The sequence below is a fragment of the Lepisma saccharinum genome, chromosome 6 (assembly GCF_977018435.1).
Source record: "Lepisma saccharinum chromosome 6, izLepSacc3.1, whole genome shotgun sequence".
In the NCBI taxonomy this organism is placed as follows: Eukaryota; Metazoa; Arthropoda; class Insecta; order Zygentoma; family Lepismatidae; genus Lepisma; species Lepisma saccharinum.
This window is the reverse complement of record NC_139234.1, coordinates 47,107,926-47,180,014: the sequence shown is the minus strand read 5'-3', so window position 1 is coordinate 47,180,014 and position 72,089 is coordinate 47,107,926. Positions and strand designations below refer to the sequence as shown.

Genomic DNA, 72,089 nt, shown 5'->3' with positions numbered 1-72,089 from the left:
AACAAAGTGGCACTTGATCCCCACGACACCAAATTGAGGCTACTGGACTGCAACATCCACACCCGAGAATGGGGATACCATGACGAGGAAGAAACCTGCTCGCACCATTAGACTTCTGCATCAAAAAAGTACGTATTATTTCTTGCACCACTTTTTTTTTTTTTTAAAAAAAAACAATCATTCACACTAATTTTTGCATTCACATTTTTTTAAATATTTTTCTATCATTTTTTTTAAAAAAAAACAATCATTCACACTAATTTTGCATTCACACTTTTTTTATATATTTTTTCTATCATATTATGTACACTATTTTGAGGATTTTTTTTTTCTTTCAGATGCTGCACCCTACGGAAACTTTTTTAGTTCTTACACTTTCCATTCTTAACCAAAATTTTTTCTTCTCTTCAATCATAAAACACACACACACACACATTGTAGAAGATCACACATGAGAGTTTTTACAAACAAAAAAAACATCGAGGCAGATTACGCTGAGAGCACAAGGTCGTGGTAGATTACACTGAGGGAGCTTACAGTAAGAGGAGACAGCCGCCTTATAGGAAAATATCGTAAGTTATTTCAAAAGTAGGTCAAAAAACGAGTTAGCATAAGAGCAAGATTTGCAGGAGGTAAAAAATAGCTTAAAAAGTAATGCCAGAGCTTTTTCTGTTCATTTTTCTCTCATTGTAGGTTAGTTTAGTGCGTAAAACATCGTAAAATAAAAAGTAGGTCAAAGAATAAGTTAGCATAAGAGCAACATTTGAAATAGGATAAAAAAATAGCTTAAAAAGTAATGCCAGAGCTTTTTCTGTTCATTTTTCTCTCATTGTAGGTTAGTTTAGTGCGTAAAACGTCGTAAAATAAAAAGTAGGTCAAAGGATGAGTTAGCATAAGAGCAACATTTTGAAATGGGGTAAAAAATAGCTTAAAAAGTGATGCCAGAGCTTTTTCTGTCCATTTTTCTCTCATTGTAGGTTAGTTTAGTGCGTAAAACGTCGTAAAATAAAAAGTAGGTCAAAGGACCCTTCCAGAATCGCCCATTTCACCTACTTTTAAGCTATTTTTTCTTTTTTTCATTCTTTTATTTTTATGCCATCTATTGTTGTGGTAATCGCCAACAATTACACATCTGCTAAAATTCTTTGAGCTGTTCTCTCAACTGGTATACATTTCGTAATATACATAATTAAAATTTTGTGGTCTTTTATAATCACGGAATGTGTTTGGGTGCACGCTGTATTATCAGAAGTTTTTTCACACACAAGATAAAGGACATGAATGATGTGAAAGAGACTGCTTCTATTCTTGTGATACAACCGAGTTCATTGACTTCCAGTTATTCTTATGTGTGAACGGCTTGTTTCATGTACAGTGACCGGCAATAAAATGGGACAACTATATCCTGAAATACTGTCTTCCCTGCAAGGCGTTATGCGTGTTGCCCAATTCTAAGGCGACCAACCTACTTCGATAGCAACTTTTCAATTTATTCTATCGCCATAGTGATTGACATCACACACACACACACACACCTTACTGTTCCTCTCACAGTAGCAAAAGCAGAGAGATGGTTTTACTTTCAACTGAAAATGACAGAGCCAAAAAGAATCAAGTTTAACAAAGTAATCGATGCTTTTGCGTAAGTGTTAATAAATTAATCTATAATGTAAGCAGTGTAATTTATCATTAATCTTAAATTGTTAGTGAGTAAAGTGCTTACACCCCCCGTATGCTAAAATTACGCATTTTTGTATTCTTAGATCCACTGTAATAGCAGTAACTGCGTCCCCATTAGAGTAGTCTGCTCTGGGGCCCCATGAGTCTCGTTACGTCCCTGTGTGAAGTGCAAAAGTATTGCAACGCAAATTACACTAGGGTACAGCCATTTTGTTAGTGGATGTGTGTTCTTAACTAATTTCGGCATGCTGATTCCGGATTTGCCTCTCATTTTTCTCCACGTCACCATTTTCGAGGTACGCGTTACGTCATATTTGGTATATGGGTAATGTACGCACCGCTGAATTCCGCTTTTCTTTTAATCTGGCAACACTGCAAACTATTTACGTGCTAAATCATCATGTATACCTTCAGTCATGTCTTGTGTGTTGGTATGTGAGGTTTATTGTAATCCTGTTTGCTACAATAAAATATATTACTATATATCGATAACCATGCAGTTTACAGAGTTTGGTTTGTGCAATGATACAGTGGACTGTCCTGTGATTACCTATGTCAAGTGAAATAACCCCTTAGCTGTGTATATCACCCAAACACATTCTGTTACATTTCTGATCAATGCCAGGGACGTAGCTAGGTTGATCAGTTTGGGGGGGCCCAAAAGTAAGATTTTTTCTATGAAACTATTATAAATTAACTATTTATACACCATATACACCTATGCTGTATACATACATTATATATGTATGTATGTATATATATGTATGTATGTATGTATGTGTATATATATATATATATATATATATATATATATATATATATATATATATATATATATATATATATATATATATATATAGTCTTGGAAAGAAAAGGATCAAGGCCTCCTCGGTGGCGCATGGTAGCATCGTCGCCTTGTAATCAAGGTGTTCCGGGTTCGATACCCGGTGGATGCTCATAGTGGTTCGAATCCCACTTTACACTGTAGAACCAGTCCCGACCAAGAACAATGTTATTAGTCTTTAGATTTGTAAATTTGCTGGAAAACATTGAGAAGTAGATAAAACCCTTTTCCGTGGTTTTAGACATAAAGTGCTGGAACCAGGTTTACAAATATTGGCAACAGTGCAAATATGAAATGTGTGCGTAATGAGTTCAAGATAGGCATCTCATGCATACAGTTCATACCGGAATCGAATCCGGTATCTCTTAGTTCAAGGGCCAAGTTCAAGTCGTCTATGGCATCTGATTGTTCACTTGGGAAATGATGACGATAAGAAATTATATGCACAAGTCTAATTTCTTAAAATTAATCTTATTTGTGTCTGGAAAACTGAATATATGATGGCACTGGATAAAACAAAGTTCCCACACGCTCAAATGATTACGCTCTCGTCTTTGGTTCGGCATTTTCAACAACCTGCCCGGGTTTGATTCCCGATGGAGGCACAGTTGTTCGGATCTCACTTTAAACTGTAGGTCCAGTCCCTTACTGTGCATAAAGTGGACTTAAAACACCAGTTCAATTAATCAATCAATCGAAAGGTTCAAGGTTCGATCCCTGGTGGTCAGGCAGGTAGCCAGAATTTGATTTCGGAAGGGGCTTATCCCTTATCGGCAGCCGCCATCTGAAGACGAAATGGTTGGGGGGAGGAGTAAATGCGCTGAAGATGAATTTCTTGGTATATTGTAAGTTACCATATACAAGATGTTTAATCCTGTTAATGAAGTAAATTTAATTACTACTACACATTATTAAAATCAGATATTTGTAGGATTTCAGGAAAGGACTGCAGCACCCGAGCCCCTTCCCTGGGAATGTGCCTGCTTGTATTAGTTCCAAAATTTCTGTGCTGTTCCAACATCGTGAGGACAATTTGGGAAGTACATGGAAGCAAATTCTGCTCTCGAAAGTATGCGACTCGATGTGATGACCACGCGCAACCGAATGAAAGAACTCTTCGCAGGCCTTGTCCCTCAATATTAATTTTACTGACTAATTGTAAGTTTTTCTCGGCCTCCTCGATGACGCAGTGGTAGCGTCGCCGCCTTGCAATCAAGGGGTCCCGAGTTCGATACCCGGTGGAGGCACATAGTGGTTCGTATCCCCGATTAGCCTTACTGTGCATACAGTGGACTTAAAACACGAACTCTATAATTGGAAGGTTTTTAGAAGAACTAAACATGGCTTTTATGCATCGTACAACTTTGCTTCTTTTCACCCTACTTTTACAGGTTTTCTTCCTAAGAATTCCACTGAGTATAACACGCTACGAAACCAGAGGTCCAAGTTTCGGACTTTGACAGGTATGGTTGTATCATGTCTGTCCCATCGCCATTCCTTCGGCTCATCATTCATCCTCATCGTCGCATTTAACCCAACAGGTAGAAAAGCGACGAAATATAGAAATACGTATATAAATGATTGATTTGGTTTATTTTACTTCGATTTTCTGACACTTTTTGGATAATCGTGAAGATGAAGATAACTTGAGTGATGTAAAATTGATGAGAGGACCATCATAAAGAACACACGCGCGCAGTTCGGGATTCGAACCCAGGACACGTGGCATCGTAGTACACCTTGTTAACCACTGCATAACATCTAGAAACAGAAAATGCTTGATAAGTTATTTGCTTCTCCATAACTCATGATTATATTATAAGTATTATTCGCTGTTTGACTAGGATTTAATTATATTTGTATGTCTAGCCAACCTTGCCACCTAAGCAGCAGAAGCTTCCGCATTTGCAGGTAGAGGCTAAATGAAGAAAAATTACAGAAAGTCAGAAATATATATACAAATTTTGTAACATAATACTTATAGAGCATGCAGAGGGCTGTAAAAACAATTGATACATACCTAGTTTCCTTCCTTAATTGAAACGTGGTTTATTCTTCATTATACATGAGATCAACCACCCTGGGAGTCGAACCCAGGATCTTGTGTGGTAGTCAGAATCTCTTTTAGAATGCCAATATGTTGGATATTTGGTCGATCAGTCGATCCTGATCCATTGTTTCCAGAGGAAGACAATCTGGCAGCTTCTCATTCGACATTTTACTCGCGATGTAGGAAAACGAGATCACAAATACTTCATGATGATATCTTCTCGAGTTTATAGAAGTTTACCACCGCTCGGACAACAAATCCTACTTCAAACTCTCTGACAGATATCAACTGTACACCAAATAAACAGATGAACCGACCGCTTCGATGTTTCTCCGAATTTTCAGAAAGTGGCCTTTCCCTCCTTTGCAGGGCAGGTCATTAGCAGGAGGGTTGAGTGCATGTGAGAAGAACCGCTATGTCATTCATTCCCGCGTCAAAAAAGGGACAAGCAATAAAATTCTGTTCTTGGAATTTGAAACGCATGGGGATATCTTTTCTGAACCATAAAATAATTAGCGCAGAAAGTTCTAGCCACCCGTAGCTAAATCTTCCTGTTTGTGTCGTCCTTTCGGCGCACATGGAGCCAGTGCAGGACCAGATGAAGATTAAGTGCGGGTTTTGGGGGGATCCTGGATCTGGTGTGCAGCAGGGAGGAAAAGTGCATTTTCAACAGGTCTCAGACTTCCCTGACCGGGGCGGACCACAAAACCATTAACTGCATCCCCTCTCAATAATCTGCTCGTGTTCAAGAAGCAAGAAATAGGGAAATAAGAAAGAAATGCCTTGCTTTGGTTCGTGCTACTGAAAATTGAAGAAGTGTTTCAAACTGCAAGCAAAATTTACTGAAGAATTATTTTGCAATATTTGTCATCAAAGTAAAATTTCCAGCAAATACAGAACAATTTCCCGGGGCCACGTAGACGTTTGCCGGGGCCAGTGCCCCCGCGTGCCCCCCTCTAACGACGTCTCTGATAAATGCACTCCAAAATTGCAATGTAAAAACATTACAGATTGTGTAAAGATAGTGTACCGTCTGTACTTTGGTTGTCACTGGGAGATCAAGACCGCCCTTGTGCCTCACATGGTACATGTCATAGTTGTGCTGTAACACTAAGAGAATGGTTGAATGGTATTCATTCAATGCCTTTTGAGAGGATTCCCAATTCCTAAATCACTATCCACCACAGCGGAATTGAACATTTCACGTGACCAGGAAGGTTATTTCAAATATAAAAGATAGTGTTAGTTAGAAAAAGACAGGTAGGTTACTTCTTTGCACGATAAATTTCAAATCTTTTATTTCACCTGGAAATTAATTGAATAACATCGATCGATGTCTGACCAATATTGCCAGTACACTTTGTATTTTTTTAAAAAAAGACATATATTTTTATGAATATGTCATAATTAACACCATAAATCGTCTGCAACGCACAGAATTACTCTCCCACATCCTCTAATATGCCTTCATTGCACGGTACTACATGCACGGGTAACTTTATTATTATTTTTTACTTTCTATGCATAGAATGCATAAAAATGTATCATTTTTTTTCAGTTCGATAAATACCCATTGAGACCATCGACACACATCAAAAATTATTGAAAGCGACTCCATATCTCTCGTTTATTCATGTTTTTCTTTCCTTAGTACATTTTTCCTTTTTACACCTTACAAGCTTTTATTTCATACTGAACGTTTATGCAGATAATTATTTTCGCGTATAATGTTTATAGAATATTAATATAGATAGTGTTAATAACTAATACAAGGTTCATGTCTCTATCGTTTTTTGTACCGTAACTTTTGGGACACCCTGTATATCTCGGAAATGTGACGTGATGCACAAATTTTGAGACTTTCCCTGAATTCCTCGCACAGAAATGAGTCAAGAACACGTTATTTCATCCAGGATACAGAAAAAAGTTGATAATGAGAGTTTCAAGAAGCCCCGAAATAGCTCAAATCTATTACTTAAAAACTCGAAAGATGCAAGAGAAAAGTTCATGTAAATAATCATGGGCAATTTGCCGGGTGCATCCGACTGCAGTATGAGTGTTACAACTGAGCCTGTCCCTTTGAGCGAGGAATTTTTCCCAAATTAATAAGGAACTGTTCGTGATGGCCAATGGCGGCTCTTGCAAAATTACTTTCAATTTATGAGTCATGATGCTGTACTCGAATCTGTTTGCATGCGTCATAGTTTGTGAATAAGTGTACAAATTGCAATGAGTCAGAAAATGTACGACTGGCGAAAGGGGTGTTTGTCATCAACAAACAAATTTCGCCATTTAGTGAACGACAATTACATTAAAGGTATACGGGTACGAGCGGCTACTGACAGCTACAGAAACTTCGGAGATTTTGTGGTGTGTTTGGAAAGAATGAAAAACGAGAAAGTGCAAGCGTCAGCACGAGCTAGAATGAGGAATGGTGGAAGTGCAAGATGTGGTAAGGGTGTTGACGTAGAGAGGTGAATGATCGTAGTTTTGGTGGAAAAGGAAGAAATAGGTGGTAAGGGTGTTGATGTAGAGAGGTGAATGATCGTAGTTTTGGTGAAAACGGAAGAACGAGGTGGTAAGGGTGTTGACGTAGAGAGGTGAATGATCGTAGTTTTGGTGGAAAAGGAAGAACGAGGTGGTAAGGTTGTTGACGTAGAGAGGTGAATGATCGTAGTTTTGATGGAAAAGGAAGAACGAGGTGGTAAGGGTGTTGACGTAGAGAGGTGAATGATCGTAGTTTTGGTGGAAAAGGAAGAACGAGGTGGTAAGGGTGTTGACGTAGAGAGGTGAATGATCGTAGTTTTGGTGGAAAAGGAAGAACGAGGTGGTGAGGGTGTTGACGTAGAGAGGTGAATGATCGTAGTTTTGGTGGAAAAGGAAGAACGAGGTGGTAAGGTTGTTGACGTAGAGAGGTGAATGATCGTAGTTTTGGTGGAAAAGGAAGAACGAGGTGGTAAGGGTGTTGACGTAGAGAGGTGAATGATCGTAGTTTTGGTGGAAAAGGAAGAACGAGGGTACAGGAGTTGGATTAAGGTCGGCAACGAAATAGCATCCATTTCAGGAGAAGGTCCTCACACATCCCAGCTAAATCATACCAACCTAGCACCTATATGTGAATCTGTCTGTCGTGGTACAAGTTATTGGAAATATGGGAATAAATGGGTATTTATGGATTCGACTACGTACATTCGTAGGCGTTTGTTCGTTCCTTTTGCCAAGGATGAGCATCCGCCTATTTCATCCCCAATGAATCGATATAATTACCTCTCGCAGCCCTTTCTTATTTCTAGAAGGCTACGATTTATGCTAACAGCACAAAGCCTGACTGCCTACTCACGTATGCATCTAACACCAGTAATAAACAAAACCTAACATAACCTATTTACATGTCTATTTCTGCTATTAGATGCACACGTGAGTACGTTATGCAGGTCAAGTTTGGTGCTATTAGCATATACGTATATCTCCAAGTTACTACAAATGTTGCTAGCCGCTCGTATGCTGGATTCCATTGAAAATTTGTTGTAGAAAGTGTTCTCATGCTGATGAGATTCGATTAGTTTTCAGTCCAACTGTATATCTCTATTACTCCCTCTGTCCCATAATTATTGTCCGGTACACCTTTGTTGTTTGTCTCATAATATTTGCCCGATATTCAAACTGTGACATTGATGTATACAGAAGAAGAACATGAAACAAGGGAATGAGTCATACAACTTTATTACTCAAGGATCAGTACAAATTGTGCTTTCCATCTGCCTCTTCGTCTGTCATTCCTGTACTACCATTTTGGCATAGCGGACTATAATTATGGGACAGAGGGAGTACATCATTACAGTACTTGCAAAACGTGGTATTTTTTAAAAAAACAACAACGAAAAAAACACTATACATGCCAAGGCAGTTTATACTTCAGTAAAAAAAAAACACTCAACGTGACGTTTCAACCCTCTATCGGGTCTTGTGCAGACTTCAAGCCAAACTAATAACAAAAATATTTTTAGTTTGATTTCAAGTCTGAGGAAGACCCTGATTGAGGGTTAAGTGCTTTTTCTTACTGAAATATAGATTTCCTTGGTCAGCATGTGGTGTGCTTATTCTCTCATGGAAACAAGGCTTACTCGTGCTACTAGTGATCCTTTTGTTTTTGTAGATGACCCTTCCGTGATACACATTCCTTGATGTTTGCCGATTCCAGCTCATTAGAATCCCACATGCGATTCAGTGCGAGCAAGCATTATACCGTGAAATGGTAGCTTACGGTGATGTTATCCCCGGCGGAACTCAGCTCTTAGGGTAAGGAAAGCATCTCCTCCGTCCTTTCACCCCTTCTAAGGTTGATGAATCATTGATGAATCCACAGACTTCATCGCTAACTTTGATGGAGAAGTTAGTTGGCTGCTTCGCTACTTGGGCCCTGCGCTGGTACGCAACCGGAGGGTAGTGTGCGTGATGCTGGTTGCCGAACTGCCAAGGATACACGACCTCCTCCCGCTCTTGAAACAACGGGATTCAATTTGTAACTCACTCTCGGACAACTTGGGAAGTTGGTTCTCTTCTTCTTCTTCTCCCTCTCCCGACCACACCTTTTGTTTCAGCGGAAAGTCTTTTTTTTCCCCCTCCTTTTTAGATCAGAGACATCTGCCGGAACAATTACGTGTATCGCGTCGCAATTTCCTTTTTGGTGGGAAAACGGGAGAGTCTCTCTGCTTCCTTCCCTCGTCCTAATTTGCGGAATGCTCTTTTTTTCTGTTTCTCGTTACGCAATTGATCAGACGTCGTGGAATTGAATTAAGGTGATTTAAAGCAATAAGGTAGTAGTTTTGGGAGAACTGGATTTACTTTCCAATTTCTCTGAAACTTGGTTGACTTTTGTGGCCACAATTCTGCCTACAAGAAAAAAAAAAACTTCCCACATTCAGGGAGATGGGTCTCTCATAACTTTTGTCCTGCGCATCATACACGCACCCCCCCCCCCCCCCCAACACACACGCGCGCGCGTCATTAGGACACATCGCGAAAACTAATCTTCCTCCAGCCATATAATATACACACGCATTTTCGTCCTGCTCTTCAACCATTTAGTGAGCAGACTCCATTCAATTCTCTTACTCTAGACCCAAATTTCTCTATCTGGCACAACATCCCTTGGTGGGTCTTCATTTCCTCCATAAGCAGCTTTTAATTCTCATTATTTTGCTGTTTCTAATCCCTCTAGCATTACAATTCATCGTGATCCTTGGTGTCCTTCACAAGCAACCTCTAATCTTCTTTCTCTCTCTCTCTCTCTCTCTCTCTCTCTCTCTCTCTCTCTCTCTCTCTCTCTCTCTCTCTCTCACACACACACACACACACACTACAGCCCTTGGCGTGACTTGGCCTTGTGTACAGTCACTCTAAACCTTCCCATTTCCAGCCTCTAATCTTTTTCTAGCACTACAGCTCTTGGCTTGCCTTGGCCTTGTCCACAATCACTCTAAACCTTCCCATTTACAGCCTCTAATCTTTTTCTAGCACTACAGCTCTTGGCGTGCCTTGGCCTCGTCTACAATCACTCTAAACCTTCCCATTTACAGCCTCTAATCTTTCTCTAGCACTATAGCCCTTTGGGTGCCTTAGCGTTGTCTACAGTCACTCTAAACCTTCCTATTTACAGCCTCTAATCTCTCTCTAGCACTACAGCTCTTGGCGTGCCTTGACCTTGTCCACAGTCACTCTAAACCTTCCCCATTTACAGCCTCTAATCTTTTTCTAGCATTACAGCTCTTGGCGTGCCTTGACCTTGTCCACAGTCACTCTAAACCTTCCCCATTTACAGCCTCTAATCTTTCTCTAGCATTACAGCTCTTGGCGTGCCTTGGCCTTGTCTACAATCACTCTAAACCTTCCCATTTACAGCCTCTAATCTTTCTCTAGCACTATAGCCCTTTGGGTGCCTTAGCGTTGTCTACAGTCACTCTAAACCTTCCTATTTACAGCCTCTAATCTCTCTCTAGCACTACAGCTCTTGGCGTGCCTTGACCTTGTCCACAGTCACTCTAAACCTTCCCCATTTACAGCCTCTAATCTTTTTCTAGCATTACAGCTCTTGGCGTGCCTTGGCCTTGTCTACAATCACTCTAAATCTTCCCATTTACAGCCTCTAATCTTTCTCTAGCACTACAGCTCTTGGCGTGCCTTGACCTTGTCCACAGTCACTCTAAACCTTCCCATTTACAGCCTCTAATCTTTCTCTAGCACTACAGCTCTTGGCGTGCCTTGGCCTTGTCTACAATCACTCTAAACCTTCCCATTTACAGCCTCTAATCTTTCTCTAGCACTATAGCCCTTTGGGTGCCTTAGCGTTGTCTACAGTCACTGTAAACCTTCCCATTTACAGCCTCTAATCTTTTTCTAGCACTACAGCCCTTGGCGTGCCTTGGCCTTGTCTACAGTCACTCTAAACCTTCCTATTTACAGCCTCTAATCTCTCTCTAGCACTACAGCCCTTCATGAGCCTTGACTCTCTAGGCAATCAACCTCTAATTTTCTCTATTTACAGGCTCTTCCCCTCGTTATAGCTCTTGGTGTGGCTTGACCTCCTACACAATGACTCTAATCCTCCCTGTTTTCAATTCTCCTTCCCCATCCTGCAATAGCCTTTAGTCAAGCAGATGTTTTCTCGGTTAAAGATCAGATGTTTTCTTCAGAAGATTTCCAGTCTTTTAGAGATTCCACTTTCCGCTTCAAGGACTGATGTGAAGTAGTTTTTTCCGATAAAATATAAACATGTCCTGTGGAAAGTAACAATAAAATACTGCTTTTGGACCATGTGTGTGATAAAAATTTGGAAAAATCTATGTAGGGGAACGCCTTGAAAATTCTAGGGTGTTCCAGAAAAGGCACAAACTGCGATTTCCTGTTGCTTTTATTTAAATCACACAAAATCAATTTAAGTTCATATTATAAACATAATTTTGTATTTGGCCAGAACAGCCTAGAATTGGCAAATTTAATGTGGCGTCTGCTAATAATTCAGCAGATCAAAGATCAAACGCACTTTAGATTTTTGGAACTATTGGAGAATGCTTTCAGGTTTATAGCCTATTTTAAGAACAGGAAAATGAATCAGAACACTTCGCCAATAATCAGAAAGGAAATTTGGAAACAGGACATCAAGAGACAAGATAGCAGAGAAGGTGATCAAAGGAGGTAAAGATTTGGGACAGAAATAGCTGAAAATAGCAACCTACATCTCCTTCGCACCAAGACCTGAAAACCAGAAGTGAATTTAAGCCACGAGGGAAGAAAGGCGTCTCCGAATGTGACATGTGGCGGACACAGGGCGCTGACAACTGGACTCTCAGGGCAAAAATCTGCCATTTTAAGAAAAGAGGGGAGGACGGCGGAGAAAAAAGGGCATCTTCTGCTTGGAAGAGTCCGAAGACGTAGTAAAAGGAGAGGGGGTGGGAGCCAAGGGAAAGCGGAAGGAAGATTACATCCATGAAACTTGGCCAACATCAAGGGGAAGAATCCTTCGACAAATCTCATCCTTTGAATGCTTTCCGCCTGAATTCACCGCATGAGAGAGACATTACTTAAAGTTTCGAAGCTGCTGACTGCTTTCTCTACGATTTCTCTGACTATGTAGGCGGTATTTTGGTAAATTATTGCTTAAATGTAACATGGGTCTGGTGCGGGACATACACCCAGCTTCCACAAAAGCCAAAACTAAATGCTAAGAGCATTATAAGACTTAAGCGGAATTGTAGGTTAGGCATTGTTAGGTTTTAAAGGGCCAGGTTTAGAGTTAGAGCCCTTAGCATTTAGTTTTGGCGTTTGTGGAAGTTGGGTGTGTGTCCCGCACCAGACCCAATGTAACATGGGCGTCGCCAGATTTTCTTTTGTACAAAGGGGCCAGGCCATATATAAAGTTTGAATTTTATAAATAACAAGAAGACTATTATTATACAATGATAACTGTTACAAATTAATAAAAGTTAACCAATTGTATTCCATTAATATTACTATTACATCCTTGGTAGTGACTTCTCGATCTAAGATATGAGTAAATATTCAGTACGATTGTTTTATCAACATACAGCGTGTCCACCGTGAGACTACAACATTTTGAAAGTTTATTTATTTTTCATTTGAGGTCATACTGTTGTGATTCCAATAAGAGCAGAAGCAGAAACTCAAAACGTTTACGTGGTAATTTTGTAGTTCGCGCTAGAACCACAGTGGCGCTAAAACAGTAAATTGTTTCTAAAATGGCGATTCCAAACGAGCGTGCACAGGCTGTGTGGTGGTATTTGATTTAGTGGCTAAGACATGCGTGCATGTTTAATTTTTCAACATCGCACCCCTTAAATTTCATTCCGTACCCCCAGATAATCCTGGTGCCGCCGCTGGAATCCGGCATCCAGGAAGAGGTTGTAGGAAATGTGCGAAGATCGTTCCAAATACATTCTTTGTGGAACCAAAGGCGCCCACGTGCAAGTGAACTGAGCTGAATTTTGTGAGTTTTGTTACACTGAAAACTTTGCGAGTTACATTATCATTTTCTTGCATAGTAATGATGTCAAAAAAAAAAAAATCCTCTCCGCTATATGTTTAAAATGCTGGAGTCTCACAGTGGGACACCCTGTATAGTTATTCTATTTTGTTATTCACGACCATCTTGACTCCAACTATAGTACTGTTTGAACAATACTCCACCAATAAATCAATGTTTCTAATTCCGAACAGTTAAAATCTTCCAAATTGTACTGAGCCAATGTCACATTTTTAGAGTGTGTGTGGGAAAATTACTTCCTCTCGTCAGCCCATTCAGACATCAATGAAAGCACACAACATTTAGGCCCGCTTTAGACCGAAGCATTTCCCTTGTGCGATTTTTGGAAGCATTTATGCTAGCAAAAATGATATCATTTTTCTTTACAACAGACAATACTTTACACGGGAGCATTTTATGTGACATTCCGGTTAGCATTTACGATTGTGCGTGCGGAGAACGTTTGATAATATACAGGGTGTATCATAGGTAATGGCGCAAACTGACACAGTTGAAAGTACACGATAATAGAAGCAAAAAAAGTCTCAGTAAACATGGGTCTGCAAACGAGAGCCGTTTTCGAGATAATTGCGAATGTGTGGTTACAAGCCGCCACTGACTTCATTGTTTGTAATCGTCGTCCTAGTTGGTAAAATGCTAATAATGTGTGCGAATGTGTGGTTAGAAGCCGTCACTTATTGCATTTTGTAAAAACAGAGTGCTTTACTCCTTGCGCGTTCCGATGTTTGCTCTTTGTTGACAAAACAGAACATTTCCGAGAGGTGGCGTTGTAAGAATTGTACATGCTTGTGACCAATTCCGAAATGAACCAGGGGTGTTCGAAAGAATTCGAAATTCAATGCGGAATCGCGTACAGTATTGCATCCAGATGCAAGGACGACACTTTGAACTCCTCCTTTAACAGGTACGAGTGTACAGCAACTGTAACATGTAACATAATGTTAATGTAAGTAGAATGTTCAATTGAGATCTCCAATGACTTTTCTTAATGTATTATCATTTTACCAACTAGGACGACGTTTTCAAACAATGAAGTCAGTGGTGGCTTGTAACCATACATTCGCAGACGCATGTTTACCGAGACTTTTTTGCTTCTATTATCGTGTACTTTCGACTGTCAGTTTGCGCCATTACTTATGACACACCCTGTATATAGCACGAAAGGCACACGAGATGAGCAGTGTCCAGTGTTTACAAATGAAACAACTATCCTTCCATACGTGCAATGTATACATACGATGTATGTATTTAAGTAGCGCCATTGATTTATGGTTAATACAATTTTTTTCACCTTACACGGTAGCATTTTGGTCATGGCATAAACGTTAAGAAAAATGCTAAGGAAAATGTTCAACTAGAGCAGGCCTTAGATTGTGACCTGGAAAAACAAATATCCTATAATGTTAGTTAAAATTGAAAAATAAAAAGCTCATGGCACATGAAGTTCGATTTTTGGTTTCATGCGAGTTCTTAATGTTGATTTAGAAATGACGCAATGACTAATACACAAGCGATTTTGTTGAAGGATACGGTACTGGTTATTTTTTCCAGGAAGTGGACACACACAATAGTCATTCCTGTGAAGGTTGTCTTTGTGGATACTATTCTGCAAATAGTTGCGAGAGCAGATGCTGGACTTCTTTCCTGACGAAGGAAACAGCAACATTATTGATTTCTCCATTCTTGTGAAGTTGAAATTATGGTGACCTGCTGGTTACGTTAAATCTTGAAATGAGATATAATTCCCAATTGAAAGAGCGTAGAGAAGTTTCGTTGTAGTATAGTGGTAGTGAATTTAGTTTTTATGATTACTAGTATAATTTTCATAGGGTGTCAGTTCTCATCTGTCAAAGTGCCCACATCATTTGCCAACTATATTTTTTATTTATCGCAGTGTATTTCTTGTCTATATATGTTATATAATAGGTCAGTTAAGAAAAACTACCATTTCTCGTGCTGCATCCACGAGGACCTACAACCTGCTTTAATACCCCTTAGAATATAAACCTTCAAAAAATGTGTTGTTGACAAATGTTTACATCATGTAATTTATCTGAATTTCATATCTTCAACTGAAGCTCTTCTAAATGCACGGTTGTGGACTTCTTCAGCTGTCGTAGGGAGGATGAGTGGAGTGGAGTGGCTGATTCTTCACCAAGTCTAGAACCTACTGCTCCAACGATTTGCAGATGTGATAGTCCAATGGACCTTCATAAGCAGTAGCTTTGTCAGGGTGGTTGAAAGACACAGGATCACCTCGACTTCTGTTCCCTAAAAAAAAAAAAGGTTAATCTAGAATTATGCGAAAATATAATTAGACAGTTCTAATTCTTGTTGCAATCTTGTCACGAAATTTCTGGACACTATACAACTAAGTTAAAACAAAATCACAATACAATTTGCTACTTATGTACAATAAATGTAACTTTAAATTCACCCTCGCCAAAACTTCAGACTGATGACTTCGATACTTTCCATAGATATGTAAATTCTCAACAATAGAGTAGAGCGGGGCTATTCTGCTCAATGTTCGTGATATTATTTCTAATTATAATCTAATTTAATATAATTCATCTTATGTAATAAATTGTACCTCTCCTTTTAATTTAAATTAAACCTATAAAAGCTGAATTGAAACATTGATAAATAAGTCGATAGTTGCGACACAATAATGATACCTCAATTAGGAAAGGTTACTGTACGTAATAAGTGAAAAAGGCAATACACACTCTTCTTATTAAAGATATATTTGAGGAGTGTAGAAATCAGAATTCACAAAAAACAGTGGGGCTATTTCGCCCAGTCGAGGGGCTATTCCTCCCAGCACGCTTTTCATGCCGCTATATTAGAAGGACTGTTGTTAAGGGGCAAACCAGTTTCGTCAACATTGAAGATCAGGTGAGGCTGATCACAAATGCCAAATTCCTCACACTGATTCCCATACAACTAGAAGAATTTAGTCACAGCCTGCTTATTCATTACCTCAGCTCCAGGTTTTCTGAGATATCCCTGTTTCTTTTCAGGAATCTGTAAAGACAATATTTACCTGCACAGTCATGCTTTCCATGCACCAAGCATGTCGAATATATATATATTTTTTATTGTTGCGTAAGTAAATGCTGCTCTACGAACTTGATCCGGTGTACAGCCAAATCCTCTTTCAGCTAAATGGTCCAATCTAGACGTCAACTCACGCTCTTCTTTTGAGCTGAACACTGTTGAATGGTCGGCTGTTCTATGCGCTGTTTTTCTCCCAATGTCAGATCAGATTTTAAAGCCTTTACTCGATCTATAAGTGTGGAGGACGGAATTTCAAGCAATGTAGCAGCTCCTCTCATCTCCTCTTAGACAACTCTGTATTGCTTCATTCATCATCTCTTCGGACAATATAGGGCCAGGCTTTTTCCTGCTATATGTACGAACCATCTGAAATGAGAACTTAAAAGTTGACGTTGACACTTTCACATTACACAACCAATTCCGTGAATAATTTTCTCGAACGGAATATTCACCCATATTCACTGAGTGAAATAGCCTCAACTCTAGTAATTGTAAAAAAAAAACGTCCTAACTAGGGCAGCAACGAAGAAAGCAAACTACATTTATGCACACACACAATGCATACATGACCTGTGTTGTAATAGCTTTGAAGAAATTAGTTAAAATTGCGAGTTATTCTGCATGCCATACCTTACGTTCGTAGGCTCTATTCTTTAGCAACGTCAATAATTCATCGCAGTTCACTTACCTCATGAGATCCCCCCCCTCCCTATTTGTCCCATACAAAATGTAACACAGAGCACTGGAACAACGGACACGAGCGACAGTAAGGAGACCACGCTTCACACTGGACAAAACAAAAGTTATCCACAGTGCCTTGGTATGGCGGTGTGGCCACATTGGGACGGAATATCCCCGCTGTACCTAATAACTGAACATGTTTTTTTATGAATTAACTCAGCTTTTAGATTTCTCAGATGACGTGTGTCATTTTCTAATATCAATAAATCATGTGTATAGTACAGTTTAGTGCAATGTATATAGATACAGTTACGTATTTTGGATAATTTAAACCCTAGAAATACGTGTCTACTGTTCACAACGCATCTTCAGATTCTTCTATTGACGAACCAAGTTTAATATTCCAATGCCCTTTGGTAACTACGTACCTCTTGGTCCATGCTGGTCATCTGTGAAACGATTTCAAGGCTCATGGATTACAGGTGGAGGAACTTGTCAAAACAGGCAGCAGCAAGGATTGGCTGACCCTCTTCTGGTATTGAAGTCTTGTGTTGTCTCATTTCTTCGAGAAGTTAGATTGCTAAGTTTTCTCACGCACGGCTATATCCAGTCTGTTGAAGCAGAGCATTTAAAATACATTCTTCTCTCCTGAAAAAAAATAAAGAGAAATTACATTGATCATATCCCACGTGAATAATATACTTTTATTATTATTTTTACAAAAATGAAGTTGCAAAAAAGATTCTTGCTTACATGTATTTCTCACGAATAAATAGATAAGACATACACTGCAAAAGTGTTTTTATTTTACACTAATTTGAGTTCCTTCATTGTATATGACTGTCTAACAACAGTTTTTTTCAATTCAACGCCTAAAGAAATCAGCTGATTCAGGGTTAAAAGAGTCGTCAAGCCAAGTTTGATGAACATTTTCGTCACCAAAGGAGCTTCCTTGAAGATTGATAGTTGAAAAGGAAGCAATCCGAGGGCGCAAGATCGGAGGAAGTAAGGAGGAAGTGGAAATAATTAACCAACTAAGCTCCTGAATAGTACCTTTTGTCATGTTAGCGGAGTGTGGGTGTGCATTATCATGTCCCAGCACTTGATGCTATCTTCCTGGCCTAGTCGCTGATTTGGTTGTTTTCATTTGTTGAGTTGTTGTTTTAAGTCCACTTTATGCACAGTAAGGCTAATCGAGACTGGACCTACAGTTTAAAGTGGGATCCGAACCACTTGTGCCTCAATCGGGTATCGAACCCGGGACCCCAGGTTGTTTTCATATAAAGCATGTGGTATCCTGAACCTTATCCATGGAATGCAAATGTCGCACGATGGTTGAATGGTCACAATTCATCACATTTGCTAATTCTTGAGTTGACGGCATTCTCCCCGTACAAGGGACAAATATTTAGAGCTGCCTCCGCTGCCCTTGCCCCTATGTTAAACTCAGACAGAAAAATATGTCGGAAATGTTTTTTTTTTTCCACTGGACACTCAAATAGCACAGTCTTTCTTCAAATCTGTAAATTCAATGAGTATTCACAAGCATATCAATGCCACTCCAATTCATGAATATTAAACGATAAACAAACTCCTAACACCGCAGTGTTGCCATCCCAACACAAACGCTACGAACTTATGCATCAAAATATAATGAAATATTGTAACAATATATGACGGTTGTGCTTAAGTTCAAATCAAGGAATACAAAAATCCTCAATAAAATAGTGATTCATTATTTGGAGTCCCCACCTGTTCATGAAAAAAACTTGCCAATACAGAACAAGCATGTGCAGTGCTGTATTAATAAACCAACTCCACTCTACAGAGTGATCACAAAGTCCCATTACCCCCTATCGCGTGTCCACATCGTCATAGATGGTCGCATTGTATTAATGTGAGATCATGGCAGAGGACAACTCGGAGGTAGTGTGACTATTCGTTATGATTTAGTCCAGAGTGTCTGTGTGCACACCATCGTTTTCATAACAGAGTATGATTCTCCGCCATGTACGATGAGAAATTCTCCTCAACATTGCTGGCGTGATGGCAGTAAATGCACGTCGAACAGCATCCTTAAGTTCGTCAACTGTCTCGTAACGTGTGGCAGCAACCTTCTGTTTAATGAACCCCCATAATGCATTGTCGCAAGATGACAGATCAGGACTTCGGGGTGGCCACCCCAAAGGCGCATCAAATGGACAGAATCACGTTCAATCCATGTATCAGGAAATACCTCATTGCACTGATTATTTAAAGGTTATTCCCTCACGGCAATAGCATAATGGGCTGGTGCTCCATCTTGCTGGAACCATACACGACCGAGCAGTCCCTGTTCTTGCAGATGTGGAATAAACCAATCACGTAACATGGTGAGATACGACATTTGATTCACAGCACCGTCAAAGACATAAGGACCCATCAAGTGGGTTGCAGACGTTGCAGCCCACATCATGACATGTGGTGGGTTGTGTTCAAGTTCTTCATAAAAATGTGGGTTTTCTTTACTCCAGAAATAAATGTTTCTCGCTTTTGCACTGCGATATATCGCACACTCGTCCGAGAAAAACACTTAACCCCTTGAAGGAAGAGTTGTAAAGACATCGAGCATTCGCCCACAAGCCTGATGACGTTATTGCATGTCATTATCACTCAATTCGTTTACAAACGAAGGTTTAAATGCCTTTAACTTCAAATCCTTCTTCATATGTTTTTGTAATGTCGAGTATGGAACTGCCAATTCCTGTGACCGCTTACGAATGGAATTTTTTGGCGAACATTCGACAGACGCTACAGCCTCCACACACGTTTCCAGTCGTGTTGATGGTCGTCCTGGGTGGGGATTATCTTTTATGCAACCAGTTGCAAAGAGCTTTTTCTCCCACCGTAAAATTGTTGGTTTTGGTGGGGAAGGTTTATGAAACCTTACAGTGAAATCATGCTGAATATCTCTCATTGATTTTCCTGTATGGGGAACGTTCGTGAGCCCACGTGCTCATGACGATGTGTTCCTCCATGGTGTAACTGGACTCATCAGCCATGATTTAGATGTAGATCCTGCAACAATAAGAAACAACAATTCATTAACATCTATGTAATACATAGGGGGTAATGGGACTTTGTGATCACTCTGTACAAAGAAATAAAATACCACCAAACCACACAAAAACTATTCTTCTCCTTTCTTGTACTAGTCCATACCGACAAGTCTTTTTCGTAAAAACAGTGGAAAGTTATATTTTGTATGGAACTGAATCTATCGATAGATATCAGTTGCTAGATCAGTTGGAAATAAGTCTCATGTTGCTGTAATATTGACACCAATTGAGATTAATACTGTCATGTACACAGGAATTATCTGTTACTTATAAATGCTTCATGGAAGATCATGCATGAGGTTATGATTAAACTCTTGCTCTTCTGCAAGTTAAGATTTACAACATTTATCCACGTATTTCCGAAATCATATAACTTATATCCACAGAATCTTCTCTTCAAATGCAATACTTCCATCAAATGTAGATTTCATCACCTGTGTATGTGAGGATGAGTCTGGAGCCGGGTAACCAAGATTAACTTCTTGATATGTTCTTCCTTGGTTTGGGAAGGAGCCAGCATCTATTATAATGTGATTTGGTATCTGCGTAAAAATAAAGGAAATCTGCACGTTAAAGAAATTGCAATTCTTCAATATTCTAAAAACAATGATTTTAACTTTAAAGTCATGAAAGTCATTTAAGCTGAATCTGCAAGTCGCAAGTGACCTTAAAAAGGATACACACATCAAATAGGTGGAAGTAAAGTAACATTCCACTTGAAAGAATGATAAATGGGTACTTGAACTTTAATTGATCTCTACAAAATTTAAAATCTACTGAATATGTCGAGGCAAATTACTTCATTACATTCAAATACGTCTCTAAAAAAGGATTAGAATTGCTCAATTTATTCCCATTAAGAATGAACAGATTCTGAAACCATTCATGTAACATTACTTAGAAGCAGAAGCATACAGTCACAACACACATTCAAAGCATCCCACAATTTTATCACAACATTGAAAAAAATATTTAATTTAGTTTACACCACACTTACTGAAGTTATCATGACAAAAAGAACACTAACTGAAATTCCAGTTGGGTCCATGACTATAATAAATTGTGAAAGAAAAGACAAATTAGCTAACAACTGTTCCCTGAAATTTCTAAGCTGGTATTTAATAGAAATGCAATGAAAAAAGCTTTCAATGTAAACTGACATCGACACTAATAAGCCATTACAAGTTTTAATAATAGAAGCTTAATATTTCCCCAAATTAAACATATTCCAAAATATTACTTTTTAATTTAAGAAACTAATTCACATGGAAAAGTATTAAAATATATATAAATTCAAAAAGAAATACCTTCTCAAAACTAAATTGATTTTCTGTATGAAAAATGGGTGGAAATAAAAGGACTTCTCTCAGTCGATGCATAACGGGTGAAAAAAGAGAAAACAACCCTCTAAGACTACAACACTACGCAAGTAAATTATTGTGTGAATGTTGTTAAACCAATATGCTCCATCAACACTACTTAAGCAAAAAATTACTCCTCCTCAATTGTAAAATAGTCCAATACCCCGTAATTTGGAAGTCAAAAGTCCCCATAAATGTAATGGTGTTGATTTTCCCAATTGCATGTTGTCTTAGGCAAAATAACTCCTCTATATTGATTATTATATAACGGTAATGAGACACAAAAGAAATATATATTTTATTTGCGGTTGATGTATAATATTTGACTCCTCTCTTTTAGGAAAAAATTGCAACGTCCTCACCCTCTACTTCTTACAATTACCACACTCTAAGCACTTCAAATTAGGAGGACGGCAAAAGTCTACCCATACGTGCTAACTTCTTATCAGTCGTATAACATGGACTCAGAATTATCTCAGGGCTTGCTGGGTGTAAAGAAAGGTTATACCAGGTTTATATATATATCAATAATGTTTATTATAATCACAACACAAGGATGTCCGTTAGCACACTTACACACGTGTCTTTACCTGTACCACGCACCTGTTATTACGTGCACCACCTTTGGTCTCGAAGAGATAAAGGGGAGCAGGGATCATTAAATTCAATTCATTCATCGCAGTGAGGCGCCAGGGGGAGTATGGGGACCTAATTTTATTTAGGGTCTTGGTCGCCGCTGACGTCACGGGTTCGCCTGTAAGAGAGAGTAGGTTGCGCGTAGTACCCCCAACCACAGCCGGGAATTGGCCGAAACCAATCGGTACCCCAAATAACGGGCGCTGCGTAAAAGGATCAAAGGATGCCGCGACACCCGCCTGCGTTAGCGGGGAATTAGCCCGAGCGGGATTCGAACCCGGGACCCTTGGCGTCGCAGCGCGATGTGCTAACCACTAGGCCACATGGTCCGGCAAAAATGTAAAAGAGAATGCCATGGTGCCCCATGAAATTTTTTGGGCCATATTAAAATCAATATTGTTTTCAGTTTGCAAAAATTTGGATCTAAAAATTTTCTTGTTCGCATCGCTCGCAATTTTCTTGTTTTCTGTAATGCATTATGAATTACCAGAGAGAGAAGTTATAACTTGGAATGAGGCGAATCATTACTTGATCCTATTTTATTTTATATGTTTAATTAATTAATGTAATTGGATAGGTCGGGTTTTAGTATCATGTGTTTGGTAATGTTGTGGATGTCTATGTATTCATGTACAGTGGTGGAAAAAAGTTCTTCCCCATAAAACTTTAATGGTAGTAAATAATGCCGGAAGGGTAGGCAACACACATTGCACGTTTAGGTGATCGGGTGATTCTGTCTGTCTCAAGAGCAACTCGTCTTTCATGCAATAGCCAACATACGCAGGAAATGTAGGAAAGTCCCGTGACTTGTCAGGTGGAATGTTGTTCGTCAGAAAATCGCCTTTTCTCAAGCCAGGTCGCAGAACAGACAAGAGCTACACGTTATATCTCCGAAAATGATTCGCCTAAAAACGTTGAACGAAACGCTAAAATAATTCTTGCCTTAATTACATAGTCTACTATACTACTATATGTGCCGCAGTAGCTCAGTCGTTAGGGCGTTTTATTATCATGCGAGAGATCTGGGTTCGATCACCGACGGGGGAGAATCGGGATTTTGTCCACCTGTTCAAGCGGCTCAGGTGCCCACCCAGCGTCGTATAAAGTGGGTACCTGGATGAGACTCGGGGGGGGGGGGGGGGTAAGGCGGGCAGGGGCGTGGTGCTGATCACATCATCCCCACTTTCTGCCTGATCAAGAAACCTTGGGTCTTTTCTCCACATGCCTTCATGGCTTTCTGCAAAGCACAAGGTAGAACTTTGCTTTTTAATTTACTATATACATCCAGATTTGTCGGAACAGAACTTTATAATCTCTACGTGGGCTTTCTTACAAGTTCCGTAGGGATGTGAATAGGCTCCAATTTTTCTTGACACAATTCATACATGTTATATTTCCTTATAAGAACAACAGCCGATATCTTTTGTGTGCGTGCGTGTGTGTGTGTGTGTGGGGGGGGGGTTATAATCCAAACATGTGAGGTGATCCTTTTCCCACTACTCCATTCTCAAAAATAAATCTCATTCCACACACTGAAAATGTAGCACTTTCTACATCTTAGCATGCAAATATCTAGTAGCAAAATAATGTGCGGAAAGATAAAATTTAACGATTTGTAACGGCACTCTGGAAATGTCGCAGTTTTTTCCCCAATTTGAACTGACATTCATAATATTCATTAACAATCCCAAAATTGACTAAAGAATAGCTTAGTTGTTCTGCTACTTTCAATTCTTCATTAGCGTAGTCACTCTCTCTCTCTCTCTCTCTCTCTTTCTCTTTCTCTCTCTTAGCCTTCCTGATTTCGCAGTAGTAGCGGAGTCGCCTTGTAATCAAGGAGTCCCGGGTTCGATACCCGGTGGAGACACATAGTGGTTCGGATCCCACTTTAAACTGTAGGTCCAGTCACGATTAGCCTAACAGGACATAAAGTGGACTGAAGACACCAAATCAAGCAACCAACACAATCCCGTTATTCTCCATATTATCGAATCCAGAACCTTCGTCGCAAATAACATAAGCAGGAAGACAATGTGAAATAACCGAATAGAAGCAGAACGTAAAACCTACAACGGATAGATTGAATTAAGTCGACGATACAGCAGGCGTTCTGAAATGAACAAAAATACGAAATTTGAAGGACCTCTATAACCACCCACTTTTCCTCCCCTCAATGGGGAAAATATCCTTCTTGCCGAGAAGTCTTTACGTAGGATTGCCCTGAAGGAACTTTAAGGCCACGACGATAAAATGTTCTACATGCAATGACGGGACCAAAACATAGTACGTCTGATAGCTGTGTTCCTCCTTATTTCGTACGCCATTGGCAACAGGAACACGTGACCTCGTTTTTGGTAGAGCAGACGCCTGCTTGCTTGCCATCACCCTTTAGTTCAGTGACCTTCAGCCGTAGTTAGCAAGAGTGAATGACTCACCAGATACTTGTTGTCCGTGAGGCTACACAAGAATATATATTTCGTTAGTGGCTGTAAGTATTGTTTCATCTGCAGTTAGATCAGTTAACATTTGAATATTTTCCTAATGGTTACGTTAGTGAAAAACATGTCGGAGAGGCAATGGAGCCCCTTGAGAAAGATATGAGCGAAAATTGCTACGTGACAAACCATACTTGGCCGTAAATTTTAAAAATAAGACAATATTTTGTAGTTACAGTTTCGAACCGTTAGAGAGTCATATATTTTTTTGTCCCATCGTCCATTTCACGATTAACACGAGTGGTAGAAGAGAAGCGAAGTAAAATAACTGAAACAGAAATAAAAGGAAAAAGAGAAATAAATTTTATCCATAATATTCTGCAGTCACTTCAGTTGTATTCACTGGATGCTACCTTTAAAGAGAGCCGTGGTATCTTCCTTGTCTTTTTCCCTTCCTTTATGCTCTTGCTTCCCTCTCTCACGATTGGTCTAAATCTAATTAATGCGACGTTATTTAAACAATCCAAACAACGAAACAATGCACAATCAACTGCACAAAACAATATTTCAATTGTTTTCCAATCGGAAAACAATTGAGATGCTGTAAAATGACGTATGATGCAGTAATAAAGTGGGAATTTGGTACCGTATAGAATTAAATCGGTGGAGATGTTCGATTTGATTGGATGTTTGTTATTTAGTTTCGCTATTCTTTCACTTTTGGCAAATAGCGAAGATGAAGATGAGTGATGATATGATGAAATTGATGAAGGGGCACTCACCAAGGACACCCATGCCCAAGTCGAGATTCGAACCAGGGACCCACGCCATTGTAGCGCGCTGTGCTAACCACTCCTCCATGGATTGAACATTATACCATATTTTGTGTGCTCAATTGGGATCAATCAATGGAATGACTAGGCATATTATATGATTAATAAATTCATTTAATAATATCACGTCATATTATTCCGCACGAAGTAACATCAGAGACATTCAATCTTGCATGTTTGCCTTTCAACTAATTCTTTGAATTCAAGTTAATCACAACAATAAGATAAATGATGAAGCAAATGATAGTGAATGTTGGATACTGATAGTTATTACGAATTACCTGACACAAACAACATTACACAAGCTTTGTGCGCAAGCTCATTAAGTGCTTGACATTCGATATCGTCGCCAAAGTTCCCGGGTTTGAGTGTTTGTCGGGGGTGTTTGACTTTTTCGTCATCAATTTCATGTAATGGTCACTCGTCCTTATCGTCGCGATCAGCGAACGGGGAAAAAAAATTATAAAGATAAAGATATATGGAAGAGTACTTATTTCATCTCTCACGAAATCTCCTACAAAACCGGAATATAAGAAATAAATGTATATTCTTTCACATGCGTTCTCGATTTCTATATACGGCCTCAAACCCGGGATCCCCTGATTACAAGGCTACGGCGTTATCACTACGCCATCCAGGAAGCCCTGTGACAAAATGTTATGCACTCTATCTCTACCATAATTTATTTCAGCATTTACATTTTCGTTTTCTTCTTCTTCTTTCCTTTTGTTAACTACTCTTATACGACTCTTTTTGCTCCTTTGAATTTCTTCTTGTTTCAGAAAAAAAAAATGCAGGCTGTATAAAAATCCCCTCGTTCAAATAGATAAAAAGCTCACTCTCGAGAACAAATTTACTGGCGTAGTGGTAACGTCATCGCCATATAATCAAAGGCTTCCGAATTCAATACCAGATAGACGGACATTTGGTTCGGATGCCACTTTAATCTGTAGGTCCAGTGCATAAACTGGACTTAAACAATTAGCGTGTGGCATGTGGTCTGTAATGAGAACCATTTTCTTGACAATGACTCCAAAAATACTGGAAAGAATATTTTCTTACGAGTAGCTCTTGTTAAGAAACCAGTTCCTGAAATTTTCTTCTGGAGGCCTCGTAGCACCCAACTGTTTGTTGTTGCTGGGGCATGAGTCATGTGACTCATGCTATAGTAGTGTAGTTGGTGCTATAACCATTTCGAGAAAGTATGAACCCCCCTCAGGCAGATTTGCCTACACTTAAAACTAGCTCAACATGCCTATATGAGTTTTTTGCTCAAGTGTGGAACTCTGTCTAATCCAAGATTTTTGTAAAAATGCCCTCGGGAATTTCCTGTGAAAGTATGACCCCCCTCAGATTGATTTGCCTACACTTATAAAAGGCACTTCTGTGAGATTGTTGTCCATAAATTTGTTAAAAATATGCCCCTCTTGATATTTTTTTTTTGGCTACACTTAAAACTAGGCCAAACGTATTAACACACACACACATATTTACTTCCGGTCCACTTCCGGTTTAAGTTTAATTGGGCACCAGGCTCAACTTGTATATTTAGTATTAAGATAATGTAATTCTTCTAGAATTGCTCTGTGACTCTCTCATTTCTTACATCATAAACATATGATTTTTCACCTATAAGAATAACACTACATATAGTGTCATCAGGGAGTGTTTCGTGGAATTCACAGATAATTTTAATGTTTGTCCTGTCATTAACCACAACTTGTTTCCTTTTTGAAGTGTTGATGACAAACATGGGTCTCTGTGCTTTGAATTCATCTGGTGTGTAATACATGTCAGTATTGCCAGTAGTGACCCTTTTGTATGCTGTAAATGCTTCATATAATTTAAGAAAATCATCCTTGGACATGTCTAAATTATAATTTTCTCTGGGGAATACCTCATTTCTGCCATTTTTAAGATATATGTTCTTGATGATGCAGTTATCAAATTTACTTGAATTTTTTTCCTGATTATTGTGTCTTCCAGTCTGAAACAGTACCACCACAAAATCTGGCATGTCATATTGTATACTGGAGAATGAATTTGTAGCATCAAACTCATAATAGGTACCAGTGGCGGGCTTCTGTACACATTGATATGTATAAAATTGTAAAGGAATCTGTGGATTTTTTATTATATCTGCTTTGTATTTAAGAGCATAACTGGCTTCATACTCAACAACCGGGATTCTTAGCTCCATAGTCTGAATAATGCATTTGCCTTCATCAGGTAGGGTATTAGGCAGAGCTTCCCCGGTAGAGTTTATTGCACTGTACCTCATCAAAGCATTGTTATCATTGGCAGCTCTTCTAAATGTGATTCTTAAACCACCCTTCCACATAATATCTTTGTAATCTGAGAAGAATCCTGGCAACAGGCGCATGGGGAACAGCACTGTGTGGCTCTTGGATAATATTTTATCACCAGCCTCAAATCCACCTATTTTGTAGTAAGAAGCCTCGGTTTTGGATAATTTTAGTGTAGCCAAAGCTGTGGAGGTAATGCCGGGATAATCTATTCTGTTTATAACAACACCATGTTTTCTGATCTCAATTTCAGAGAACAGATGTGGCACAAAATTGTCCACCAATCTTATATTTGAATTTGCCGGATAATCTGTACCATCGAGCTTTACAACATCAAATTTGATGTATAGATCTGCTCTGTGGGGGTGTATAAAGCCATCCCCTACATCAAGATCAACCTCAATCTCTGTGTTGGGTTGATTTAAATTTGCAAATGTCCTCCTGTTTGGAGGGAATGATTGTAGCTCATAACTCTCAATATTTTCCATTTTTTTTGTATGTATTTTTATTTAAATATTAATCTCTATGATTGCAGTTGTTGTGGCTCCAGCAAAATCAACTAATTCTTCTTTTTCATTAGTGACCATCAATTCAATATAATCTATTCTATTATGGCACAAAGGAAAATATAATGTTGGGGATGGAGTGTAGATGATTGGCTCCATAAATTCAGAGTTAGGTTTGAATGTTGCAATAATGCCAGTTTGTTTGTGAGTGCCTATGCCATTTGATTTGGTGGTCATACACTCAGCCACATTACAGTGAATATTCAGAGTCTCTATGGCTAAGAATTTGGGTATATTAATAGCAGTGTGTTTGATGGCCGCTTCAAGTTTTGTGTTGTTCTCAAATCCTAACAGCTCTCCTATAGTACCCAGATCCACTGTCTCTGTAGCAGATACAATCTCTACTCTGTGAGTGACAGAATTTTGAGTTAATACTATACCTCTGGGTAATTGAGCATTTAGAGTGGACAGATTATACTGCCCTGGAGTGATGACAATATTTTGATCCCCAACTGCAATTGTGTTGTTGTGGTGTGTAATATTGGGGATCAAGTACATGCCATAAAATGCTCTGAGAGCTATTGTTTTGGGATACACTATGTCATCATGTAATTTGAGTTTCAATATTGAATTTTGGCTGGTGAGATGAAATACCCCCATGATGTTTCAGATACCACAGGGCTTTTTGAAAATCTTCAATTGATGGTTTATTTATTTGAGACATATATCTAAGAACAGATAAACACAGATGTCTGCAATTAACATCTTTGAAATTTTGAACACGGGCATTATTGTAATAAAGATTAGCTGAATTTAGATATTTTATTAAATTTTCAGGTGGAACACCTCCAAATGAATCAAACACAAATGCCTCATTTTTTAAATATTTAAGATAACAGATCCAGTGAGTGCCCTGATTTTTGTACTTATCCAAATTAACAATGCCACACTCTTTGTTGAGTGGTTGTTCTGGTAAAGAATCAGACATGTACACACCTCTAAAATGTTTGATGCCCAGTGGCTTGATTAAAGCTTCAATATCTTGGTTTGTAAGCGACTCTTGTTTTTTTAAACTTATTCATGGCTCTCTTAACACCTTTGCCTTGTTTCTCAATAGCCAGGTTATGGCGCTTCAATTCATCTAATTCTGCCTTATTCTTCTTGGCATCTATTACTGTTTTTGCTATGGCAGCTGATCCCCCAGCCAAGCTCCCAACAGCTCCAAGTGCTGCTAAGATGGCCGGGATAGTAAATATGAACCCACCCACATGTGATTTTTCTAGATTGTTGTAATTTTTTTAATTGGGGGGTACTAAGCAACAATTTCATACCATGGCCCTTTGCAAGACAAGAGCTTTTTTTCTTGCGCTGCTTTTTGGTTAAAAGACTGTCAATAGTTTTAAGAGATTTAAGACCTGCATAAGGTATCTGATACATAACACCCTTGGCCTTCATTGTAGGTTTATTATATATATATATTCACAACCCCCACCCCAGTTTTTGTTTGGTGTTCATAGCTATGGTGGTCCCCAATGCTGATATTCTCTCACTCAAAGAAGCATCTTTGCTTACAAATCTACCAAATGCAGCCTCTTCTAATTTCTTGTCTGCAACATGTCTCTTGTCAAGATCAGAATGTGTGTTGTATGCTATGTCATGGTCTCTACAAGCAGCATCTAGGGGATTAACACCAGGATCACCTCTGTTTAATCTATGGTCCAATTTTGTGCCTGGACCACAATACTGATAGCCTGGAATGTGTAGTTCAAATGGCAGCTTGTTTATAATGTCATTAACCAGCCCCCGACCCTCAGAAATATTCCAAAATTTAGGTGGTAGATATTAATAATTTTTATAAGATATCCAATCCCCTTAGTGTCATTCACTATAAAATTAGACAATTTTGTGCTTATCATGTCTATAATTCCAACCTTTTCATTGTAAAAATTGTGGTTGCCAGCATTTTCCTCCCCAGCTATCACCAATAACCTATCTACAAGTTTCCTGACATCATCAACCCACACAAATTCTTTAGGCAGGGTGTTGTAATGTTTGATTCCACTGCCAGTCTTGATCTGTGACCATATGGGCTTGATTAAGTTGTTATATTTTGCTCCACTGCTAGACTTGACTCTTTTTTGTGTGGGATCATTGTTCTGGTATAGAGCATCTGATTTTATTAATATTTCTTTGTAATACTCATAATCTTGATCTGTATAGCTGCCAGGTCTCTTCCTAGTCATCAGTTCCCACAATCCAGGTGTTCCAGGATACTTAACAAAAGCACCTTTTTCTCCAAGATGAGATTCTGAATATACAATCAGATCATTTCCCATAAATGTTATTCTGAAATTGCCAATTCTATGTATGATGCTACCATCACGCTCTGTGTCAGCATATAAGCCAAAGACCTCATCTTTGTTGTCTTTAGGTGTGGTTAAATATTTTTGAGCAAGAAGACCCAATTCAATAGGATCCTGAGTAGCTTCAATTCTTCGAGGACCAACAGGACTAGGTGTATGAATACTAGAAAGTGGGGTGAATGGATAATCTAATATGTTTCTTGCAGCTACAGGTACAAGCTCTGTGATCAAATTTTGATTTTGCTCTGTAACAGTTTTGATATTTTTACCTAATTCACCAATAGCATCAATAATAGGCTGTTCTGTGCGTTTGTGTTGCTCATAAAAACCTCGGTTCTCTGATTTCCATCCCTTAAATCTTTTTACAAGATAATCTTTTAATTTAAGATCATCAATGATTGGCCTTTTCATGTTTATTTATATATGTTTCAATGTCTAGAAAATTGTTGATTTTATTTCTGTATTTGCCACTATTGGGTTTTCTTGTCATATCAATTGTGACAAACCCATAACTGTCTTGGTTTCAGCACCTACTGCAAATCTTAGAAAAATCATTGTAGCTCAGGTCCCCACCTACATATTCATCATGTATGTGTTTGAGGTTGGTATGGTCTTGATGAAACACACATATAAAATTGCTGTTGTCTCGGATCAGCTGCTTGGGTATTTTAGAAAAAGTCTGTGCCAGGTAGAAGCAATCAATATTTTTGTGCCGCCCCTGTGTAAAAAAGTTTCTAACCTTGTTTTGATTATCCAGTATAATGTCATCAAACACAACAACAGAATTATCGAGACATTCATGGAGTGGCTTAACATCTGGTTCAAAAGTGGCTATATCCAATCCATCATATAGCTTCATCAGCTGTTGATATTTTAATTGTTCCAAGCTCTTAGAGAAGACATACAAGTGCCTGTTTTTCCAGTCTAACCAGTTGGGTGCCAATAAAAAATTATCAATCATTAGTGTAGTTTTACCACAAGCAGATGGCCCAACAATAAGAGACCTAATATTATCAGGCAGCAACTTGCCATTTCTCTTATTCTGCTGTTCAGGTTCTGGCAGCCTCTCTATAACATCCCAGGTGTTCATATTATCACTTTGTTTGCATCGATCCAGCTGTGTTCTGGAAGTCCTAGCCATTTGACAAGTAACTTGTTGCCTTTTTTGCGGATGATTTTTTCTATGAGATATGTGTCAGGCTGTTTAGTTTTGTTGAGTTCTTCTTCATAGAGTTGAGTTGATGGTCACTAATGAAAAAGAAGAATTAGTTGATTTTGCTGGAGCCACAACAACTGCAATCATAGAGATTAATATTTAAATAAAAATACATACAAAAAAAAATGGAAAATATTGAGAGTTATGAGCTACAATCATTCCCTCCAAACAGGAGGACATTTGCAAATTTAAATCAACCCAACACAGAGATTGAGGTTGATCTTGATGTAGGGGATGGCTTTATACACCCTCACAGAGCAGATCTATACATCAAATTTGATGTTGTAAAGCTCGATGGTACAGATTATCCGGCAAATTCAAATATAAGATTGGTGGACAATTTTGTGCCACATCTGTTCTCTGAAATTGAGATCAGAAAACATGGTGTTGTTATAAACAGAATAGATTATCCCGGCATTACCTCCACAGCTTTGGCTACACTAAAATTATCCAAAACCGAGGCTTCTTACTACAAAATAGGTGGATTTGAGGCTGGTGATAAAATATTATCCAAGAGCCACACAGTGCTGTTCCCCATGCGCCTGTTGCCAGGATTCTTCTCAGATTACAAAGATATTATGTGGAAGGGTGGTTTAAGAATCACATTTAGAAGAGCTGCCAATGATAACAATGCTTTGATGAGGTACAGTACATTAAACTCTACAGGGGAAGCTCTGCCTAATACCCTACCTGATGAAGGCAAATGCATTATTCAGACTATGGAGCTAAGAATCCCAGTTGTTGAATATGAAGCCACTTATGCTCTTAAATACAAAGCAGATATAATAAAAAAATCCACAGATTCCTTTACAATTTTATACATATCAATGTGTACAGAAGCCCGCCACTGGTACCTATTATGAGTTTGATGCTACAGATTCATTCTCCAGTATACAATATGACATGCCAGATTTTGTGGTGGTACTGTTTCAGACTGGAAGACACAATAATCAGGAAAAAAATTCAAGTAAATTTGATAACTGCATCATCAAGAACATATATCTTAAAAATGGCAGAAATGAGGTATTCCCCAGAGAAAATTATAATTTAGACATGTCCAAGGATGATTTTCTTAAATTATATGAAGCATTTACAGCATACAAAAGGGTCACTACTGGCAATACTGACATGTATTACACACCAGATGAATTCAAAGCACAGAGACCCATGTTTGTCATCAACACTTCAAAAAGGAAACAAGTTGTGGTTAATGACAGGACAAACATTAAAATTATCTGTGAATTCCACGAAACACTCCCTGATGACACTATATGTAGTGTTATTCTTATAGGTGAAAAATCATATGTTTATGATGTAAGAAATGAGAGAGTCACAGAGCAATTCTAGAAGAATTACATTATCTTAATACTAAATATACAAGTTGAGCCTGGTGCCCAATTGAACTTAAACCGGAAGTGGACCGGAAGTAAATATGTGTGTGTGTGTTAATACGTTTGGCCTAGTTTTAAGTGTAGCCAAAAAAAAATATCAAGAGGGGCATATTTTTAACAAATTTATGGACAACAATCTCACAGAAGTGCCTTTTATAAGTGTAGGCAAATCAATCTGAGGGGGGTCATACTTTCACAGGAAATTCCCGAGGGCATTTTTACAAAAATCTTGGATTAGACAGAGTTCCACACTTGAGCAAAAAACTCATATGGGCATGTTGAGCTAGTTTTAAGTGTAGGCAAATCTGCCTGAGGGGGGTTCATACTTTCTCGAAATGGTTATAGCACCAACTACACTACTTGCTATCAATGCTCAATCCATCCCGAGAACTCAGAATCACCAGGCAAACTTAAGCGAATATTTTGTTATTTGGGTTGCATAAACAGCAGGTTTTAAGACGTTACGAAATTCTAGGTCACAGGTAATTCTTTCTCTGACTGTACGTGCGTATTCTTGGCCGTTGGGTAGGTAGCAGTGGCGTCTCGTGGCCTCAAATTTGGCCGGGGCTTATTTTTTAAAGAATTTAAAATATAATGACAATTCACATGAATTACAAAAAAGGTATTTTTTTCTTCTAGACTACAAAACTGGACTTACTTTTTTGAAAGAATTTAAAATGTGATGACAAATTACATGAATTACAAAAAAAACGAGTATTTATCTTCTTCTAAACTACAAAACTGGACTTATTTTTTTAAAGAATTTAAAATATAATGACAATTCACATGATTACAAAAGAAACAGGTATTGTTGTGAAACATACCTTTCTACGAACGTTGACTCCTGTTCTTCTGCTCAGCAAATTTTGTTATTACTTTTTCGTTAAAGCCCTCTATGTTTGAAATGTATTCTATCTCTATTGTAAGCAAGTGCCAAGGCATTTGGTCTGTCTTGTCCCATTGCATTTCTTAAGCAGGTTTTAATACGCTTCAATGTGCTGAAACATCGTTCAGATTCAGCTGTTGCCACTGGAGTTATTAAAACTATGTTTGTCATTTTTACTGTTTCTGAAAAGGTACCCTCTAAATAATTTTAAATAAAAAATGAATGCAATCTACTGATAGAGTTTATGTTTTTCAACTCTTCACTACAATAAAGAACACGAAGTTCCCTTTAGTTTTCCCTCTTCTATGAAGGGATAATAAATCTGGGAAGATGCCTCTGATTAAAGATTGTTCTCTTTAATTATGTCCTCGTAGAGCAAGTTCATGTCGACCACAGAATTTTAAGCAATCGATAATTCTATTTAATATATGCCTACTTTTCCGGACAAATTCATTGTGTCTTGTAATTGACAGCCTATGCCATTCATCAATTTGTGTTCGAACATCAACCCTGCCAAACTCACTCAAACATACCGAATGAAAGCCAACAAAACACTACAGAACAACACGCGAGATCGAACGCGACGCAACGGAGCTAGCTCCGAATCAGCACTCAAATCCATTGCACTCTTCCCTAATCTCTCTGCTAGCATGTGACCTTCACTGTAGCGTAGGTGGGTGTAGGCCACGCCTTCCTTTGCGACGTGCCCCGGAAAACGATAATTGACATCAATGCCGCTAGGAGCGCTGTCGTATCCATTGCAACAGACGATGAATTTACGTGGGTAAAAATCGCCTTTTAAAAGACTGTGATAGTTATGCGTTATGGTGATTGATAATTACGTGAATACGTCCGTTTTTCTTTAGGGGCTAAGCCCGGAAGCCCCAAGGGACGAGACGCCACTGGTAGGTAGGTGTGTCGAGCCGACCAGCGGAAAGTTTCCAGTAACGGTTAGGTGATTAGCGGGGCCTATATAAAGGAAGGGAAGATAGCAGCCGCCCTCAGAGGGCCCAGGACTTAAGTGATCGGTTAGTTCATTGAACTCTCCAGCCTAATTATTGCCTATTTTTGTGGGAGCAGGAAAAGGTTTATTATCCATTTTGCCTTGACTCATCTCACTTGACAGGTCGCTAGGTGCCGTGGCTTGCCGCGAGTTGATAGCTTCCTGGAGATGAGGCCTTGCTCGAAAAGGTTTATTATCCAGCCGCCCTCAGATGTTTGGTGAAATACGGCGAGGTAAAGAGGTGTCTTTTCCCTATGGGGCGAAACGGAGAATTTTCTTGATAATATGAATCGGCGGGGACACTAACTTCTTTTCTTCATTTAATTACACACACTTGATCAATTTCCCATTAATTCAATAGTTCATCTCATGTGGGAAACCGGGTACACACGTACACACACCTTCAGGTACTGCAAGGTTTGAACCTAGGGACAAGGATTAAAAAATGTATGGTTGTGTATGTTGAAGGCTCGAGCTGTGAATCGCTCTAAAAACATAATTTACACGTATACAAACTACTAAGTATTCAGACCCTTGCTGCTAAACAGTTTTGTCTTAAATGCACGATCACAATTGTTTGGAGGAAAAGAAGCGTGGCTCATTTCAGAGATTAAATGAGGTTTTTCTTTCCCGACTGAACTTTCATCAAGGCTTTTGCCCCCCCCCCCCCCCCTCCCATAATCAGAGGGTCTGCGCACGCTTATAGTGATAAGATGAAATGATCAAGGGGCAATCACAAACACACATGGACAGCACATAACATAAATCCCACCGACGGGTATACTTGGTAAGAGTCCAGACACCAGTGTCTCGTTAATCTCTAAATGCAGTCCAGGGTGTACTAGGTAGAAGTGAGGTTGACATTTGGGTGTATTGAGAGAAAGTCATCCCTTAAACACCTTCCCCCTCTTAATTTTATATAACATAAAACGTTTCGCGGAGATTGATTAGTCGTGTGTGCTTTCAATACCTATAGAACATTTTCACATACAGAATTGGAATTTTACTGAATAAGTCGAATTGTATACATTTGGAAGCAGATACATTTTAGATAAACATATGATGGTTAAATGAATATAACGTTTCTGCGAAACATAGGCCACCACTTCGTGAGCCTGGATGAGAGTTCCGCATTCAGTTATCCTCCATCCACAGAATCCACTCCACTGCTGATTTTGGTTTTTGGTACGACCACCAGAGTCCGCTCGTGCTTGGAAGGAAGAGAAGACCGTGCGGATAAAAGTGTACGTCGTTGTGTATGGGCCGAAGAGCTCGCGTAACGTACTTGCGTAAATACGTTGCGGATTTGCACGGTTGTATATGCGCGCCTTTAGCTATCAACAACAAGTAGCGCCTCTAGCGGATTTTACGTCAACTACAACCACAGGCTATAAATTTACAACCTTCCTTTCTTCTTTCCCACCAGAAATGCTTTTCATTTTAAAATAAATTAACTTTACTTTTGTACCATTCTTTTTTAATAACGCTGTATTTATATGGATTTAGGGGTAAAATAGTGAGCTCCAGATTGCCAATTTTTTCGGCATTCAGCATCACCGTAATAGGCTAATCAAAAGCGGGCCTACAGTTTAAAAGAGCGATCCCAACAATTGTGCATTGTGCCTTCACCTATTGCAAGGCGACAGCGTTAGCCACTCCGCTGTTAAGGAGGGTCCTAACTATAATTATGTATTTACACACACGCCTAAAAAACATACTTTAAAAAATACCAAACTGTGAAGTGACAGATTATTCAAGCGCAAGAAAATTAGGTGGCCTATTGATACAGTTCATCGGCCCTAAATTGTTCTGTGACCCAGATCATGACATTGCTCATTTAATTTTCAATTATGTTCAATCGCTTGTCATCGAGCCATTCCATGTTGAAGTAACATGCGATCATTCAAGTTTTCCACTGCCGCTGGGAAACCGAACAATTACTGGCACCTGGCGCTTCAGCAATTTTATTTCGGGGTCGTTCACCAACTGTAACCCCCTCGAGAATTAAGTAGATTTCTTTAATAGGCAGATTTCGATGTTTGAAGTAACAAAAAATGTTTCACGGCGGGGAAATCGAGATATTTGATCCCAAAGCATGGCCAGCGCAAAAAACTTATATCCGGACTACTTATTGCGTTTTTCTTGTCAAAATCGCGTTGACTAGTTGACTATACACGTATCAAGCAAAGAAAAAAAAAAGAAGGTCGAATGCTACTAACCTTAAACTGAAGACTTCTAACTAAAACGTAAAATTACTAACAGTATTAAAGCTAACAACAACATAAAATTACTAACGGCATTTAAGATAACAAAAGCATAAAATTACTAAATGAATTAAACAAAAAAAACACGTAAAAACACATTGAAGCTAATAAAAGCGTCAAGTAATAACAGCATTAAAACTAATAAAATCAACACCCGAGACAAAAATACAAACCTGAATATATAGGTGGTGACAGGGGCAAAGTCAAGTGAAACAAATCAGATACTACACACGTACAACTAGCAAAGGAATTTGCCTCCATCAAAAAACGCAGAGGACTGGTAATGGGCAATTAACAATATCGTAATTTTTGTAGTAACAGTGAATTTACATATGTAATTATAATGTATACTTTTCTACAGTGTGTCTGTTGTTCTAACCTTTCGTACCAGTTTTTACATTGATTCAAATTACATGTATGTATTTTCATATTTGTATGAGTCTAATATAAATGTAGGCGTGAATTAATATTTTAGAAAGGAAAGCTTTTTTTTAAGAAAAAAAATAGTAGGGGCGCACAGCTGAAATTTGCGGGGGTGGGCGCAGAACGTGTTAGTTACGCTACGCGCCCCACGCACACAAATGAAGCAATATCACAGTCCTACACACACACTAACAAATTAAGGTGCAGTATTACAGTTCCACACACAAAAAGCAGCGTCACAGTCCCACGCACACAAAGCAGCATCACAGTCCCACGCACACAAAGCAGATTAATAGATACAGATACACATGCAAATTAAGAGACAGATCCACACGCAAATGAAGAGGCAGTATCACAGTCCTACACGCAAATTAAGAAGCAGTGTCACAGTCCCACACGTAAATTAAGGAGCAGTGTCAAAGTCTCACACGCAAATTAAGAAACAGTGTCAAAGTCTCACACGCAAATTAAGAAGCAGTGTCACAGTCCGACACGTAAATTAAGGAGCAGTGTCAAAGTCTCACACGCAAATTAAGAAGCAGTGTCAAAGTCTCACACGCAAATTTAGAAGCAGTATCACAGTCCAACATACACATTTTGAAGCAGTATCACAGTCCAACACACATATTGAGGGGCAGTATCACAGCCTCACACGCAAGTTAGGAAGCAGTATCACAGTTCCGCAACGCAGCACACGAAGCACAAGCATCTTCCACGTGATTTGCACTACAAAACATTGTCTGCAGTAAATCTTTCACTCAAGATTCACTGTTGTCAAAGTAATACTACCGTGTGTAAAACAGCTAATCTCACAATAACGTAAATCATAGAATTGGACAAAACGACACCCAACTTCCTTTCTCACACATTTGCCATTCCACCATAAACCATGACGCACAAAACGAAAATTCTGTTAACACCACTCTAACATGCAAAAAAAAAAAAAAAAAAATCTTTCTAATGGGGATACAGAGGGACACCACCCCCTCGCAAAACACACACTATCTTCCTGTACAACTTGTACGAAAAACTACAGTATGACATCAGAATATTGGCCCAACATTATCGTCGTCTCTTCGTAAACTATACATTTCTGTGCTTGAAATATGACCACTTGGTAGCTTTTCAATTGGAAAACATTCAGAAGAAAATATTCTGGGAGCGACTGCCAACAGGTCAAAACTACACGCACAAATTTGCACAAATTTAACAAACGCGAATTCCCTTTCAAATTGACACACCAATGCTACTTCAATAAATGTCCGAGTAGGACAACGAAAAATTTATGATTATTTTAATGTGGTATGAGTCAGTCAAAATTTAATGCATTTGTAGAAGCCTTTCCATTCATAGCCATCTATAATTCTTGGACCGATATAACTACACGATAGCAAGGCACCAAAATATATCCAAAATATGTACCAAAAATACATGAATATTGATTTTCGAACTGGTTTTTTTTTTTAGCAGAGATGATTTGAAATTAAATGCAATGTTTCAAGTATCAACGATACAGTTTTCAATTTCATCGTTCAGGTATTATACCCCATTATGTGACTAATTTGTGCACGACATTTGTTCTAAATACGTAAGAATTATTCCTCACACGTTATTTGCAAACCTTAATTGCAAATTGGCAGAATTTCTGTACAGGCACAATTGGCTAAGTAAAAGGCTTGTGAGCAGCTCTTCTACTTATATACCGTAATGATATATACATATGGTAAACTTTCAATGGAAGAGAAAACTTGACTTCTCTAGTAACTTGGTTTAGCTGTTGAACAGAGCACCTATCACAAATATGCAATTACTCGACACAAAACGAAAACAAGACAAGTAACGTCATTCATACACGTAATAGTTCAAAGAACAACGCATAACAATACATATCTTGAATATACTGAAACAAAAATTTAAAGCATACTCTACCGATTGGCAGGCATCAGCACTTGTTCCATTATTTGCAACCTCGTCATTCTCAACACTGTACCAGGCGTGCTGCATCGTGGCAGTCAGCTGAATGGCTGCTCAGTGGTGGCAACTCTGTATCCCACAAATTTCCTCTCAGAGAGCGTAATTTTCCCTTTGTCTAACAAAAATACCCATGTCGAATAAAAATTTCCCCCGCGATAACTTTGAAAGAAAGAGTGCATAAAGCATTCGTAATGCACGTAGACAGAGCCAAACTTGAACACAAGAAATAATGGACATCAATATAAAATGACCACAATAAGTTAAAATCTTCATGTTTGTGGAATAAATACTTTGTGCATAATCACCAAATAATGTTCACAAAATAATGTTTTAACTCTAGTTCATTACAAATCTCAAAATAATGTTTTAACTCTAGTTGATTACAAATCTCAAAATAATGTTTTAACTCTAGTTGATTACAAATCACAAAATAATGTTTTAACTATAGTTGATTACAAATCACAAAATAATGTTTTAACTCTATTTGATTACAAATCAGAAAATAATGTTTTAACTCTAGTTCATTACAAATCAGAAAATAATGTTTTAACTATAGTTGATTACAAATCTCAAAATAATGTTTTAACTCTAGTTCATTACAAATCAGAAAATAATGTTTTAACTCTAGTTAATTACAAATCAGAAAATAATGTTTTAACTATAGTTGATTACAAATCACAAAATAATGTTTTAACTCTAGTTCATTACGAATCAGAAAATAATGTTTTAACTCTAGTTCATTACAAATCAGAAAATAATGTTTTAACTCTATATGATTACAAATCAGAAAATAATGTTTTAAATATAGTTGATTACAAATCAGAAAATAATGTTTTAACTATAGTTGATTACAAATCAGAAAATAATGTTTTAACTCTATTTGATTACAAATCACAAAATAATTTAACTCTAGTTCATTACAAATCAGAAAATAATGTTTTAACTCTATTTGATTACAAATCACAAAATAATGTTTTAAATATAGTTGATTACAAATCAGAAAATAATGTTTTAACTATAGTTGATTACAAGTCTCAAAATAATGTTTTAACTCTAGTTCATTACAAATCAGAAAATAATGTTTTAACTCTAGTTGATTACAAATCACAAAATAATGTTTTAACTCTAGTTCATTACAAATCAGAAAATAATGTTTTAACTCTAGTTGATTACAAATCACAAAATAATGTTTTAACTCTAGTTCATTACAAATCACAAAATAATGTTTTAACTCCACTTGATTACAAATCAAATTGCATGGGTTAGTTCTTTGTTTGGACCATGCAGTTTGGAGTCAGTTTTTTACGTCTGCTGATTTAGTCACGGTAAAAAAAAATGACGCATCAGTCCCTCAACAGCGGACTTCAAAGGTCTACAATGAGCCTTCAAAGGTCATGATGGGACATTCACAAAGAACGCCCATGCCCGGGCCGGAATTCGAACTCGGAACCCCTGTCGTCGAAGCACGTTGTTATAACCTCTCCGCCACGGAGGTCGGCAGAGGAAACAGAACAGAGTGGCTACAAACAAGCAGAAATGAAATTCCCTGACGTTTCCAGGTTTTCCAGGACAAAATTTAAATTTTTCCCTGACAATTATAAATTAAATAAATTAAGTAAAATAAAATACTACTCATATTCTTGTTTTATTTATGCCTAATCGATAGGGATCTTGATTTTTCGTATTTTCTTCTAAATTCGTGCCATTCTCCCCCTCCCCAATTCACATTTTCATTTTAGTGCCTAAATTTATACTTTCATGGCGTTTTTAAAGTACTGTTTCAAATTTTAGGTCTCATGCGCGATGCCTTTTTGTGAGAGTTTGATACCTTCGAAGTTATTTTGACAAAGTTATTTTCCATACCAGTTTTTAATTTTAAGGGAAGGTTTTAGATAAGGGGATTTTCCCGATATATACTGAAGGGTGCATAATGGCCATACTGGGCAGCTCACCCACAAATTCTAAATCAATCAATCAATCTCACATGATATATTACGGCACCAAAAATTGGCATCATCTTTTTTTTTTCTGTTATATTTTCCAAGATTCGTGTTTTATTTTAGAACATTTTCCTGCCAAATATACCAAAAAGTACACTTTCATTGTGCTTTTAAACTATTATTTTCAATTGTAGGTCACATTGTTTACGTATTTTCGTGACAGTTTGATATGTTCGAACTGATTTTTGAAGAAGTTATTTTCCATTATTTCTCGCTCTACAAATGGGGATGTTACGACTCCCCTGCCATTTTCGTCAGATGCTGCAGTCCGAAGACATCCAAAAACAATCAATTCCATAAGAGTGTCATGCATGCGATTTTTGTCGCATGTTGCAGTGAGACATTTTGTCGAATTTCGGCGTTAGTCGGATGGCGATATCTGACAAAAATCATATGCATCAATTGAGCCTAAAATGTTCATCTGACAAATGCTGTACCACGACATTCGACAAATTACAGGGTTGCATAGTGCCCTTATTTGTTTCCATGTTCCTTCAGAATCTCAGACAAAATGCCGTACTATAACATGCGACAACTATCAGACGATACCACAGTGGTATGCTTCCCCCCTTCCTTCCCCTCTATTTGTTGACACTCCTGTCCCCTTACTACTCCCATACAGACAAAAAAATGATAATTCAATGCATTTTCCACGTAATATTTTTTTTCTGCCCCTCCGGAAATCTCTCTCTCTCTCTTTCTCTCTCCCTCCCCACCTTCCATCATAGTTTCTGGCACTCTAACTGTGTTGTGAATAAAAGGGGCCTAAGAGTTGATGCTCAGACTTAGCAACAAGATTTCCTGTTCCCATGCAGCACTTCATAACGACATCTTTGAAAGAAAACGCCTGGCACATTCATTCCATAGCATAAAAAAAGTCAATAAAGACAACATTCCCTGACAGACATTTCCCTGACTTTTTTTGATCTCTTAAATTCTCTGACTTTTCCCGGTTTTTCAGGTTTTCCAAGTCTGTCGCCTCCCTGCAGAAGTAAATAATAATAATAACAACAATAATACTATCAATAATAATAATAATATTGAAGAACTTTTCTTGTCAATATTCCACTCAAACCAAGTATTATGATCCAACTTTCGATCAGAATACAGCATATATTAATGTCCAAACAAAATGTACTGGCTAGTCCATAACCACTTTATAAGATTACACAATTACACCACACACCAGAATTCACGTAACAGCATTTATGTGCCTCCACCGGGTGTCGAACTCGGGACTCCTTGATTACAGGGCAACGATGTTATCGGCACGCCAACGGGAGGCCCTATTCGCAATGTCCAACTACTCGATTGTACGGAAAACTAACATGTGTGTGTGTTTGCTTGTGTGCAAATTCTCACTAACTATTGCCTTAGCAACACATCACATGAAATAAGATTCAGCTCACCAAAGAATAAATGTCTGAGTTTATTGACAAATACCAACACAATTTCGAGATTTGCAGATCTTTTTTTACGAACTGTGTGCGTTCTCCAATACCTAGCTTACCTATTTAACTATTAACTTCACTATTGCGAATTTTATGAGCACTACAAGTACGTATATAATATCAAGACGTACACAAAACGGGGAAATAACTTCATTACATTACAAATTCAAATATGATTGATAAAACGCAATTTCACGGTATGAAGGTTTTGCTAAACTTTTAATCCCTGCTAGAAGTTCCGCTTCGGAAAATAAACTTCCGAAGATTCATGTTTGGGTCTCTTTATATACTCCCCCCCCCCCTTTTAGTCAATCATCTGTGGGAAGTCAACCTTAACAAATCAGATCTCAATTTCTAATTATCAGCTCTCTCTACCCAAAAAAGCTACTTTGCAACTGTTTGATAAAAGGAGGGTCGGCGACGAAAGAAGTAGAACGGATAATAAAGGGGGGGGGGGGTTGAGGTTGATTTTTCGCAAATGCATATTTCATATTTCGTTCAGAGGGGAAGCAAAACTTTATAAATTTGCAATTTCCTAGTTTGCGGGGATTTCCTTTGATGATGCGGCTTAGAAGACGCCAGGGGGGCCTTCTCAAAAACAGATGGTTCTTGTCTTTCTAATCTCTAAGGTATCGTCACTTAAACGTGTAAATATACAGGGTGTCGCAAAACTCTTTCAACAACGCTTGGGTGCTGGTAGATATCATATAAACAAGTAACTTTTCCCTATAAAGTTTAGCTCGAAAGCGCTTAGTTTCTGCGCTATAAGCGCTTAAAATCTATCCTGTACGTATGCAACCCAACACAGCAAACGCTTGCTCTGACATAACTACCAGGGGCGCGTGGCAGGGTTGCCACTAGCGTTCCTCGTTAAGAGAGACGACTTGAAAACAACAACTTTGGAGTCTTGCCTGAGCAAAATCCAAAACATTAATGATACTTGCGATGTTGTAAGAACCATTGACAGTATTTATAAACTAACCAAGACAAATAATGAGCAGACTGAAATTCAAGATTACTCATTCTAAAATATCTTTATAATTGATTGATTGATTTGGTTTATTTTAATTCCCTTTTCTGCCACCTTTGGCTAATCGCGAAGATGAGGATGATATGATGAAATAACTAATTACACCAATGTCTAGGTCAGGATTGAAACCCGAGACACCTGGCGCCGTAGCGAGCTTTGCTAACCACATCACCACGAATATTTCGTCTGTCATGCAATATCAACAATTACAAGGGACACGTGAGATAGGGGAAATCCAAAGTCATCCACAATACGAAGAAACCTTCGGGGTTGGTGTCTACAGCGCCCGCGTAAGAAACACAAAGCAAAGCGTTATGAGGCCAAGGTCACAAATAGCCAACATACAATACTTATTTTAGAAAACAGTGGCAACCTATGAATTTCAGCGACAACTGATATGCATATAAGAAAAAATATGTGTTTTAAAAGTGGGGTTCAAGAAAATTCTAACGATTATTTGAGATACTAGGAACATGCGAGTTAAAAACTTTCTCTCTCCCTTTCTCTCCACTCAAACTGGTTCATCTTGAATGCTGTATTAAAGAAGTTGTAGGAAGAAATTAACATTTCATTGAAAGGAATTACATTGAGTTCGGTGCACACTACCTGTACTAGTTTGTTCCGCACTTCACGATATCGTTTAATATTGGTACATACATCAAGAGAAATCTTCGTAATTTACACACTTTTCATGTGTCTTTGTTTCGCATTCTTATCATAGAACGTGAAAAAAAATAATCAAAAGGAAACCATTGAGTACACGTCATAAATTATACATATTTATTATTCATTGTTGCAACTTGATACCAACATTGAAATGTAAGTGTAACATTTTCGCAAGACACAAAAATGTCAACTTTTAGTTCACCCTGGAAACAACGTTTTGTAGCAAACGAGCGAGATTTTGACATCTAGATGAATTTCCGAGATAACTCTTGTGAATTTCTATTCTTCTCATTGTACGTCATTTTTCTGCACTTTCAGGCAAATAGTAAATACGAGGACGAAAGATCCAGTGACATCTTTGTGCAGGTCGGAACTCGTGTCCGGAACATTCGGTAGAGAGAACATGTGTTGATCACCAAACGTACTCAGTCACCGAAGTGGCTCAAGAATATTCATCTGTCGGAGATTTTTGTTTCCTTTCAGTGGAGGTTTGTCTGCTTTTTATAGAGACTCGATTCGCAATAGCGCTAGTTCACAATTTTCTAATAAATAAATTGTAATAACATTACAGTCTGCGAGTTCGAAACGAGGCAGCAAACACATCATGTTTATATTTGTTGGTTCGTGGATTTCCCCTATCTCACGTGTCCCTTGCAATTGTTGATATTGCATGACACACGAAATACTCGTGGTGATGTGGTTAGCACAGCTCGCTACGGCGCCAGGTGTCTCGGGTTTCAATCCTGGCCTAGCCATTCGTGTAATTAGTTATTTCATCATATCATCGTCATCTTCGCGATTAGCCAAAGGTGGCAGAAAAGCGAATTAAAATAAACCAAATCAATCAATCAATTATGGAGATATTTTATTACCTATGCAGAACACCTCTCACTCTTTTATTTCGTCATTTTTCACATTCGTACTTACCTATTCTGCATGGCGAAACATTCTTTAAGGTGTAATTTTGCTTTTTTCACGAGAATTACTGTATTTGAATTTATCACCTTAAGAGTAATTATTGTACTTCCTTTTTTAGCTCGCGTAACACACAATATGGCTGGCGCAGCTTGATTAGCGTGGTGGGTCATATGCATATGCAGTGTTTCAACCCTTCGTAATCCAAAAATACCTGAATAGCCCCAAAAACCATTGACTGATAGCCCCGAAAACCATTGACGGATAGTCCCACGAACCATTTCCGGCAATGTTAGGTTAGGTTAGGCAAGCATAGTTAAAATTTTGTTCGTGAAACAATGCGACAGCTTCTTCTTTTATTTTTTTAAAAAATCAACTTACATCACCTTCACTTAGAGGAAGCAAATACAAGCAATTGCAATTGTGCGTCGGAGATATATATTTCTTCAAAAATACATGATTTCCCGGTCGAATAGATTACACGATGGAAGAAAATTCGTCGGCGAACTTTCAGAATGCTACAGAAACTCATTTCCGTAAGTAGTTTTTTCTGTCAAGATGGAGAAATCTGTTCTGCCCAGATCGAATAGTTAACGATATTTTAGAATGAGTAATCTTGAATTTCAGATTGTGTTTGTCCAAATGATGAAAATTGAGATAAACCTGAAATGAAAAACTGAGAATAAAGTGAAAAACGGTAAATACTACCGCTTAGGGGTATTCCCTTTAATTAAAGAAAAAAAGTGGTTAGCTTATCGCTCTGCGACGCCAAGGGTCCCAGGTTCGAATCCCGCTCGGGCTTCGTTGTTTGTGAATGTCCATTCATCAATTTCATCATTTCATAACTCATCCCCATCTTCGCAAATTAGCCGAGAGGCACAAAACGCGAAGAAACATAAACTAAATCAATCAATCCATCAATCAAATCTTCCCAAACGCTTATTCTAATTTTTTCTTTGCGTTCCTTTCGTTTCCTCTTCCATATTCTTCTTTGGCCCATATCGTTTTTCGTCTTATCTTTCTACATTCATTTTCTGTATTCTTTTCAAACTTGTTTCGTTTTACTTTCACCCTTTATTCCTTTTCCTTATTATTTTTCTTTGCCTTTCCTTCTCCTTACATACTTATTTTTCTTTCACATCCCTTTTCATTTTCATCTTTCTATACTCCTTTCTATTTCATTTACCTCATTACTATACTTTCCCTTTTCTTTCTTTTCCTCTCCCTTCATTCCGTTTCTGTTCTTTACTTTCATTTTCCTTTACCGTGCCTTTTCCCTCCATATTCCTTTCATAACCTTTGTCTTCTCTTTCTTTCTATACCTCTTTCCTTTTCACTTCCCTGATTACTATTCTTTCCCCTTTTTCTTTATTTTCCTCTCTCTTCATTCCGTTTCTGTTATTTCCTTTCATTTTCTTTTACCGTGCCTTTTCCCTCCATAATCTTTGCATAGCCGTTGTCTTCTTTTTCTTTGTATACCTCTTTCCTTTTCACTTTCCTGATTACTATTCTTTCCCTTTTTCATTCTTTTCACATAATTCCTCCTTTTCTATTATTTTTGCATTTTATTTTCCGTGTCGTTTCTCCTAGGTTAAAATGAAAAACTGACAGCATAGAAAGAACAGTACGTTTGTCCCTTTCTTACACGCCTACCTTACACACAACCACAGAAGCTGTTAATATGCTTTCCGCACCTCTATCCACACCTACACACAATTTCATTATTTAATTTCGAAGCCATCGTTATCCTTACCAAAGCCACACTTTGACAAGGCAAAACAAAGCCTATTTCTTAATATATTAAACAGCCTCGGGGCAGAAAAGTCGCCAAGGCTATGATTAACTCATACGATGCAATTTGCACATAGGAGGTGTTGCGTTACAGCAGCATACGGGGAAACCCCCTTCTCGTGAAGGTAGAGAGAACACGTGCTAATCGGCAAATCACATACACCCAAACCTACATGTGTGTAACGTGTGGGGGAAGGGGAAGGCTATTCCGTCAGCAGATAAGGGTTTTTATAATGATGTTTCCCCTAGTAATTATCCCGACCGAAATCTTGGTCGTCTTGTAGAGCGATGAAGGACCGGCAACTCCACGTCAAAGAGCCTAACCTACAATTACCTTGCGTAGGTAATGATGAGATAATACGAAACTGCGAAAGGTGTGTGGATGGAGGGGAGAGGGGGGCTGATGCTGGCTGGATTTTGCTAATGTACCCCCTCCTTCCCTACTAAACCACCCTACCGACAATAAGCTAATTGCAAAATGCGAAATTCGAAGTTGAGTGGAAGCCTGGAAAGTGGTTGAAGTATATAATTTCAGGCGGTGACGTGCTGATATCAGACCCCATCGCGGCGGCCATGAAAGAGGTTCTCTTCTTATGTTCTTGCGTCGATCCCCCCCCTCCCCCATCTTTAGCGCTGCTTTAATATCTACTCGCAGGGCTAATTGCGAAGGAGTAACATCCTGCCTGGTTTGGAGCAGACTTAGATCGTTAATCAGAGAGATGTGCACTTAAAATGCGCGCGGGTGCGAATCGCTTTGTTGAGGGACTCCGGAAGCAATGCGTCATGCCGGAATACGAATCTTGGTTGAATGTCACTTGTTCGCGTAGCGGAATCAAGCTTCACAAAAATATTTAGGTTTCAGTACCTATGGTGGTTTTGAACAATTCTCATACGATTCTCATAATTATAACATAAAGCAGCTCGTAGTGTTAATGCGGGAAAAGTTCCTTAAAAGAAAACTAAACGCAAGGCCATGAAAATAGGCGGCTGGGCAGAATTGCGCTGGTGCCACATGTGGGAAAAGCAAACAGAGAGCGGGACAAAAGTCGCTGGTTCCAGCGCACTCTGTGGCAACGTCAGCTGGGCAAGCTGACGTTGCCTGTACTGCAGAAGGTTTAACTTGGCACAGTTCGCGCCAAACCATATATTTCCTCCTGCTAGCCGACATTCCTGGGCGTCACGTGAGCCTTGGAGACAGCACGTGCTTGGTCCTCTGCCTATCAGGGGTCGCCGTTGCCTTCGCGTGTCTTCGTTGCCACGCTGTCAATGACGTGAATGTTCTGGTGGCGGAGACATCTGTGCTTGCACCCTCAAATGACCGCTCGCAGCCCGGCCTGTCGCCATGTTTGTTCGCTTGCGCCGAAATCAGTGGCAACAACGTCCTGCAGACGACAGAGAAGGTTTTGGCGGGAGCCGTGTCAGGTTAAACCTTTTGAAGTATAGTTCGAGCGTCAGACCGACGTCTCTCCGGGGCGCTTTTGTGTCATCCCTGACCTTTCAAACAAATACTTTCAGTTTGCATCATGTGGATTACAAAGACCAACTCTACAACGAGATCTTTCATTCTCTTGAACCTCCGAACACACGGGGCTGTGCTACGACGTGGCAACAACGCAAACGTCTGTATCTTGACAAATAACTTGTTCACGTTCAAGTTAGGTATCTAACAGGAACGTTTCCGGGATAAAAAGATCAGGAGGGGTTTTGACAAGAGTCCTGAGACGATTCCGATGGTGGGTATCGGTATCGGAAAGTATCGATTGGATTCTATTTACCGATACTAGCCGATACTAACATTTCCATACCTAGTCAAAAATTGAGGCTGTTTTGCAGCAAACACGGAAAAACACAGGACAACACAATCCTACAGAGGATCGTGGATCGAGACGTCAGAGCCTCGTAAGTCTGCAAAATACAGTTCAGGGTGTACTATGTGGAAGGGCGGTTGAGATTTGATTGTCATCCCTTAGGCACCTTTCTCAAGGCGCGAGAAAAAAGAGTTCATTACTTTTGACAAAACTTGATAAAGTTGAAACAGAAAAATCTTTGATTACGAGACTTGATAAGTAAGGAAAAATTAAATTCTACGTTTTTATGTTAACTGAATATAAAAACTGTTAAAATTGCTCTCTTAAAGGAAATGAATAAACGCCCATTAATAATGATATGATATGATAATCCCAATATTAATGATTGCATGAAACTTTCTCGGCTAGAATTAAGACGAATAGTATTGAGAGAATTGAATATATGAAAACGAACTTTGTGAATTAATTCACATTGGATAGTAGAATACTACAGAATATTTTACAGTATTTTTCCTTATAATACTTACTCAGGGTGGTCACTCTAGGACCATAATAAAATTCAAGAATAATTCCCGATTTTCAAGTGAAATTTTCCAAAAAATTCTGGGGAACAAGCAGATGTTTTCTCTATTTCAACCTAACGTATTACCGCCTCTCACCATCCACACACATACACACAAATATAACAACAATGTAAATAGTCTGTGCGATTCCAATGTATCCAAAAATTCTAATTCAATGCAATTGAAAGGTGTATATATTTAATTTAAGGTACGGAGTTTAGATTTGCCATTTCGCATACTCAGTCTCGAAATACATCTACAAACACAAGTCACAAATATCACGGGATATAGTCATCTACGATAAATTGTTAATTGTATAACAATTTAAAAATTACCTAATCAACTTCAAGATATCTTCCGTCTGTCAGATAGAATGCTCTGCAAAGGACACTAACAAAGCAAACGGATTGAGAGGATTTTTCTCCTCCTTCTTCGATAAAAATAAAGCTAAAATGTGAAAACTTGCCTCACTGCATTTACAAAAATGTATAAATTGAATGAGATTTGCATTAATATAAGTAGCAATTTTTCATGTCTACGTAGAAAAATTCAAGCAGAATTCACGTATAGTCCCCGGAATTCAAGGAATTCCCCGTGAGTAGCCACCCTGTTACTAGCTATGTTAAATTTTAAATGCTTAAAGAAGAGCATATTTCTTTTTCGCACCCATCCTCTTTTACGCAAGCTATAGTTTCTTGAAAGGAGAGGAATTTTCTATAAATCAGTTTGACTGGCTTATGTCCAAGAGCGCCATAATGTTCTTGTTTCAAAATTTTATTGAAAATTATTGTGAAATGGTCACTTTCACAACTCGTGCTCATCTTCAATCTTGTAAAGGAAGTTACCGGATTCGAGTATCAGCTCGATTATTATAGGTGTTACTTTACTAGTGACAGAAAGCAGAGACGAGAAGTAACAAAAACGTTAAAACTAAATTGTAATCGTCATTTTAGGAGGCATATGTACAGCATGGAATCATATTTAGATTAACTGATTGATGGATTGACTTCATAAATTTTATTTCGCTTTTCTGTCACTTTTGGCTAATCGTGAAGGTGAGGATGAGTGATGATATGATGAAGGGACATTTACCATGAACACTCATGCTCAGGCCGGGATTCGAACCCTGGGCCCTTGGTCTCGTAGCGCGCTGTAATTATTATAAAGAAAAATAATATACAGGATGAGAAGTATGTCTTTATAGAGCTTGTTACGACTCGATTCATAATATATATATATATATGTATGTAAATTTGTTTTTATTACTTGGCTTTTGTACCTCTTGCTTTAATCGAAAATATCTGTTTGTATTTTTCTTAGTTTATTCTGTCACATTTTGCCTATTCCCAACACTTAACATGAGGGATTACATGAAATTGAACACCTACTTATATCCAGGCTGGTGTCGAACAATTGAGTTTGCAAAAATTTAAACATTTTCCTCGACAAGCCTGGGTAAGCCACCGGTGCACAATCTCTAGAAACGTCCTTTCTCAGGGCCTAGGATAAATTCGGAAATTCTCTGTCCACTGGTTCTCAAGATAATTGCTACCGTAAGCTTACGCAGGCTTGGCGAGGCAAATGATCATACTTGGCAGGGATACAGGCCAGAACTCAACCGTTGTGTTGTAATACAATGCAGGAGGCTAGTAATTGTTCATTCAGATCAAGTCAGCGGTTATAGATATGCACAACTTTAAACATCTGAAATTCCTGTATGGAATGGTACTTTCCGGATAGGAAATCCAGAGCTTACCAATAGAGGCAGCGAACCATAAATTTGCATGTTGAAGACGGAAGAACGCTTCGTTAGCATTCTACAGGAAGAAGGCAGAGTTAAATGCATGTAAAAGCAATTGGTGTTACAACCACAGCTGCACTCGACCAGATATCAAATACAAAGTGGACTTCTGTTAAAGATACATTGCAGTTCCAGCCAGAAAGTAGGTCACGAGGATGTCTTTGAGCACCGCCACTTGTTGAGTCCAACCCTCCCCCACAAACCCCGTCCGGAACGTTAAATCGCTTCAGAGAACAGAGAGAATGCATGTGAGAGGAGTATGCAAATTTCGCCAAGTTTCGGATAGCCCGAGAGCCGGAGAGGAAATGGGGGTGGTGGTTGGGGGGGCAAGTCTCCCGCATCCGCGTCCATTGTTCGGAGCAGACATTAAAATTTCAGGATTTTGCAACACTCCCGGTTTCTCTTGGTTTGGAAACTTGCTGAACTTCTGGGCTTATCTTCTTGCTTCTGTTTGTGAAAAGTTATTTTTCGCTTCCGCTGTCACCTGCAAGAGTCATTCTTATTTTCTCCCTCCGCTCTACTGTCCCCACCCCCGCAATTTTTGTTTTCCAACCAGGTTACGGTGCCACTTCCAGTCTTCTCCAGTCCACGTGTTCCAGGAACCGTATAGCTGATATTCTGCCATGAGATACTATTTTTTGTTCTAAATCCCAATTACAAATGATCGTATATACGAGGGTTGTTGAATAAATTAGGTAACAAGGCCTGCGATCGAATTATCTTATTTATTGAACAACCCTCGTGTAAATATACTTTGCATGCCAGTTACTTTTGAAGACTAATTCAGTTGCCGTTACTTCTACCTTACGTTTTCTGCTGAAAACTTACTTTAACCATTTAATTTAACTTGGCCAATTTAACTTCCTATGCTAACCCCCCGAAGGTGAACTGATAACACATTATGAACAATCAAACTTCTCGCTCAGAAATAATTATTCAAACGAGCTTTGAATAACATTTAAATATATCAAATAATTTAATACGGTATGCGCCAAAATATACAGTACTGAAACTCGCGCATCTCGAACACGTGGTTGCGTTTGTCGACGGGGCATAACTCCAGCTGCACGTGTTCGTAGTAGTGAAAAGGAAGTTGTGTTGTGCAGTTGTTGTTGGAAATGGGTCTCTCGACGGAGGAAAAAGTATTCATAGTTGAGCATTATTTCCGCTCATACGGAAGCGGTCGTGAAGGTGGACCGAGTTTGAAAAAGGTGACTGGTCTATACGCAACCCAAATGACAATCGTCCAGTCCACATGCACTAACCTAACCTAACCTTAGGTTTCCTGACAGTTATGCAACCCAAAATGCACGATTGTTATTTGGGCTGCATATAGACCAGTCACTATATTGTAACATGTCTTATACTTTTGTTCATCTTTTCATTTCAGTACTGTATATTTTGGCGCATACTGTATATCTCATAAAGCTGAATATTTTTATGCCCTATCACTTATCATTTGCCTCATCGTTCTCTTCCAGAGCTCTCCTGTGTCTTATCTGGGTTGTGCGATGGTACAATTTAACATCCTTAGATGCAATGGTGTCTTCCATTGCATCGGCGAACAGTGGTCACTGCCGATGATGCACGGATATTAGGGTGCCGCTACCGTCAGGATTAAGAACTAATCCTTCGGTAGATACAACCAAATACCAATGAAACAATCACCACAGTCCGCCTTCAGCTAGCTAGTCGGTAGGGGTGGGACACCACTGAAGGTTCCTTTATCAAAACACCGGTTCTGCATTGCTCAAACCGATCCGTTTGTGCATTTAGTTCCTTGCTCACACTCTTATGTATATCATAACCCTGCCCGGACAATAAATTTGTACATTCGGTACTGAAAACAAGCACAACAACTTGAACGTCAACTTGTTTATGTCACCTCACACACTTAGGTATATCTTAGCACTGTCCACAACAATATTTCGTACATTCGGTACTGTTCTTTGGTGAGTCCGAACTAGCACTGCTTAGTGGTCACCGACGGATCTCGATGGTGCTCAACACCTCCGTCTTTACTCGAGTCAAAACTGTTTCCACAAAATTTAGAAGATTATGGTTATGCCAAAATTGAGTTGACTTTTTGAATTCTATTGGTGGAAATTTGGAGGGAAAAGTTACAAGCAGCAAAGGACAGTTTGCAGTGATGTCAAACCTCCTATGACTTCAGTCAATATATTCCCGTTACACCAAAGCAAAGTATCCAACCATATTATTATATTACTATAATTCTAGTGTCACATCTTTGGAGTTTGCAACCAGTACAGGAGGATGCAGACCAGATGATCGGGACGTATAAAAGGGGTTATTGTGAGACAATGAGTTTTATGACTTGTGTCGCCAGAATGGTTGGAGAGAGACACACAGTTGACAATAGCAGTGGCTGCCTCTGGGTCATTAGTGGAAAGATGAATAGAAGAGAGAGCTAGGGTTAGCCGATAGTTGCCAGATTTAAGATATTCGCAAGAACGTTTAGTGTAAAGACATAGGGATTTCAGAAGTAAAGATGGCTGTCATGCCAGGCTAGACTCGGGGCGAATCCGTTGTGGCGAATTAGGGTTTGCGAGGGAGAATCTTACAGCAATACTGGCAAGAAGTTGCTGCGAAATCGGAGAAATGCTGGAAAATGTAGAAATATCAAGAAATGATAGAATTATTGAATGATATTAGAAAATAATTAGAAATAAAGTATAGATATGAACAGTGGTGGAAAAGAACTGTTCCAGTTGATATGTAAGGAAGGGATTTTAAGGTGCAGCACCATATTAAACGTATAGCTGTTTTCAAACCGATCGTTTTAGATATGCATTTTAGGCCATTAAATCAAGTAAAATGAACACATTCTGTTGCACCTTCTCGTGAGATTAGCACATTTATCCCCTTTCTACTCCTCTTTGATGATTCAGCACCTTTTCCCTTTGTTTTCTTTCATGTGCAACGTACTCCAGTTGGACACCAGTCGTCACAAAGTTAGTCCGCTGCTCCTTGTGTCGGGAACATGAGACGCTTTATCACTCATCAGGGCTTGCTGGGTAGAAAAGAAACACAACACGGTATTCAAAGTTAAACGCAGTTTTATAATCACTTATCTCTCATAATCACTTATATTTCCTATAGTATGTGGACTTACAAGCAATGTACAGATTTGCTTACGTTTCTGCCTGAAGAGACGTAAAGAACAATTCTATCGAATATTAAATCACATCACAATCACTAAACACACTTGCATATAGAATTAACGTTGGACAAGACAAATGTAAGTACACGAAAGTTTCAGTACTTAATTATTATTTCCGAGTATAGCTAGAATGAACCGAAATTAATTACCAATTACACTATTCGGGCATTCCATTAACCGTTACCACGTTTCTGTTGATTTCTTACCTTCACCTGTTTTTCAACTCAGTCTGTCGTCAGGATAAAACATTCAGGCGGGTTCACTTCCTATGCTGATATGAGAAAGTGACGTCAACACAAACAGATTATGACGTATTTCTAAACATATACACAAGTTACAACCACGACTGTATTAATCTAACTATAGTTGTCTCTGACAGCTTGCACATTATTTGAAGTAACAAACATTTTTAAAAATCTTAACTTCTTACAAATATAAAACCTTAAACGCTCAGGTTCGTTACACATGTTTTGTAAAAAACATGGATAGGAAAATGATTTCCACTCTTCTTGAGCGGCTACATCCTACAGTCTCATGTTGTAGAGCAGAACGAGAGCTATAAAACGGTATAATACAGTAAAACCTCGTTAATCCGGATTAATGGGGGGTTAAGTTGACTGGTTTAACGAAAGTCCGGATTAACGTAAATAACCTAAAATAACAGTAGAAAGTGCATTAAAATTCCGTTTATAGCAACAAAACACGTTTATTATGGTGTATTTAAAGGGCATAGGCCTAAATACACTATAGAGTACAGTACAAAGTCTGCGGGAAACAGAATTTCATCAGTGGTTGACTGACTGCCTCTTCTTTGGGAAGTTCTCTTGTTGACTTCTAGCCACATATAAAACCTTGCATTCTGTTTTTTTCTTTTTTTTGCCTGTCCGGATTGAGCTAAGTCCGGCTTATCGGGATCCGGATTAACGAGGTTGTACTGTATAATTATGGCTGCCCCAATAGTTCCCAAGATAATGTAGTTTCTCCACATATAAGGATCTCCTGAGCTCAAAGCGTCAGCAACTTACACATTCGAAGACATATAAATGTTGAGCGTAATCCAACATAACAAGTTGTTTTATATCCAGTATATGCTACGTTTACTTCCTAAAAACTAGTTACTGTATCTAATTATTACTATATCTGCTACAGTATTGACTTGAATAAAGGCATTTTATCTGCACCTTTTCTTGCACATTTTTGAAAACATTTTCAGAACCTTTGTTTCCAATTTCCCAACCATAATGTTGCACCTTAAAATACTCTCCCTATTCATATAGTTCAAATTTCTGGAAGATTTGGTGTTCTTTGATTCTGACAATTCCGTTTCTTGCCAGAAAACTGTCACATATATCAACGTGCTCCATCTATGTGTCAATACATGTACAGATTGAGATCACATATCGGTGCCGTCGATGGAAATGCGCATGCGCTAAATAAATGAGTCCAATGGAAAGATAGAGGTGATCGCTTCAAGTGGAACGCGTACTGGGTAAGAGAATCCGTGAAAATCGTCTATTGCCGATAGAATATGGAAGATTCAAATGTAATAACGTTGACGTAGTTGTGAAAAGCGATTGTTAACAAACAATCGATCGCATAGATAAGGAATGCAGATCTGAAATCTACAACGTAGTTTCACGCATGTGTCCACCCATCTCCCCCTTTCGATTTTGGAATCTTCCACTCGAGTTAGGCTCGTCTTCCGTGGCCGACTTGCACACCGTGAGACAAAAACTGATGGTGATATTTTTTAAAAAAATTCTCGCATGGAAACACTGCAGGTTTCATTTCTTCCACCACATTTGGTTTCCTGAGTTCTTCCCCTACGGAACCCAGTGTTCTGCGCCCCATCTCAATTTTGTATTCAATGAATATTTGAGGCGACTTATATCACGCATTTCCATCTATCCTAGTAGAGTTAACTATAGTAGCTCATGCAGACCTAGCTGCACGTTTCGGTGACCTGATTGCATGTGCACTCGCGAGGGGTTCAAATTGCCCGTTCACCCTGAAGGGTTCGTCTCAGCAACGGAGTTTCGTGCTTCGAAGAGAACTCTTCTGATTATCTACATTCTAAATAAGCCAGATATATGTTTAGAAATCTTCTTAGAACACTAAAAGGTACTCCTAACAAATATTTGTGCCATGAATCCATTACAAGTGTTATTTCCTAACACTAACACAAGATGGCAGGGAAATTTAAAGTACATATTTGTTTGATTGTGACGTGTAGGAAAGACATCCAAGTAGAACCCAATCATGTCTAATTGTGCGCAAAGCTGAAAACTAAAAGGGCAATGGTCCAAATCTAATGTACAAGATGTTGTAGAAGGAATTCCGCGGGGATCTATTTTGTTCGTTAGAATTACATTAAACAACATGACTAAAACAGTCGTTTAAATAAAATAAACAATACCCAGGGAACAAAACAAATTAAAGTAATTAATAGCCATTGTTCATGTGTAAACTTTAGGATTCGTTGGTTGCCGTCCAGAGACAAAGGTATAAACGCAGATTCTATACATTTGAGTAACAAAAATTCTGGATGAGTCAGCACTCACGCTCGCACGCATTTACATTAAATCTTCATTGGCCATTACTAAATAAAGAAACAATCCAAAATGTAAGAAATTAGTATCTGTATTTTTTATTTTAAAAACGTACTATAGTTACTTGTATAATACGTAATTCTTGGACTAAATCTCACATTTCACTACAACATACCACATTTTTACAACATTAATTGATGTCCCTCACATAATAAAAGAAAAAACCATCGTAGCTATGATGGGATCTCAAAGATAGTTACAGCGAATTCTCTTTAATTCGAACTTGGATAATTCGAAGTACTAGGGTATTCGAACAGACGTTTATTCCCTTTGAAACCATCTTTAATGGTGTGATGTTTTTTTTAATTCGAATTTTGGACAATTCGAATTTTTTCGTGCCTCCTTGGGGTTCAAATTAAAAAGAGTCCACTGTATATTACATTTAGGCTAAATATTACACACAAAGTAACGATTAGTTGCAAGAATTACAAATAACAATGACAACATCGATCGCACATTAGGTCTAGCCTCTATAAGCCTGCTTGAGAATAACGTGACTAAAACATTCATTGACTTTTTTGGCTGACAACGTTTTAATCTGAATTATGTTCCGACGTTTGGCGTCGTAGTAACGTCTTCCCACTTTAAAACTGTAGGTCCAGTCCCGATTAGCCTATTTGTGCCTAAAGTAGACTTTAACCAACAATTCAATCCTTTCCGACGTTTAGTATCTACCCCGAGCGATGCATTATGGGAACAAATCAGTGCTGTGGTATTAAGTTACGTGTAGAGCAACTTGGTAAATTCCAATGTACCAATCCTGAAGACTGATTGGCTAGAATGAAGGGATAAAAGGCTGCTGTTTGGTACCAATTCCAACTTGTTTCTCTTCCTTCAGGTATTCACTTGAATAAACACCGTATATTTGCCTGTGTTGATCAATAAAGCTTCCGGCGCGTTGCTGCAACTGAATTCCCTTGCACGCCAACTTGCCCAGTGAAGCAGCATTAGGTGTTAACCCTTGAACGAGCGTCAGAGGAGGCAGAACAAACTCAAGATGTTTGCGGGTTTATGATTCAACCCTTTCCCAAAAGGAAGATACGAGAGGGGGTGCCTCAATTTATAACAAGAATGCTTCGTCTGAATGTGGAAGAAGGTAATTATGGCTCTCACTAAAGCGTGACTTCTCTCCACGAGCGATTCTTCTGTTTTGTGCAACCATGCGCTGGAGTGGAAGGCTTCTGGATATGGTTTACCTGAAGGGGGAGAGAAAATCGAGAAGCCGCTGTGGTTGCAAAACCTGGAGGTATAAAGGTGGACAGGGTCCCACGCCACAGCAGTCTAACTTCTCGGTTAACTCCAGGACGAAACCCAACTCCCCTTCCTGAAAAACCATCTTCACTCTCACTTCACAGTCTTTTGCCTGTAATGTACCCGCTCGCTACTTTACACTCCTGTTCCCTTGAAGCCAGAGCTAATTACGAAAGAGGTTTTGCAAATGACAGAGTCCGGTCCCCTCCCCCTCCTCCTCCCCTCAAAGCCTGCGGAAGCTTTAACTGCAGTCGGCTTCCCTCATACACTTGATTATCCAACCCCCCTTCCCTGCTTCTATATGCACTTTGGTTATAAGCAGTTGGGTCTCTCAGGACCGGAACTGGAACACCATCTAACCAAGACCGACTGAATTTAAATTTGCTGGTAGCGGTTTTGACGAGCGCGTCTGACTGGCCTGTTTGTTTGAGGGTATAAGACCGCCAGGGTAGATGTGTATTAACAAGTCAAAGGAGTTGCCAGCAGCATTCGGTTACTTTAAATAAACCCATGCCTTATAAATTATCATGTATGTATATTGCGTTCATGTTGGTACCGAGTCTGGGTATGACTAGATGGTCACAAGAATATTGCAGAGGATGAATTACAGAGCCTCCCTGATTCGTACCTGCAGGCATAGAAAAGTGCCAGTTCTCCATAGCAGAAAAGGTACAGTCACCGGCATTAATAACGCGACACCTAGATCCTGGCTTCCTTGCAAGGCGTTATGTGTGTTGCCTAACTCCACGGCAATAAGTGGATTTTAGTAGCAAAGTGAGAAATTCAGAATCTAAGTGTCCCATTTCTATTGACAGTGACTGTACATCGGAAGAAACGGTATTGTGGATTTCAATCACAAGAGCAAAATGTTCTAGAACAGTATTTCTACATGTTATTTGTTTTATTTTCTGTCAATTTTGGCTAATCGCGAAGATAAATATGAGTGGTGAAAAGATGAAGTTGGTGGAAGGACAATCACACATTGATAGACACCGATGCAAGTCTCACACAGGATTATCCTTACTCTAAGACCAGACGCCAGAGCCTCGTTAGTGTAGAACAAGCAACCAGTGTGTGCAATGTAAAAAAGAGGTGCCAATATTTCTACGTGATCAATATACTATGAGGGTCCTGCAGATGAACAGAATTTTAAAATTATCAGACACCACCCTTATTTACCAGATCTGGTTCCCAGTGATTTTATCTGTTTCTACATTTGAGGCTCGAGTTAAAGGAATAGCGATTTGACAACGACAAGAAGATCGTGTGTGCTGTGAACACACTTTTTCGAGTCTCAGGATGAATCCTTCAACAACACTGGACTTACGAACTTGCCATCGAAATGGGAACATCGTTTAAATAGAGGAGGAGACTTCATTGAAAAATAAACCAGATTTTTTTGACCACATTCTATTTTGTGTGTCACACCTCGTATCAAGTGAATGAAAAAGTAACATCGAGAGTTTCAATTTATGGAGAACATTGGCGACGCTAAGAGATGGGTCATTGGAGGCCGCTTCGGAAACGGCTTCGCTGGCGTAGGCTGAAAATCATCCACCCCTGGAATCGAACCCGCGTCTTCCCTATGGCTGGCAAATAATCATAAGTGTTTCTTGATGATAGTGCATAATTTAGTTCCAGTTTTACAATAACTCGATGTAATATCAGTGATTGTACTCTTATGGCGGAGATGTAGTCATTCCTAACAAGGTACCATTGTTGCTAGTGGTGATTGGGTCAACTGGGAGGAAGTTCCTCTCCCAATTAATGTACAATCAGTATTTATGTTTCATTTTCCAAAAACCTAGCTGCAGAATTCATCGCAACAGGACATGCAAAGTTACCGGAAAGATTCAACCGACAACGGTATTAGAAATTCTATTACCGCTCATGCAGTAATTAGACTGATGAATCTGGAAATGAAGAGATATGGTACAAAGCCAGAAGTAATAACTCTCCCGATAAGGCTCCTACCTTCACATAACACGAACCCAGCACGAAAAAAGGAGATATCATGTCCCTCCGTAATCAACTCTTCCCTCTTGGATTATTATTGCCTTTTTTTTTCTCCTCCAGAAAACTTGAAATGAAACGGAAGTCCGGGCTGAGGATTCTCCTGTCTGTCTTATGACGTCGGGCATCACGTGATGATATAACAAGCAGAGTTCCTCCCCCCTCAACCCCCCCTTGCTTTGAGTCAGGGACTGCTGTAATTGATTAGCCTCCATGTCATCAGCTAGCGTGCCCCGGAAGCTCCATGATGAAGAACGATACGAGTGTCACACCAGGAACCTTGGATCACCAGTCTCTGTCATAGAGCGCCCTAGATATGTTTTACCCGGCTGGGGAAGGAAAAAATATAAATGGCATCCATTCTTCACTGGTTCTGTTTTGTTTCTCTTGCCCTTTCTCTCTCTCTCTCTCCTGCTTTTTCTTTCTTCTTGAAAAAAAATATTAAAAAAAGGGCTTTGTAAAATCTTCTTAATTGAATCCAAGCGAAAGAATATTCTCCCTGAAGAAAAATAAAGAGGCTTCGGAGTGTCTGAAAGACACGTGTACCGTGGATTCATACATCATGTGATGGATCCTTTTCAGCTGAAAGAGAATAAAGAAGATGAGTTGTCTGTTGTGTGTTGTTCGAAGCCATCTTCGAAATTTCCGCTCCTTTCAGAAAACCCAGTATCTACGGGCCTCCGTGGCGGAGTGGTTAGCCTATCGTGTTACGATGCCAGATTTTCTGGATCCAAATCCCTGGTGTTTCTTGTGAGTGTCCATCATACCATCACCCATCTTCATCTTCGCGAAAGTGGCAGAAATGCAAAGTAAAATAAACCAAATCAATCAATCAGTATGCTAGAATTTCTTCTAGAGCATTCATGTAAATCTTCTTGTAGTTTTCTTCCGCTGTTTTCTAGATATTCGCAATAGTTCAGATAGAGTTTGGTGTACCATGTTTTTTTTTGTTTCTTTTTAGAAAAGAGAGAAAACTTTGCTGGTGTTGGCTAAATGTCCAATCGAGCCTTAATAATGAGCAGTGACGTCAGAGATTGTTTTCATGTTGGCGCTGGAGAGGTGGTCATGAATGCTAATATCTCTTTTTCATTATTCCGATCTTTCTCTCTTTTTTTACCTTTCTATCTTTTTCCATGCTTATTTTTTATTCTCTCTCTTGAACCGTTTTCTTTCTGTTTCTCTTCCTTCTACTCCTTCTTTCTTTGTTTCTATGTTTCCACCTTTCTCTCTGCCAATTCTCTGTATCTTTGTTTCTACTTTCTCTCATTGTTTATTTCTGTCTTCTTTCAGCCTTTCATTCTACCATTTTCTTTGCATGCTTTTTCTTACTCTCTTTCCACGTTTTTTCTTTCTCATTTCCTTCCACTTTTCTTATCTCTCTTTCTTTCTTAGTTTCTATCTCCTTGCTTCATATGGTTATGTATTTCCTTCTATCTTTATAATTTCCTCTCTTCCCCATCTCTTTTTTCCTTCCTCTACTTTCTCCCTTATTCTCTTTTCACCTTTCTATCTTTTTGTTCCCAATCTTCTTTCTTGTTCCTTCTCTCACCACGCCTTCCTATTTCTCTCTCCTTCTCCCTCTCTTCTTATCTTTCTCTGTCTTTCCATCTTTGTCCCTGTCCCTCTCCCTCTCTGTATCATTGTCTTCTTTCTCTCCCCCCTTTCTCTTGTTCACCACCCTGTCAGAGGGAGATTTAGATGACACCGGCACTGATTATTTGGCATTCAACCAGAAGAAGAGTTAAACTACTAAACTTGTATTTGAAAACCTACCAGAAAAAGGTAAGATTCACTATATCTGAGTTTTAGAAATTCTACAAGAAGTGTTAGATTACATCATTGGTGAGTGTTTGAAACCCCCATTGTTCCTTATAGCGCCTCAAGAATGTAGATGTCGTTGTTTAAGGCATCAGTAACCACTGCAGCAACTATACCGTGCCGGGAAGAGATTGCCGACGTGAGACCCAGCTGCAAAGGAGGAGAAACCGCAGCGGGAAGACAAAATGTCCGCCTTCAGGAACACGCTGTGGTTGCCATAAGCCTCTTTGGCACCAGGATTTAGTGGAAGCAGAAAGGAAAATTGCTGAGGGGAGAAAGCGAGAGGAGAAACTAAAAAGAAAAGATAGTAAAGGAAAACGGTTAAATAAGAAATGAAGAGGATTGAAAGCAGAAGATGTAAAATACGCCTGGGAGTAGGCACAGATGCGGCAAGAGCACCCCCCCCCCCTTCCTTCTCAATTTCAACTACGGCGCAGGATTTAGCCAATTACCACACAGGAAGACCCTCTTTTAAGAGAAAGGGGAAGTTGCGTGTTTGCTAGTAAGGGTAAAGGAATAAAAAAGGTTTCGGTAATGTATTTTCTGGCCTCCTGGTCCGAACATCAGTAATTGATGAACCCAAGCGAGAGGGGTATGCTGGAAGAAGTCTGTATTATGTGAAGTTACAAGTCTATTTCGGATTTTTTGTTCAGGAAAGGGGGAGGGAAATATCTTCCCGTGGATCTTCGGTGGTGGTTGTTAAACCTAGAATGTGCGTAAGTTGGTTTCACCCTCTAAAATTATGGCGACTTTAATGTCTGTACTTTCTACTCCGAGTACGTATCGTTGGAAGAGTGATGTACGGGATTACTACCACAACTTACAGGTCTTGTACGTACTCTGGGGAGGGTTTGCAACTTGCTACATCCAAACATACCGGGTGATTCGTTTTAGATGTCAGAAAAGTAAACCTTTATACACAAGAGGTTAATGTACGTATCTCATATAAGCACATCAGTTTCGAATGAGTGGAGGTTTACTGACTTCAGCTGCTTGGCGGCAGTAGCATGCATGGAATACTCGAAAATTTCGCATACTGTGTGCGCCACCTTTGTTACCATGCACATTAGCGCCGCCATATGGCTGAAGTCTGTAAACCTCCACTCGTTCGAAACTTAAACCCTTTCTGCTTATATTACAAGCTGCTCGGAGATAGGTACTTTAACCTATTGTGTATAAAGGTATTTCTTTTTCTGACATCTCAAACGGATCGCTAAGTATATTTTGTAAGAGTATCGATCTTAGAACAAGAGGGAGATATATTCCTTTGTAGATATCACCGTTAATAGTCGCAGAACAATGAACGTATTCTCTATTTTCATGACTCATTTATGAGGTGGTAGATCTCTTGAAAGAGAATATGCAACTTTCTTTGCTAAGTATGAGTACCAATCATGGTAGATATGGGCATATAAGAATTTGCACGGAACAGTTCTAATAACCAGGCACGTATCCAGGAATTCCTTTCGGGGGGGGGGGGCTCAACACCATTTTTAAGGGGTATACTAAGAACCTCACAATTGTATGTTTAAGACCAGTGGTGGCAATTCGGTTCCAAAACAGGGGGGGGGGGGCGGAGGGCGGTGCAAGGAAAGTTCACTTTCTCTTTTGAGGCAAAAAATGGGGAGCAACTATCCCTTAAATCGTCGCCACTGTAAGGCTGTCATTTTAATCAGAACGTGAAATCGGAACATTTTTTACCACTCGACTCCTCTGTTTCCATGCATTAACATTGTGTGCCGGAACCATCTCAGTATGTGTGTTTGTCCATTTCTTCTCATCAGGCATAAAAATATCTATGGGTCTTTGAGTGTTTTTACGAAGCTGTTTGTTATACATGCATGGGATGGACAACGTGAGATTCAAATTGTGGGCTGCGAACTGGACGCAGACAGCTCTCGAATATGTATCTCTGATTCCAGCCTGAACACCACTAACGTGTCTTGTCCTCCCATGTTTGCAGCTCTTATAAAAGCCGAAACCCAATAAATTGTTCAGATTCAGGCCTTAGCACTCACAAGTGTTCAAAAATTCCTGTCTTTTCATATATCGGCACCAAACAAAGGAAGTCTTCTCGAATACAGCTGGATCACGAAACAATTAATGCACAATGAAAACCCTTCCGTTCCCAACACATCTAATGTTTCGTCTCCCAGTATGATCAAATGCTTATTCATTTATCTCCAGTGACGTGCCCAAGGGTGGTTTGGTGAGGTCATAACCCCATTTGACCCAGTATTCCTTAAAAAAGAAAGAAGAAGAACGCCAAAGACAGGAAAAAAATGGCAAAATCAGGACTGACCACCAAAAATAGTATGCGTAACCCCTCACCCTTCCGAAAATCCTTGGCACGCCACTCTTTATCTCGGACACATTTTTTAAAACCAACTCTCCAGAAGTTTTTATCATTCCGTATTGGAGATTGAAGTAAGATGCGTTCTTCCTGCAGGTTTGAATATGATCCTTTAGTGTGTTGTCGTCTGCCTGCCTTCACACCTAACCTTAACAAGGCCCTAATTTTCCATCCTTGTGACTTGGTTTTCAAAACTTAGGAAGGTTTCAGACCGAAGGGACACGCGATACATGTCGATTGGAATGGGCCACTCAACAGCAACGTTTCACACCGTAGCGACACAAAAGGCCGCACAAACCTAATTTCGACTTGTGAAATCCTCAGGCGAAACGGTGTGAAATCTCCCTTATTAGGCCACTGTCATTGCCACCTCGAAGTAGTAGCTCTTGTTGACCACAGAAGAAAAAAATTCTCCTCAACCGGTGGGAATGCTCCTCAGTTTTCTTCTCTCTCCTATATTTCCTGTGCTTGTTCACTATACAGGCAACACCTTACGATTTAATATATACAGGACATGTACTATGTAGACATTTTAACGTAAAAACGGTTGAATTCAAGGATGGCTAGGTGGCTCAGTTGGTAGAGCCCTGATTCGGGTCCTGGTAAAGCCTGCAATATCAGCCATAAATGTCTACATATGCAACATCTTCTTGCTTTCTCTTCTCGACATTCATAAAATTTTCGGCTGTCTCTTTATGGTAGTTAATTGTTTGAATGTATTTTGAACCCAGTAGGCTTAAACAAAAGTATTTTTTTATACCATGAAATTCTCGGACTGCATATACGAAATTTAGTTCTGGCAAAACTAAATAATCACTCAAAACTTTGATTTTCAGTTGGTCTATGCAGCTTATTTCTGTTTTAATAAACCACTCCAATATCCGGTACTGCTGAAATATTCACTTTAGAGAGAGAGAGAAAGAGAGAGGGCTTGATCTCTTCGGCCCTCGAACCGAACTAGCACTACATTGAGGCCCCGGAAGTTCTACTGTCGTCAATGTCTTCATTTTCGAATCACTCTTATAAAGCAACCAGAGGACGCTGACTGCTCACTAATCGACTGTATGAATTGTCACACTTACCTCTGAAATCTCATTAACCGATTCTTTGTAGAGATGAACCGAAAAATTGAATCCGCGTATGTATATCCTCATTATATTCTAGAACGTTCCACAGATAAAACGATTCGTTAATATTGCCAGTAGTTGACTCCTTCTCTCATTCAAGAACGTACCCTCTCCCGCCTTCGAAAGATAAGAAATTACAACGAATCGCTCTACGTGTGGCGCTACCTTTGTTGTGCAGCTTCCAAATGCTGACAAGTCTCTACATAGTGCTCAAGTGCTCTGCGACAACACCGAAAACGCAAGAAAAGTTTACGTGCAATATTATCAACAACAGGGTTATAGAACATTCTCCGTCTTGCCTCAATAATTGTCTATCTCCTTAAATCATCCTCACATTATTCAAAAAGCCAAAAACCTAATTTTATCTAGTGTAAAATAAAAAAAAAAATCCTGGGGGGGCTCCAGCTACCTCAACCCCACCTTGGATACGTGCTATTAACAATAACCGGGTTATAGAACATTCTCCATCTTGTCTCGATAATTATTTCTCCCAAATTATCATCACATTATTCAAGAAGCCATAATCCTAATTTTATCTAGTGTAAACAGAAACATTTCCTGAAGGGGGGGCTCGAGCCTCCTGATTCCCACCTTGGATACATGCTATTGACAATAATAGGGTTATAGAACACTCTCCGTCTTGTCTCGATAATTATTTCTCTCAGATATATAAATTTATTATCTTCATCTTATTCAAGACGCCAAAAATCTAATTTTATCTAGTGTAAATTAAAAAATTTCCTGAAAGGGGGGGGGGGGGCTCGAGCCATGTCATCCCCACCTTGGATACGTGCTATTAACAATAACAGGGGTATAAAACATTCTCAGTCTTGCCTCGATAATTATTTCTCTCCTTAAATTATTTTCACATTATTCAAGAAGCCAAAAACCTAATTTTATCTAACGTAAACTTAAAAATTTCCTGGGGAGAGGGTCGAGTCCCCTGTGCCCCACCTTGGATACGTGCTATTATCAATAACAGGGTTACGGAACATTCTCCGTCTTGCCTCGATAATTATTTCTCTCCTTAAATTATTGGCACATTATTTTATTTCACACCACAAGAAACAAAAAACCTCATTTTATGTAGTGTAAACCTAAAACTTTCGGGGGGGGGGCTCGAGCCCCATAAGCCCCCCTCTGGATACGTGCCTGGTTCTAACCGACTGCATGAGTCTAGTTAGCGGGATGGGGTCCCGGGTTCGAATCCCTGTCTCATCACTCATCCTCGTCTTCGTGAGCAGCCAAAAGTGGCAGAAAAGCGAAGTAAAATAAATAAAATTGTATCAAATCTTGCTAGCGGGCCTGCCAACGGTCCAGAGCGTGAGAAAGAGGGTCAAGGATAGGTGCTGTGTAGAGGTAACGTCACCGGCTTGTTTGTTGATTGGTAGTTTCAAAAGTTATGACTCGCTCCCTAGCTCAAATTCAGGTTCGCCAGGGTTGTTGCGAAAATAGTCTGACTCTACCACCATACTATATCTGCACAGGTGATCACAGTAATGACAATTTGAACTAAAATATTTATATTTATATCAGTGCTCTTCGTCATATCTCACTGTAAAGGTGCAGTAACATTTTTTCCCGTAAGATGTCGTTGTAGAGGTTAGTTGATAAATAGGAGAAGTGGCAGAAAAAATGTACGACTTAAGTAGTATGGACCTTACAAATTAGACTATTCCCCTACGTTTTAATATTGCACAAGTGTGCCCACTTTTTTTTAAAAAAAAATGTAAGCGTACGTCGCCTTAGATTACATAATACCATATCCAAAAAAATATGAATATTAGACAATAAAAGTATAGTCTGTAATCGCTATATACTCGTATTAAATTTCATTCTCAGTTAGTCCTACTGATACTATACGACAAGTTTCAATAATATACTTTATACTTAATATCTCTTTTTATCTTTCAATTTAGAACTCTAACTGATTACAATTGAATATTTCTTGTATGATTATAATCGGTTATTTTGTTGTCTTACCATCTCTCTCTTGTAAATCGTTGTAACGATAAGAATGAAATATTCACAGACGAAATAAATTAAAGAACGAACACAAACAAAAATTATACGTGGTATGAGGCCTGGTTTCCCAATGTGTGACATTAACCACTACATCCGCGAGGCTAATCAAATTCACCTTTCAAACAAACAAACACGGTTATTTCCAAGTTATTCGTTTTAATCACAATATTTCTATTTATTTTGCAATTTTAGAAACAAGAATGTATGTATAAAAGGACTTACGTTACGAATGTATGTAGTTCATTTCATGTTAATTATTACGAAATTATAATGCAAATTAAAATTTTAAGTAATTTCCCGTTACTGCTAACGTGAGAAATTGTAATGCAGATTTTGAAATATACCGGGTGTTTCAGAAATAACTGAGGGGTCACAAACATTTATTGCAAATAAACTATTGCACTTATGTTAATGAAACCAGTCCAGAACGAATGAGATACGCACACAGTTTGTGCGTGTATGTTTTGTTAAGCTGAGATTTCCCATTCCTGTCTAGGCGACACTCACATCACTCACAGTGTTTAGTTCAGCTGCTGAGGCCCCCAAGATCACCGGACCGTACACCGTGTGACTTCTTTTTGTAGGGTTTGATCAAAGACAGGGCATTCGTCGCACCGTAATATTGCAGACCCAAATGAGCGTATCATCGCAGCGATAGACACTTGCAAGTGTGGCAAGAACAAGACTATTGTGTAGATGTGCCGTCTCACCCGTGATGCACAGGACATTTGCAGGTGTCCAAAAAATTGTTTACGTTCCTCTTCGTTCTTGACTGGTTTAAATAATGTAATTTCAAAACATCACTTGTTTGTAACTCCTGAATTATTTCTGAAACGCCCGGTGTTAGCACCTAAAATTGCAAAAACACAAGATATTGTCTTCCATTGCAAGGGGAAAAAATAGTTTTGTGGTGTAAGCTGGCTTTTACCAACATACTTGGCGGAGTGGTTAGTGCACCGCGCTACGACGTCAGGGGTTCCTGGTTCGAATCCAGGCCTGGGCATGTGTGTTCTTGGCCTTCATCATGTTTTTCATATCATCATCATCTTCGCGATTAGCGATTAGCCAAAGCTAAGTAAAATAAACCAAATCAATCAATCAATAAACTGGGTTTTAGATTCCCTTTTCAATTATTAATTAGAGAATATATCTTCTATGTTTGAGTGCTATTGGAAAGAACGTATGTATTAGCTCTCTCTCTCTCTCTCTCTCTCTCTCACTCGATATTCTGTGATCCTGTGACAGATTTTCCTAATTCGTGGAACTTATTCCAACAGTCGATATCAGGAAAATACGAGGAAGAGTATAAATAGATATGTTATAAAAGCAAAAAAATTTAGGAAGGATCTTGAAGGTGTACTCGCTACACCCTTCTTTCTCTTCGTTCTTCCGCTGTCGGCAGTAAGAAATTGGTTCTAAATTTGAATAAATTGAAATTTTTCCTATATACCATATCCTAACGTTTCCGAAAAAGAAACATATCTTCAAGGCATATATAATGTTGATGTTATCGACTTTTATACCGTACAAGTGGGGAAACAGACGAGTATGAACGTGAAGTGAATATGTGGAAAAACTTTTGCAAGCTCTTTGAGATTTTTTTGAATTTCAGTAGAAAAGCAAACAGCGAATGAACTTTAGTGACCCTCTGTTGCCGCGTTTCCCTACGAAGGAACTCGCCGTCAAACAACCAATTAGGCCCAGTGCTTGGATAACAAGAAGTCACAACGTTAAAAATCCCCCTCTTCAAAGCAGCCAGTAGGGGAACAGGATTTTGTCAATATAACCGTTCCGCGCTGTGATTGCACACCGGTTGCTACGCCGATCCGGGAATAGATGAACATATTATATTGCTAAATGTTATTTAAAAACCAAATGCAATTGTTATACATAATTTACTTATACCACATGCCCAGTAATTAGGCGAAACTAATGATCAACTACTGCACAATTAATCTAAACCTGGTAATTAGTGAAGAACTATTGATACTTTAGACTTCCCGAACAGTTCCAAAAAAAAAAAAAACTCGTTCGTACTAGTTCGAGTCTTCCACGCTCGAGCGTATGCAATGGAATATAATTTAATGTGACAGTAATCGTAGAAACATGGATGTAAAATATCCGCCCTGGCAGTTTCAGCCCACAATCACCTGTCTCATTTCCATATATAACTGTGTTGGTAAGGTAGACTAAACTACATTTTAACATGGAGCTAACGACTATGTTTACATACGTTTCAATATCACTGCGTATTTCACCTCACGACCATATTTGAGGGCACACTACCACAGACAAATTACGGTTATACGTGTATACCGCTTGTTTTGCCTGTTCGAGCGTTATTCGAAGCAGCTCTCGAATCAGTACGCTATCTAGCGTCGTCCGTGCGAACTATTTGGCGCTCGACCGAAATGCTCTTCCTAGTGTCAACGCTGGCATATTGTATAGGGGCTATCCACGAGTAAACAAAAACATATTAAACGGCACTATCAATTGTGGAACTGTAGCACAGCAACTTCCGGTTTACGGCGGCCGGGTAATTCAAGCGCGTACTTGTGGCCTTTCTTCTCGTTTTGTATACCAGATGATCAGATGAAATGGATCATATAAAAGCACTTGACGACGAGGAGAAGAAGAGATACCTGGGCAAAGTAGAGGGCTTTCCTTATCAATTGGATGAGCAACTACGAAGTAATATTCCAGGATGAGACCCATTTGCTGACCGTCGTTGCATTTAGCGATATTTGTAGCCTACGCATTTAATAGAAATTAATTTTTCCTTCACATCGAGAGCGCTTAAAGCGTGTAAATCTTTGGATGCATACATTTATGTTTTAAGTGAAAAAGTGCGAGTTGCACGGACATATAAAAAACGGAAAAACGAGCTCTTTTTCTTCTTTATTCAGCCAGGGCGAGTCAGTGGGATGCGGTAATGAACATTTACTGTTTTCTTTCCCGTTTGAACGCAGAAATACAAAACGCTCATTGTTATTTTAAGTCAATTTTCTGCTGTTTGTGTCAAACATGACGATGAAGATGGAAAAATTAAAGATGGGACAACACAATGACACACCATTGCCTGACCAGTGTTCAAACCCAGAACCTCTTCTCTATTAATGTTGAAGAGATTTTCATTGCAGAAGACGAAAATGAATAATGGTATCCGCACTTAGTTTCCTCTGGTTACATAAAAAAAAATCTGGTTACACTAAACTTTAATACAGTTAGTGTGTTTTTCAAGAACGTAACGTGCAACCTAACTGACTATGACCGAGCATTTTTGGAATGAAAATTAATACCTTTGCTCATATCACTAAAATAGAGTTGGTGGTTTGAGTTGGTGTTTTAAGTCCACTTTATGCACAGTAAGGTTAATCGGGACTGGACCTACAGTTTAAAGTGGAATCCGAACCACTTGTTCCTCCACCGGGTATCGAACCCGGGACCCCTTGATTACAAGGTGAGGACGCTACCACTGCGCCATCGGGGAGACCCTCACTAAAATAGAGAAAGAAAAATTAAGATGTGAATGATCTGCTTTGTATAGGTTATGATATTAGCGGTACATAAAACAAATGTGGGCTTTTATAATGTCATGATTTGTTTCTGAAATATGTACCACAGAGAGCGAAAATAAATTGAAGAAGAAAAAAAGCGTGTTGGTCTAAATATGGACTATGACATGAGGTCTTATGCTGAGATCACATTTTCAACAAATATTTGGATGTTTTTCTTAATTTCGATTTTTCCCATTCCGCGTGATTTTTAAAACAACAGATTATTCATAAATATGAGTTTTATAATGTTTTAGCGATAAATGACTGTTTTTTTTTAAATTTTAATTGCTTTTTGTGATATTGCCACAAGTAGCCCATATTTAGACAACAATTTTGAAATACATCATTTTACCATTTTTTGGAAATTGCTTATTTTTTTAAAAAATGGAGACCTTCTATACTTTAGCATGCTATTACATTTAAGTATATATTTCATACACATGCATTTTAAATGCAGGTGCTTGATATATTCATTTTTTACCCTCCGAAAATGACAACATAAAATTGGGGGGGGGGGGGCATATTTAGACCTTTTCCTCTATTATTTAGATTTTCCGAAG

The 72,089-nt window shown here is 38.9% G+C and overlaps 1 protein-coding gene and 1 long non-coding RNA gene across 2 annotated transcripts; one reads left to right on the top strand and one right to left on the bottom strand.

The window, feature by feature from the left end:
* Nucleotides 1–17,270: 17,270 nt before the first annotated feature.
* On the bottom strand, nt 17,271–39,600 carry LOC145989067 (uncharacterized). Its single transcript, XR_014441806.1, has 3 exons — nt 39,526–39,600; nt 20,408–20,515; nt 17,271–17,523 (listed from the first exon to the last, which is right to left on the bottom strand). It is a non-coding gene; the product is annotated as an uncharacterized LOC145989067 (long non-coding RNA).
* Nucleotides 39,601–39,616: 16 nt separating this feature from the next.
* On the top strand, nt 39,617–48,850 carry LOC145989066 (uncharacterized). The gene is made up of 3 exons (XM_083124361.1): nt 39,617–39,641; nt 40,127–40,831; nt 48,585–48,850. The coding sequence occupies exons 1-3, from the start codon at nt 39,617–39,619 to the stop codon at nt 48,848–48,850; spliced, it is 996 nt and encodes a 331-aa protein (XP_082980487.1).
* The last annotated feature ends 23,239 nt before the right edge of the window (nt 48,851–72,089 follow it).

What these genes read in the sequence shown, in the direction of transcription:
- LOC145989066 (XM_083124361.1), top strand. Translation starts at nt 39,617, where the DNA reads ATGGCTGCTCAGTGGTGGCAACTCT. An exon ending in TGCTCAGTGGTGGCAACTCT is followed by an intron (nt 39,642 to 40,126) that starts GTATCCCACAAA and finishes TTTTAACTATAG; the next exon opens with TTGATTACAAATCTCAAAAT. An exon ending in TTACAAATCAAATTGCATGG is followed by an intron (nt 40,832 to 48,584) that starts GTTAGTTCTTTG and finishes TCCTCCTGCTAG; the next exon opens with CCGACATTCCTGGGCGTCAC.